Genomic DNA, 72,089 nt, shown 5'->3' with positions numbered 1-72,089 from the left:
AGGAGGCACCGAATACATATGCGCCACACAAATCTCATTCGATATGTGTGAGGGCTGTGATACTGCTCGGGTGCCCTAACTGAAGCAGGTGGTTTTCTTAGGGTGCCACACCCCGAGCCTTCGACCTGAAGGTCTGATCCACAAGGCAGTGGAGCATCGTAAGGAGACGCAGTCCCATGGAAGCCGGTAACCAACAATTGGTTCATACGCCACTTGTTCCCTCAGGATACTGGAGCCCATGTGCACCATTGGTTTGGAATCCGGTTAAAGCGCCGGACATTCGCTTTTCGTCCTCTCATATTTGTAAACACCCTCGCCACGAGGCGGTGAGTAGGACTTCCCTGGCAGAGGCTATATACGCGTGACCATGTAAGAGCATTTCGAGAGGCAGAGCTGACTCTCCCCACTCTCGGCCGTTCCAGGGCATTTGGGGGCAATAATTCAACTAATAAAGCATCTAAAATACTATACTCAATAATGATCGGACGCCTAACAAAGACTTGTGAACTGCAAACACGGGGAAATCAGGCTTGCTTCAGACCTGGTCGTGGCTGCATCGACCACATATTCACCATTCGCCAGATCTTGGGACACCGGCGTGCTTATTGGCGTCCGACAATGATAGCTCTTCTTGAATTAAAGGCAGCATTCGCCTCTATAGACTAAAAGGTCCTGTGGCAGTGCCTGTCACTGAAAGGCACATCTCAGAAGTATGTACACCTTGTGAAACCTCTTTACTCAAACAATACCAGTCGACTCAGAGCTTATGGTAAACTGCCATTTGATTCAGCAGCCTCAAGTTGTGTCCCACAAGACAGTCCACTATCTCCATTTTCGTTCAACTTCATCATAGACCCACAGCTGGAAATAACGTTCTCGTCGACTGAATTTTTGAACATTGGTCTCCTACCAGGACGTTTACTTATTGACTTAGAATACGCAGATAACATAGTCTTGTTTGGTGAAGACACTGATAAAATGCAGAGTATTTTGGTAGCACTGAGTAACAATGCCAGTATGTTTGGGATGAGTTCCTGCCCTTCTAAATGCAAATTATTGCTTCAGGACTGGTCTGCGTCAACACTTGAACTAACGATAGAGAGTAAAGTAGTCGAACGCGTCGACAACTTCACTTATCTTGGAAGTTTGGTCAGTCCTAATGGGTTGGTGTCTGACGAAATCTCTACATGGATTCAACAAGCTCGTTTGACTTTTGCCAACCTACATCACTTGTGGCGAAGGTGAGGTATCCGTTTATCAATTAAGGGACGAATATACTGCGCAGAAATCTGTTCTGTTTTACTTTACGGCTGATAAACGTGACCACTAGGAGTAGAGGATACTCGTAAGTCACTAGTATTTGATCACAGATGTCCTAGAAATATTGCTCGCATCTGCTGGGATCACTGGGTGAGTAATATTGAGGTTAGACGCAGGGTATTAAGGGAATGACGGTGAATCAGTCGATGAGGTTGTGAATCTTCATCGACTGAGATGGTTGGACCACGTGTTACGTATGCCTGGATACCCGTTACCTCAACGCGCAATGTTGATTAGTGCTGGGGATGGTTGGAAAAAAAGTTAGGGGCGGCCAAACCAGAACTTGGCGTCAGTCCTTGAAGTCACTAACTTCTGGTCTAAGCCATGTTGGTAGATGCAGACTACTTGATTGGGGCCCGCGTGACTATCGTAACCAGTGGTTGGAGGCTTGGTGACATGGTTAAAAATGGCGTAGGTGTATACACCATTTGTCTTTTCTTAAACCGTGAGATTAAAATTACTTTATGCCTTTTTTTCTACAAACTAATTCTTTCTCCCTGTATCATATCCTTTTATGCTGTCTTATATATATTACTACCATTGAAGTAACTACTTTTATGAATTTTTTATCTTGTGCTATTGAGGTATGGCAACTTGGACTGATGCATAAATGTGCCTAGTCCTACGTTGTAGCTGACTGACACGGATATAAGATAGTGGAATGGTCCGTTTTTGTTTGTGTAAAGACACAGACATTCTTTTCAGTTAAATGATTTTGTCTGATTATTGGTATATTTTTCGTTTCGGTATTAAGTTATGATACAGTAGCAGCCATATTTCGCAATCACACATTTGAGAGGAGTTATGGTATCGTGATTCTACTGTAACACACACTTAAGTACAACCACGTTCTGACACATGGAAAATAACAGGAGCTGGTGAGCAAAACTTGAATTATCTGTATGAAGGAAGAGAAAATGCCATTAGCTCCACTTAGCGACTTGTATGGTTTTTAAAGAAAAGAGCAACAGGTCGTTCAGTAATCCATGGGTTTGTAGGGAAATTTACATGTAACGAGTGCTGGGAATGAACGCTGTTTAAACCATTCGCAATCGTATATTAACATTACTTATATAAATAATAAGCTCTCAGCTATACCAATGTTTGTATAATTTTCAAATTAATTAATACAGACAAACATCAACATAGAACCTGGCAGATGTGACGTTGGTTGAAGTCCTCATACCTGATCAACATGACGATATGAAACTGACAAAATATATCGAAATTATATAGTGGCAACGATAAAACAAGACTAAACCTTCAGAGTACCCTTTGAGAAGAAAGAGTGGAGAGGTACGTATGACGGGACACTGGAATTTAAGATTTAGCGGAAGGTGAAGAGTGAATTTGTCTCGTTGTGAATGATTTAGAATTGTGTCACCTGAATTCTCCAACAACTGATCTGAGTTATCGTACTAACTACATCCAGGTAGTCTGTATCTAGCAACATGTTTCACACAAAAAGTCAATCACTTCATGAAGTGATGTCAAGTTTTGGTCTAGCTGTCGACAGCTAAGGATCCTTAGATTTTTTCCAACCTACTCGTGCACTACCAGGCATCGTTCATCGATGTAGTTGGTAATTAAACGCATGTAACATCCTAAACACCTTAGTCAATTAATATTTACAACCTCATCAGACGATTTGCTACTCCTGCCAAGTGTCCTATGTCTAACATCAACATCGCTTACGTGGTCATTTCATGAAACGCAAGCAGTGCATCGAAGACACCTATGATCAAGGATATTTAGCCTATGCATGTCTTTTACCTTCACATAACATATTGCTCACGACAATAAAGTATAACAGTGTGGACTGCTGAGAAGCAAACATTAACTTTGGTCTGCATAGGGCAACCGGGCTTTCTGAAGTTGAGCCGAGATTTCGTCAGATAATGACCCAGAAAAAAAGATAAAGCTTCCACAATAAGTGAAGTGGTCGACGCATCCAATTACTTCACTCCTTATTGCTAGTCCAAGCGTTGAAGCAGACCAGTACCGAAGAAATATCATACGTTTGGATGGAAAGAAACATATCCCAAACATGCTAGCATTATTACTTAATGCGATCAAAAGACAATCTCGTGAAAATCATCACTAAGTAGGACTATAGTATATGAGTGTTCTAATTCTATAGGTAAGCATCCTTGAAGGAGACCGACCCCTGACAAGTCAGGTGACATGTTATTTCAAGTTTCTAGTGGGGTACAGATTGGGTTAAAGCATATTTCCTAAAGAATAACGTTATATAACACTGATTAGTCCATTTGCAGTTTATTAGAGCTGATTGGTTAAACTAAAAACATTCTAAAAACTAAAAATATACTAACATTTTTTTACCGGGAAATCAAATTGGCTTGCTGTTTTGTTACAGAATATAATTACGTCCTCATCCAACTCGGACTCTGAACGCTTCAGGGGGGCAACGCTCCTAGGGTATCGTTCACTGGCGGAGGTTGCGGGCACTTGAAGGTCAGGCTGTCGCAAGGTGATTGGTGCGTCACATCGACAATTCGTGAAATTTTTCAGAAGCGGTCAAATCAATACATTTTAAAATTTGAATTGAGTTCAGCCACACCATGTCTGATAACGTTCATTCATCAAGTAACGAAGACGATGCCATCGTGATGATGCATGATATAGGACGAATCTTCAATGATAGTATGTTATCTTGAAGATTCACAAGTTAGTACAACTTTGAGACTTGTTTGAAAGAAGTGCATAAGGTAATATGACTTCTGTGGTTAATAGTTATTTTTTAGTATACGCATACTAAGTACGTTATGTCAGTATGCAAAAAGAACAGTGATGATCCAACTCTAAAGTACTTTTTCGTTAGATATGTATGTACATATGGACGTAAACGCAGTTCGTCAGAGTCAGACGCTAGCGTTCAGGATGTTGATGTCACAGGTATTCAGTTTTTGACAACGCTTCTACCAGTAACACCTAATATATTTCGTTCCCACCAAGAGAAATCAAAAGACAGAGTCGAGGAGATCGGAAGAGTATATTTGGCGATGACCAATATATCGGAATTCTCTGATCTAATCTGGCTAGCGATTGCGGTTGATGTTGAGCACGGCGTTACCACACGTGATCTGGTGCGGATGCCTGACCGAGCGCCTTCAGCTAGATGAGTCCACTAAAACATATGGTCAGCATCCAATGTCGAAAACTTAGTGCTATTTATTTTGGGGATTTATTTACCGCTACAGATCACTCCCCCCCTAGTGGGGCAGTGACGACCCTAAGACGTGGCCAGCCAGAAGTTTAAACCCAACGAGTTTGTCGTTGGTAAACACTCTTCTGATAGCTTGTAGTGGCATTGGACAAAAGCCACACAATCCACAAAGCTGTGAACACGAGACTACTCAGAAAATAGATATTCAATATTTAACACGGAGAAATACCTAACAATGGAGAAGGCGCGAACAATGAATTGAATGGACTGGAGTTGATCGGATGGCATGGCTCGGCCATACAGGCGTGGTCCATCTAAATGTTACCTTATATCTTCTATTCATATTAAATATATTGTTCCTTCTCTAGCCTAACCTTGTTCTACATCATATATTGGTAATTGATACGATACAGTGAGTTGGCGTAGTCGATGGTATAACTTCCAAGCAAGATCTTATAGATTAGGTAGTTATATCATGACAAATCTACAAATTTAGGATTAGGTTTATTATTAGAGCAGCACTAATATCATAGTAGACCATAGTTCTACATTGGTGAGCCCAACTAAAGAAATGCAACCTGTTATTGTTAATCCTTATTTCCACCTTAACCTTCTCAATCGGTTTTTATTTTTGTTAACCCAATATTCTAACAGTCCTGATTAATGCTCACATGTATTATCGTAATGTTATATTGATTAGTTCTCATGACACACTAGCTCAATCCATAATAAAAACTGGTCGTCTATATTAACTAATTAGCTTGGATGGTTCGTTAAAAAGCTTTAATAGCATTTACATGCTTCAGCGACATAGACTTGTTTAAGCATCAAGCTCTAGCAAATATGACCTGTAAATAACGCAAATATACATTGACTAACAATGCAGCAAGGACTAAATAGTTACCTGGATCTAATATTCAGTGTTCCTTATCTTATCACCTCATCCTGTTTTTTTAAACTATGCACTCTCCTGTAATATCTTTTCTTCCGACCACTGCCTGCCTAATTTCAAATTCTCGAGTTCCATTGCCAAACAACAAGGATGACACTTCTCTAAAAACATACGGTGATTTTCAGCCATAAGTTTTCTGCAATCATAAGGTCATTTTAGATGGCTCGTTCAGTGGTGACCGCACAATTATCTGGATTCATTCAGTTGTTCTGATCCGAGTGAGTGGCAAAAACGTCAACAGCATCAAGCACCCTGGAACTGATTGCCATACTGCATGTTTTATTCTGGATACTTTCGGATCATTACTACTCCTCACGAATGGCGTTGTATGTGTCGTCCACTGAATAATCTAATTTTCAAAAATAATCCAGGCGAGTTCAACTATTTTACTTAATGATTTTTTTAACTTAACATGTATATATTTTCCAGTTACTTCTGCCACATATCTGTAATTGTCCCTAGGCTAAATGTACTAACTTTTGGAAAATTTATAATTCTTCATATTCCTGCCTGAAGTTTCACAAGCAGTCTAAACTTTAAAATTATTTTCTGGTCATGTTCATTATTTTTAAATCGTCATATACGTCAACAACCTGCATGTTAACCTGGCCCATACATACGTTACACTATATCTCCATGTCTTCTAAATTTAGAAACCATCTGGATCGCCTTTAACATTTATCAATAAACCCATCATAGTCGTTGTTGCTAATCGTATTTGGGTTTATGGATTAGTTTATCATATTAGCAGCCTAAAATGCGAACATAGTTTAGATAATAAGATTAAAAATTTAGGTACTATCAACTGCACTAGTCAAATAACTAAATCATAAAGTAGCTGTTGGCTAAACAAACGTTTAAAACAAAACTCCGTAGCCTACTAGAATTAACACTAAACGAATATTTCTGAATTGAAATTTACAATTAAATTAGGCGTCTCGGATGCTTTAACGTTATAAATTTCTGATGATTTCGAATCACCTAAAGCAACAATACCTATTTTTCCACTGACTAATCTTTAATCAACACTATAACTAGTTAAACGTAATAGTTTCAGGATATCGTCATAAAGCATTGTCATGACTTGACAATCACGTAATATGATTGATAAAATTAATGAAACTATTAACATAACCGGTCAGCAAATCGACTTAAAATTATCACCAGTGTTGTTTTTCTTTTATGTTCATTCACTACAGATGATTACAGTATGTTTCTCTATCTGTTGCTCAATCAGTAAATATCTCAAAACCTTGTCACTCTAGTTGATGGTTTAGCGACACAATCATGCATGCAAATAATCAGTATAAGCGGTCGAGCAAATCTCCTGCAAACTGAAAACATCAATGTCGAATTTACCCCAACACTGACTAAGGTTAAAGCCATTATCATAGACATGAGTTGGGAGTGTACTCCCCTTGGTTACAACTTATGTTCTCTCTGATAATCACATGAGCATCACTCACTATTAATCATCTTGTAAAAACTTATTTAGCCAAATCCATCTTGCAGCACCACATCACCTCGTAATATGACACAGGCCTAACTGATTTTAATAACTTATAACCACCATATCAATTAAATCGTATTCCGCCTTATGATAAACTGCATACTTGCAACTAACTTGTATGCCCAATCAGCCAGCAAGTATAAATATAAATAAATAGTCTGCCACAGATCAGAACATCGAGTCTAGAGTATGCCTCTTACGAATACACTCATGTTTAACGATTTGTTCCTAGCTGTCTGTCCAAAATTCATATAATTATCACTCACGTATTTAAATTTTGTTTTGATATACATTCATGTGTATTAGTAGTATTACTAAATTCTATCACGGTCAAGTAAAAATGAGGTTGAGAAAATCTCCCCGTAACTAAATAAACCGTATCAAACTAACTGGAACACTAGTTGGAATTCTCCACGGTAATATTTTTGTTCATTCAGTTAGCCTACTAATACAAATGCAATTGGAAATCAACTCATATGGGCAATATACCGGCATAATTGTAGATTGATTTCATAATTTTAACCAAAACTAATACCGATATTAATATTTCCACAACATTCATTACTTTAGTACTTCTAAACACAAAATACTTACTACCTATACGTTAAGTTATTAACCAACGGCTATTAACACGCATCGTTTTATTACTATTATTATTGTAACCCGATTTTTTATAGCTCAAATAATCTTCACCCAAATTTTTATTTCAAGCATGTTAAGCATGAAGGCAGATATTTTAAAATTATTACATGTATTTCCCGACCAGATGCTGCCGCTTTCTTTTCGACTTATCTTTCAGCTTACCAATACCCGGAGGATTCTTATTATCCTTGGTAACCTCCGGCGCGCGACGATCCCATCCAATTTGTTATCGAACCAACATCACGTTGATTCTGGTGGGAGAGTAGTGTAGTGGCATTGGACAATAGCCACACAATCCACAAAGCTGTGAACACGAGACCACTCAGAAAATAGATATTCAATATTTAACACGGAGAAATACCTAACAATGGAGAAGGCGCGAACAATGAATTGAATGTACTGGAGTTAGTCGAGTGGCATGGCTCGGCCATGCAGGCGTGGTCTCTGCTGAATGTTACCTTATATCTTCTATTCATATTAAATATATTGTTCTTTCTCCAGCCTAATCTTGTTCTACATCATGTATTGTTAATTGATACGATACAGTGAGTTGGTGTAGTCGATGGTGTGACTTCCACGTAAGATCTTATAGATTAGGCAGTTATATCATGACAAATCTACAAATTTAGGATTAGGTTTATTATTAGAGCAGCACTAATATCATAGTAGACTATAGTTCTACAAGCTCACTAAATTTAGCAGCGTCTGGTCGTCTTTCCTTACTATATGGGACAGAGGTACAACATAGTAAAAAAAGAAAATGTAAAATGAAAATTTCGGATCCTCATAAACGTCATCGTTCTTTTCCAGTCGTCCTGGAAAAGAAAAAAGAAAATGTAAGTGGATGTCAAAAATACACTCGTATTTGCGTAAAAACACAATGTCGGCGGAAAAAAAATGGAAAATAAACTCATGAGCATGTAATAGCGTTAAAAATATTGTTTTTTTGTTTTGTTTTTTTAATAGATATAAAAATATATAAGCATATTAAAATTGTTTTTTTAAAAAAAAATAATATAAATGTCGAGAAGTGCCTTACGTGCAATAGTCGTTTAAATGTTCTGGAAATCTCACCCTTCTTCCAGAACGCGTCGTTTTAAGTTTATTTTCGGATACTGTCGAAGTATCATCGTGTGTGTTGGTTGTCAGATGAGGTAGTATAAGTGTCGGAGTCATGTCGTTCGATTGTACCGAAGGAAAATCCACGTAGATAGGATTTTTTCTAAATACGCTGCTTTTAAGCGATCGATGCTGATGCTATCGTTGGTTCCGTTCTTACCGACTATATAGTACTTAGATTCACGTTGAAGAACTTTGAAGGGTCCTTCGTATGCTGATTCGAATGGTCGTCGATGCGAGTCTCGACGAACGAAAACGTGTGTACTATATCGTAAGTCAGGTTGAACGAAAACATCAGTTGATTGAGGTCGAGTGGAAGCAGGTTTAACTGAACGCATTGCGTTTGTAAGCCTGTTCGTGTAGGAGGTTAGATCCATGTTCATTGAAGAGGATGAAGGATCCACGAATTCTCCTGGAATTCGAAGTGTCGTTCCATAAACGAGTTGAGCCGCAGTGTATCCAATGTCAGCTTTCACTGCATTGCGAATACCTAGTAGGACGAGTGGAAGAGCGTCGGTCCACCGTGAAACGTTTGCAGCTGATAGTGAAGCTTTTATTTGTCGGTGAAAGCGTTCTATCAACCCGTTTGCTTGTGGATGGTAGGCGGTCGTTCGGAAGCGAGTGATTCTTAAAAGTGTGGTCAGACGACGGAAAAGTTCAGATTCAAACTGACGTCCGCGATCTGTAGTGATGGTTGAAGGGCAGCCGAAGTTTGCTACCCGTCGTTCGACGAAGGTGCGGGCCACTGTTTCAGCAGTGATGTCCTTGATATTTACTGCTTCTGGCCATCGAGTGAAACGGTCTACGCAGGTTAAGAGGTAAGCGTATCCATCTGAATCTGGTAAAGGTCCTACCAAATCCAGATGAACATGGTCGAAACGAGCATCGGGAGTTTTAAACGAGCCTAAGGGACATTTATTGTGTCTGATAACCTTGGATTTTTGGCAGCTTACACAGGAGCGTGCCCACTCCCTCACGTCTTTATTCATGCCAGGCCAGCAAAATCGTTCTGCTATAAGCTTGATGGTTGCACGAACACCTGGATGCGAAAGTTTGTGCAATGTGTTGAAGACATTGCGTCGATAATGTTTCGGCACGATTGGGCGATCCCTACCTGTAGATGTGTCACACAGTAAGGTTTCCTTACCTGTTTCCATCTGTTTGATGCGTAGTTTAGGTGTTGTGGACGATAACTCGTGCTGAAGATCACTGTCTTCTTCTTGAAGCTCGGCGAGTTTAAGAAGGTCGATTCCTTGGAAACTGTTCAAGGAAGTTATACGAGATAAAGCGTCTGCAACTACATTGTTTGCTCCAGAGATGTGTTGAATATCTGAAGTAAACTGCGAAATGTAGTCCAGTTGTCGAGACTCACGGGGAGAGTACTTGTCAGAAGGAGAGCTTAACGAGAAAGTGAGCGGTTTATGGTCCGTGAAAAGAGTGAATTCACGGCCTTCGATGTAGTGTTGGAAATGCCGTACAGCACAATACATAGCTAGGAGTTCCCTACCGAATGTGCTGTACCTCGATTCGGTGTCTAGCAACCTTCTAGAGAAAATGCCAAGGGTTGCCAAGAGTTCTTAACCCATTGTTGTAAGACTCCTCCGATTGCCGAGTCGGATGCGTCTACTGCGATGCTAATGGGTGCTCGGGTGTCCTGATGTGCGAGCATTGTTGCTTTAGCAATCAGTTCCTTAACTGTGGAGAATGCTTTTCGTGCGGTGTCGTCCAAATTAATGGATTTCGCATTTCCACGAAGTTGGTCGGTCAGAGGTTTCATAAGTAATGCGCATTTGGGTATGAAACGTCTATAGAAACTTACTAGGCCGTTAAACGTTCGTAATTGCTTGATCGTGGTCGGTTCCGGGTAATCCAGAATGGCCGCCACTTTGGTCCTAAGAGGTCGAATGCCTTGAGCATCGATAGTGTGTCCCAGAAAGTCTAACGAGTCGGTTCCGAATTGGCATTTCTGAATGTTTACAGTAATGCCATGTTTTTGAAGTCGTTCGAAAACAAGATCCAGATGCTTGAGATGTGTTTCTCTGTCCGGACTTGCGATTAGACAGTCATCAACATACGTGTGTACGAAGTTGAGACCTCGAAAAACGTCGTCTATGAATCTTTGGAATGTTTGAGCAGCATTCCTGAGACCGAAAGGCATTCGCAAAAATTCATAGAGTCCGAAAGGAGTTATGATAGCTGTTTTCGGTATGTCGTCAGTAGCCATAGGGATTTGGTTATACGCTTTAACCAAGTCGATTTTCGAAAAGACAGTTGTACCTTTCAAGGTAGTTGTCAAATCGTGAATGTGAGGCAACGGGTAACGATCGAGAATGGTTTTCGCGTTCAATCGCCGATAGTCACCAGTTGGGTGCCAATCGTTGCTGTCCTTTTTAGGGACCATGTGCAACGGAGATGCATATGGGCTACTTGACGGTCGTATGATTCCTAAGTCTATCATATGGTCGAACTCGTTTTTCGCCAACCTCAGCTTTTCGGGGGCTAGTCGTCGTGCTTTAGAAAATACAGGTGGTCCTGTAGTCGTGATGTGATGTGTAACATTGCTGGTTACACACGGTAGTTTCGGTTGCGTTTGATGAATCCCAGAATACTTATCCAGTAGTGGTTGATAAAATGGGTATCTTGTATGCTTAATTGTGACTGGGGATAACCTGCAACCAGTAAAAGAAGTTACGCAAACGGACAAATTAGTGTTTCCGTCTACTAGCCTCCGTTTGCGAGTGTCGATGATCAGATTGTGGTGTTGTAGAAGGTCAATACCAATGATTGGCATAGAAACATCTGCAACAACGAAAATCCAGTGGATGGGTTTGTGTAAACCCACGTTAAGGTAAACGTACCTTTTGCCATACGTAGCGATCGGTTTTCCGTTTGCCGCCTGTAAGTTTAGGATCGATTCGTGAAGTCGGTCGTTAGGATTTGCTGGGAGAACGCTAACTTCTGCGCCAGTGTCGACGAGGTAGCGAACTCTCGTTGTCACATCTGTGACGAATAACAGACGGCTTTGTTCGCCGGCTACGGTTGCCGTTAACGCGTGCCGGCTTGAAAGTTTCCCGAATTGTTTTTCGAATCAGTCGGTTTCGTGTTGGGAAAATTGCAGGGTTTTCTGCAATTTCTGGAAAACTTTCCATACTGGTTATGATACCAGCACCAATCGGGGTTATCTGTCTCTCGTGGTCTAGAGACAGATCGCTTACGAGAACTGTTTCTATGTGTTGTGCGCGATCTCTTACGGTCGGTACGAAGACTAAGATAACGCGTGAGTGTGCGACATAAGTCGGTTATATCATTCTGAGTCGTTTGAGGTTTTTCTTTGACTGAAAATACCTCGGTAGTAGGTTTCGTAATTTCTAAAATACGGTCGGCAGATGCAGCTAGTTCGTCTAAGGCGTTGTTCTGGAACGAGACCAGAACTGCTTGCACCTGTCGGGGAAGTTTTGACAAGAAGAGTTTTTTGAATAGACCTTCGTCGAAAGTTCTTGGGCCTATAACCTCTTTCATCCGTTGCAACATGTCTGTCGCGGAACCGTGTTGCAGGTCGATGTTATTGAAGAGTTGATCTAACCTTTGTCGATCGGTTAGGTCTCCTCGTTTGAGAATCGAGCGTTTTAAGATTTCGTAAGGTTCGGAAACATCACTAGTAAACATACTAGGTGTTACGTACCTGTTGAATTCGCGCGGTAGTGCCTTGACTACTGCGAGGAATTGTGCACGTGTGTCGATCACGCCGTGCTCGGAGAAGTCGGCTTCTGCGTAGCAAAACCAGGCTTCGATGTTGTCGGGCCAGAAAGGCATCAGTTGAAACGAAGGTGGGGACAAGGTCTTAAGCTTGAGTACTTTAGGTGTCTGTTCAGTCATGATGAAATATGAAGTACGATAATGAACGAGGGAAAATATATATATATCCAAGAAAAAACACGAAAAAAATCACAATGTTCAGAAAAAAATAAAAAATAAGGCAATGATATATAAAAATCCCAAAAAGGAACAGACTCACAGTTGCAATAAGGTGTACCAGATCACGTCGGTCTCACCAATGTTGATGTCACAGGTATTCAGTTTTTGACAACGCTTCTACCAGTAACACCTTCTAATACATTTCGTTCCCACCAAGAGAAATCAAAAGACAGAGTCGAGGAGATCGGAAGAGTATATTTGGCGATGACCAATATATCGGAATTCTCTGATCTAATCTGGCTAGCGATTGCGGTTGATGTTGAGCACGGCGTTACCACACGTGATCTGGTGCGGATGCCTGACCGAGCGCCTTCAGCTAGATGAGTCCACTAAAACATATGGTCAGCATCCAATGTCGAAAACTTAGTGCTACTTATTTTGGGGATTTTTTTACCGCTACAAGGATGTATATGATGATAGTAATCATCATTCTTCTGAAGAGCATACAACTTCCAACTCGCCAACACAACCTAGACAAAGGAGACGATGTCGGTCATCTACGTATGCCTTACTTCAAATGAATTTATTCTTCAGGTCGAAATATCGCCATTGTCAATCTGGATTTGAGGTCCGGGCAGTAAATGGTGAGCTGAAAGTCACCTCTCTTAAAACCCTGCACAACCATCCTTGCACAGAAGGATATATTCCTGTCGACCCATCGAGACGACAGTTGACGTCAAGTGAACGATTATATTTAAGAACGCTTCTACTGAGTAATACACCAACTCGTAGCTTACGGCATATGGTTTCTTGGAAATTCCATAAACAACTTACCAAGGACGATATCGCCAAAATGCGTTCACAATTATACCCAGGTTGTTGAACTCGCATTGTAATTGATTGAGTTTATACACTAAAAATATCAATGACATCTTACAGCGTGTTCAAGCGAACACTGAAGTAAAAATATTCAATGAAAATGGGAACATATCTATGAGTTACTTCAGCTGCAGGGAGCAAATAGCTGTTTACCACGCGTTTCCGGAGGTAATATGTATTGGTTTGACATATCAGACAAACAAGGTTGGATAAGTAACGATTAGTAATAAATTTATCTTAAAGTTTTTCACTGTTCCAGCTAGTGGTGACTGATAGTCTTTGGCAAGAGCAGACTGTTATGTATGCTCTCTACAGTCAAGAACGACGCAAAGGTGTCGAAAAGCTATTGGAATGTTTTAAAGATATAATTTGCGGTACTTATGATACACGCACTTTCATTACGGATTCGGCAGCGACCGAAATTTCAGCAGTGCAGTCTACGCACAGTCTCAGAAGAGGTGATTCTCTGCTATTGACGTTCTGGAAAATTTGGAGCAAAACAGACATTGACCTACGTTTGGGTCCATATGACGCTGTAAAGGATCTTTAACGTTTTCCAATTCTTCAGGTAAGAAATATAGTTAAATGTATCATTAATTCCAGGTTTCAATGTCATTTCGAACTCTTTTAAATGAGCTCACATCTTTTGCAGCTAAAATTGTAGCTGTAAATTTTAAACGTGTTCGGACAATGAGACACGAATTTATAGAAGGAGAATACATCCAGTGCCACGACAAGGGTATGATGTATGTTGTTGATACTTCACGTGCACGATGTGCTTGTGAGAGTTCCAATGACTACACGCTGCCCTGTGGTCATATTCTGTATGCACATTCTAAAGATCTGATTCGTGGAGGTATATGTGTGTTCCTTTATCACTATAAGTTTTGCAGACTTATTTCGACATAGCAACCGGTGGACAAGGAAATACATAATGGACGTGGTTCTTCGTGCGCTGGACAACATGTCAATCTCTACAGGGAGTGATGATCTTCTAGAGAAGTTCACTAACAACTACCACTCAGTCCACGCTCTTAGTGAACATTTGGCAAGTAGACTCATCCGTTTATGCCTCGAAGCATCGGAAGACATATGCGCACAAGTGATGAGTTCAATCGGTGGCAATGATGAAGTTACAACGTCAGAATCCATTGTTAATACCGACCATAGCTATGCTTCTTGATAACAAGAGGTTATAACATTGTAATCTTTTTAGTTTTACATAAATTTATTTATGTGGCCAATAACTTATTCTTATAGCGTAAAGGCAGGGAGAGTGTACTGTGCAGTCTTATGTGGCTGTTAGACAAGGATGTTGTTTCGCGTTCTTGTGTAATAATTACCAGTTTGGCGCACACGCGATTAGTCATACATACTGTTTACCAAATACTGCAACCTTGAACATGGTGTATCGTTCTAGTAGTTCGAATTTCGACCTGTCACGATAGATAAGCATTGCCGTAATTAAAAGACTGATGCGTTATAAATGAAAACGTTTATTAAAGTTTAAATCTAGCACAAATGATCCATTAATAAATGACTTCTATTTCTTGGGAATTGTTCATGTTAGGTCTGTAAACACTTGCGAAGCCAGCTGGAAGTAAGATAGGCAGGAAATAGTTATTGGAGTATAAATGTTTACCAGAAACTGGTATAAAAACGGAGACCATTATTCAGTTGCAGACCGAAAGTGCATTTAGTACACCCTTTCTTTGGATAGTCAATCACGCTTATCTCCTTTATCTCTTGCGTTGCTCAGGAAAGTCTGGGTGACAACATACATGGATTGTATTACTTAATTCTTTGGACAGGTTGCACTTCGGAAACTTAGACGATGTACATTTATAAAGACTACTGTGGTAACTTACTTTGAATCGTCCTGTGTAACCTGCAATTATTGATGCCTGTTTTATTTTAGTCCCAAGGAAGTTGTGAGTAATTGTCATTTACGGCATCGGCACTTAAGCTAGACAGGCCTTGGTTGACTTTCGAAGATCATCACATCCGATCTCACACAATCTGGTCACCTGAGATCAAGATATCTTGATTATTGAATCGTACATTTCAATTCTTTCTCGTAACAGCTTTATTTTAGTACTTATTTCTGTTATTAGGTATTTTTGCAATAATATCGGCAGCCAAAACATTGTAACTCTACGCAAGAGGTAGTAAGGCTATATTAGCTTGGTCTCTGGTAGAATCTTCACATAATTATGCCTCCTCCGCATGATTTTGATTTATTTCCTGCAATATAATAATTTGGTGGCTAATATATCTAACTGTAGAAGATGATATTAACATCTTGGTATGTGTTATTATCATCTATAGCATATACATGTTATTTACAATTTCGAATTTCGGCTGTGAGAAAAGCAGAAATGAAAATGTAGAGCAAAAAAGTGTCGCGATACACCTGGAGCGCTGCCTAAAGGGTATTCGAGGTTAATATTTCAGATATATTATTCAAACGGATTCCTCTGCGACTGTCACAAGACGGATTTTTCTCATTTCGAGACCAATTAGGTGGGATTAGAGTTAGTTATCAGACTGGGCGGTATGAAATGGGAAATCGGAAGGAGAAAATTAGAAAATGAATAGATTGATGCACCTTCAACAACATGGTTATAGGTAACATCACATTCCTCTCCAAACGCTTACACAGAGTAACATGAGTTTTACGAGACCACACTATACAGGACAGGATTGATCACGTTTGCATCGATAAAAAGATTCAGAAGTTCATTGGGGGAACGTATAAAGAGAGGAGTCGACATAATTTCAGATCAATATCTGGTGGTAGCCAAGTTGAAACTGAAAACAAATAAGCACTGGACACCTGAGTAAGCAGCACTACGGTCTTTCTCCAAGAAGTCAACTAGTCGAATTCAAGATAATTTTTAGTAACAAGTTCCGAGCTTCATAACATCTACCAGGAAGAGAAGAAACCAATATGGATAACGACTGTGAAAGAAACTGGAGGGACAATAGCTTTAATATGCCAACATGTACTGAGACTCAAGAAACGACGGTGTGAAGAATGGATCTCAGCAGACAGTCCGGGCGAGTTTTCAAAAAAGAGGACCAACAATAGCCAATCAGGAGTATAAGCTAGGCGACAAGCTGAACATACGCTAGCAAGCAAGCAAGTGAAGAAGCGGAAATATCCGGAAGAACTGGCAACTACATCAGAAGAAGCTGCGACATGAGAACATATTAGAGAACTATGTGGCACAGCCGAGGAGCCATCAGGAACATACTGTAGACTAAGGTGATCAGTTAGGAATAGAGGAGAAATACCAATCACTGAGTTTCAAGAGTTGTGTAAAACGTGTGAAGAACGCTTTGCAGAGCTGGTGAATAGGCCAGTGTCCCTGAACTCACTGGCCGTCGCAGAAACTCACACAAACCTCCCTGTAAGTGTTACCGCAGCAACTATCAGACCAATCCTTTGATTTGTTCCCGGGCAAATCAAAAATACCAAAGAGGAAGGACTAGAAGCATAACGAATGAAGCACTGAAACTATGCTGATAAGTAAATGTGAAGATTGTGCAATTTTCTTCAGAAGTATTTGGAGGGAAAAACAATTAACAGCAGACTGAAAAGGTGGATAATTTACCAGGATACCGAGAGAAGTAAACCTTGGTGAGAGTAATAACTATAGATATGTCCCATTTCTGTCAATATCATACTGGACTGGATTACAGATTCAGTAGGCACTCATCATCGAAATCAGCCAGCTGGATTCCGTAAGGACCGATCATACACCCATCAAATCGTGGTATTATGGATAACTGCTGGACAAGTAATTGAAAAGAGCCCATACATATATATTGGTTTCCATAATCATGAAAACGAATTCGACAGCATGGATAGGAGAGCGTTATAAAATCTTCTTCGACATTGCGGAGCACACTAATAGAAGAATAATCACCGCTTAGCCTTCCGCTCCCACACACGACAACATATGTAGACAAAGGCTATCAGTTCACTAACGGTAGAAATATACACCGACATTCACAGCGATAACAGCACGATCATAAAATATGACACAGAAAGAGAAACCAAATCGCACTTGATGACGAAGCTCTAGCACAGGTGGAGGCTTCATATGCTTGGGTAGAATCATTGATAAACATTGGCTATTCCATGTAAATGTTAACTCGCGGATTCGACACTCAAAACAAATGTTGCTCAATAGAATGTCAGAATCTTCAATACTAATGTTAAGAGGGTTCTGATGTATGAATCAGAGATTCAGAAGCCCACCAAAACTATTACCAGAAGGCAAAGGTGTGTTCATAACACAGCTGTTTATGCAAAGAACTTCAGGTCCATCGGCCAAAGACTTTTAGGAACACTCTTCTCCTGCAGAAAACAATCTAGCTTCCAGCTGAGGACAAAATCAAGAACAGATGCTGGGAGTGGTTGATACAAATTTGTGAAAGTCATTAAACCGAATCACAACGCAAACCGCAACCAGGAATCCTCTGAGAACTTGTACTATCCCCTACTATCGTTTTTGTGACTAGACTTCATCAACATTGTGTCCTTACAAAAAAGTCACTCATGTCAAGTTCTTACGTTATTTTATTGTCCATTTTGGGGAGTTTCGCTTCACATTTAACATGATTTTATTGACTATCTTTGTTTCCTCTTTTCTTCCACTTGTCTAGTTCACTTTTCGATGTTCTATATGCAAATGTTCTTGACAAGTATATGTTAATGTTTTTCGAAACACATTGCCTAGTAATATTACATAGTTCTGATAATCTTCCCTTTGGTAATACACTATCCGATACTTCTCTTTTATGCCACTGACAATCTTAAAAACGGCCGGAATGTGCTTTATTGTGATAGACTCGCATGTTCCATTCTTGTCGAGAGAGAAGTACAGTGTGACAATTATAATAAATGGTACCACAAGGTTGTTACTAGACTCAACCTGATTGGGCATACTGGATTTTACGGGCAACAACCTCAATGGTGTTGAAATAAACACTGTTCTACAACGTCTTTCTTGATACTGGCATCTTTAGAGATGCCGAAGTCATCTGATAATCTTCCCATTGATAGATGGTAAGTCATAGAGAAAAAATGAATCAACTGACAGATCTCGAGGATGTACATAGTTACCGAAACTCAACCCAATGTTTAAATAATATTGCTGAAGTCGACTTCAGAAAAGTAGGCGAAAATAGATTTAGAGATTCACAGAGGATTAAAGGAACATGTGAAATACCCGAGGTATTGACACAGTCACAGAGGCACCGAAAACCATCAGTTTCCACACTTAGTGTAGATTGAGAAGTTAGTCGTCTTACAGCTATCATATCATAGATTAAGAGGTTTTATTAGGACGTATAAGATATGGGGAAGTGCTTTTCGCCTTGACACATATTCTGCTTTGTCCTCTATTTAATTCAGAACAACTCAATCGGCCCATCCAGCGAGTTCAAATGCGAGTGACAGGATGTCATACAAGCTTTCTTGCTGAGCAATCAATTGTTGGAGTTGACATCTAGAAGTTGTCTCCAGCTCAGAAGAGAAGACTAGATGACCATAGAAGTTCGCTATAAGGGACTGATAAATGACCTTGACTTTCTGTCCTAAAAAATAACATGCGCAGCAGAGAATAATTAAGAGTGGTGTAATCTTGGTGTCTTATCTTCCAATTCGTCTTAGCACTGCATTGTGCCCAAGGGAATGTGCGTCTTGAAAAAACCGTGAAATAACAGGTAAAAATTTGTGTAAACGCTTTTGTAGTCATAGTCGTGAAACGGTATGATTCCTTGCTAGAGACCATAGTAACAGCATGTTTGCAGTCTTCCAAAAGAAGACTGGATGTTTACTTTAATTCGGTTGATACGTCGAGTGACCATACACTGTCAACCTACAGTTTGGATCGCTAAGGACAGCCGAATTCGTTTACCTTCAGACTTAAAAGAGAAGTTTGTAAGAGCACCATCTCCGCGGAGACATAAATCTACTAGACATCGTACTGAGATATTATGCTAAATGGGTAATGAGGCTAAGGAACAAACCATACGAATAAAGACTTCGAAACTTGGCTAAGATGCAGGAAAACAAGAAGTAGTCTAATGGTCATAAATAAAATACTAAGTACTCCAGGTCACCGCAAAATGAACATTCCACAAGAATATCACCTCCACGCCTGCGAAGCAACTCCCGTAAAAGTGCACGTCAAGGAGCAAAGACGCAGATATGCCCTCACTTTTTGCCATTAAGAGTAGCTCTCATTTGGAACACTTTTGCAGCAGAAGTGATCACAGTTCACTTAATGTGCAGCACCATTCACTCATTGATTAAACTCTTTATGGACGACCTTCACCTTATGAACGTCTCGATACTTGTGCGCCGTTACCACTATCACATGTCATCAACATAATCCTATACCACTTGTTATCATCTATGCTTCCTTTTTATTCGTACACAGGACTGATAACTTTGTCCGTATTATCAGTTACTTAGCTTCCTTACGTACTTAATGAGACAATTATCTTTTACCTTTCTAATTTTATCATCATTATGCTCAATGCTACAATCAATCGATCTATTTTTTATAAATGTTATGGCTGTACGTATCCAGGAACCGAGCTGACTTGAGACCAACACACTCAAATTACAAAGTATACAAACTGACAAATAACCACCAAAATGACTAGAGCTTGAGCAGTCGACTGATTAGATTACCGCCCATTGAATATTATTAAAGGACATGCAACCGCACCGAGACAACAAGAAGAGAGAGCCAAGAAATCAACTGGTTCATATGAGCTTGTCACATAGAAATTAGGTACTGGAAGTTATTGGTTATTGAATATTAGAGGTAACTTCAGTTTCAAGGTTGGTAGTATAATCTTACACTGTCCCATAAAACTGGAATATCGGGAGCAGTATTTTCACCGGGTTATAAGAGCCCAAGGGAAACGAATAAGTTAACTGTGAAGTTTTCTTGTGTCCGTCATTAAGGAGGAAGTACATGGATTCTAGTGTTGACCATTGTTATTGGGAGTAATTTGGAGATTACTTGTTTTGTTAAGCATGCCTATAATGTGTACAAGTGCACTTTGTTATGTGCAAATATTTATTTTGGAACTGTTGAAGGGTTTGAAAGTCCTGTAATCGTCAGATTAATGTCGATTACATTGCTGTCCTGTTATCCGCAATTGCGGATTAGCAGTATCGGGACATTTTCTAGGAGCTTTTAAGGTGCATCGCGTTTGAGTCAAGTAGCCAGCCTTTGGATGTGTCACTAATCAATTATGTTAGCATTTTACCTATGTAGTTCTTAGACTGAGTGTTGTTATTCATATTAGATGTCTTAAATCCTAACTAATAATGGATTGTAACTTTATTAGAGGAAAAAGGATGTTTGCTTTTATCGTACAGTTTATTTGGTTAGTGTTACGCCAATGGACTGAGGATCCTTACTACAACCATGACGTGTCCTTTACATCATGTTCAATATAATTGGTTGCCTGGATTGTAATAAACCACCCTACGTTTAAATGTACTACTTTAAAGTTGGGCTTGGAGACCCAGTCCTTACTTGCGGATAAATCACAGCTCACCGACGAACGCAGTACAATGCTTCTGGGTCACGGAATCTTATGAAAATATAGAAATCCGTATACTAGTCCCTCAACTTATTACATGTCTCGTTCATATAGCTACTAGCAGCACACTTTCAAGACTTAAGTTTTTATTCGTTGTACAACTCTATTCCTCTCACCACATGGGCTCTAATTAACGTATCGTTTTCCTCCTCACTGTTTTCAAGAACCAGTTGCTCCAAGTAAATCTGGTCCTTTCAGTTTCCAAGCATTTGGTAACGGTGTTTCGTTTATCTTGTTCTTATATCCTCTTTTGAAGTCTACTGCGAGTTAAGATTATAGTGAGTTGGTCAGTGACAACGTATAACCAGGTGATTATGTACAGCGGTCCAAGTCGCCACACCCAATTAGCACAGTGGGATGATCTATGCCATATTTTGTTTGTGGTAGGTTGTTTACGGTATTCTTCCGAGATGGAGGTTTTCAATCCCATTCATTGTATATTTTGACTCATCTAGGTCTACTTAGACCTGCATTTTAGTGTCAAGTCCTAAGAGTAATTTGCAGTTTTAAGTAGCGTGACTCGATTCGCCGGCTCTTTCAGTTATTCGACGGTATAGGTTGCTTTGACTGAAATTTAAAATAATTCATGTAAATAATTCTCGGCGAGACTATAATTTATGGACGAACTAATCAGATTTACGATAAGAGGTCTTAGATTTTGGCGCGAAATTCATTCACCTATTTGGCTAAATAGAGCCTTGGCATTATAACTGATGTCAGTCCGTGATGAAAACTCTTAATCCAGTTCTTAAACCTAACCACCAACTGTAAATCATAATCTTTATTCTTCAAACTGTTATATAACCCTCATTTAGCCCTAGTAAGTAGACACTTTCAAGGTCACTTAAGATCTCTCAAAGGTCATCCATAAATTATGGTCTCACCTATTTCTCTCCAAACACCTACTCAACTAATGTCCACTAATGTTAATAGTACATTCTCCATCATCAAAAAATGAAGTCTTTAGTAATAACGTGATAATTATTACTATGCACTAGGGATTTCCTTCTTGTTTGTAACTTGAATCAAAGTAAACTTCATAAAGCAGCATAATCTGCGTAGCTACCAACACTGAGCTATATGACTTTGTGTATACGCTTCGTAGAAGGCCGGTACTTTCTTAGCACTCCTCGTCATAAATAATATATTTTATCCCATCATTCAAAAGAGAATCAAGCACGTCATTTTCATCACTGAGTAGAGCAAAGCACTGTACTCATTGAAGAGACATAGAGACTGACTAACTGACTAATGACTGAGGGACTTTTGAAAATTTAGCAGTTTACTAGGAAATATTTAACTCAGAAACTAAACAATACACCAAAGACAGCTGTGATATGGTCACGTTTTGCATTTTGGTTTCAGTCATGTCATGCTCTTTATCAATTCGATTAGTCAAATCCATAATCCTAAGCAAATTTCGGCAAATAAGCTTTTTACGTAACCAACACCACAAAGATGAGAATTCATCTGGACGACTGACAATCAGTTTATTTTTCAATGTTTGAAATATTAGGTTATCTCCTAATCCTTTCGATAGTCTGCGCCTTGTTTTGAAGGTTTAAGGAGGATATAAAATCTAACTAAACGACTAAACTTTTGCTTGATGAAATATTCCAAATAAAAATTGCGGCTTATAAAATATTTCCTCATTACTTCATGCTGCCATGCTTCGCCATGTAATGCTCTACGACCTAACCAATTATGATTTTGCTAAATAATTCTATTGCTACTGGACGTAGTTAATTATGCTAATCTAATGCAGGTCTTTAATATAGGTATTTTATTTCAAATCTTAGTGGAGTTATGTATGTGTCGGGCAGTTCTTAATGTGATCCAAAATCTAACATATCGAAAGATAGATTTTTAAGGTTAAGTACTGTTAGTGAATGGTAACTTTTAGGATCCATTTATGGACCAGTACTATGCGTATATCTTTATCGTATTATTGTCAAATAACTAAATTATACCTATTCATGTCCCTCTTATTATGAGCCTTATTTTGACCTATGGACTATTATTATACGATTTACCATTCTTGAGTTATGCCTGGTCTATTAATTACTACCTCCCATATCCACAGCCACATTTGGCTAAATCTTGTAAAGTTGTTGTTTCCTATTTTATGGTACGATGTGGTCTGTCTGGTTGGTATATAAACCCAGTATGCTTAAAATAAATGATTCATATCGCAGAGGCTGTGATTGGTGTTCTGGACTTAACTGACTGGGCTAAGCAGGAAGCAGGACTAATAAGGACTCTAGACTGCTCGTACGCGTTTTATGAGTCATTGGTCCGATCGATAATTCACTACGCTCTAATTAGCGGTATCATTACTTTATACATTAGCAGGGAACTCGGGCCACAAGTTATAACAAGTATATTTCGTTCGAAAATACTAAAACATATGTTGTTCCCCTTTAGCAATGTTTTCTCTACACACTAGTTACTTCTGGTCATGTTCATAGCTTGATAATATGTGTTTTATCCATCCACATATACACATTACTCTCACTTTATAGCTCTACAAGTGCTTTGTCTTCCAGCTTATCCGATTTACGTGCGTTAATAATCCCTTATTGGCAACCAAAAACTGAGTATATTTATTCAATGGCTGTACGGTGAGAATGAATGACTTTCTACAAGAGCATATTAAATCTGTATCTGGGACAGTTTTGGAGCTCATTCAAGAAGGATTATTTTCAAATGTAACCGTTGTCATGAATGATCATGAATTCAAGTCTAACAGTCTACTCTTGGCTAGCTCTAGTGACTACTTTAGGGCATTGTTCAGTTTTCAGCAAAATTCAGTTGAAGAACCTCGTTTGGAAATCAAATGTGATTACGTTTCACATGTTGGTCTCAGCCATGTCATGCTATTTATTAATTCGATTGGTCAAGTTCATGATTCTATTCCTACTGAAGATTATCAGGATGTATATATCGCATCAAGCTTCCTACAAGTACACTGTCTTCGAAAAATGATGAGTCTTCGTCTAGAAGGGACTCTCTGTACAGATAATGTTCTTAGTAAGTCATACTACTGTTTCATGCTAACACTTTTCCAGCATTTTTAAAAATTTAATTTTAATTTTAGGTAAATTTATACTTGGAGACTAACTAGTAACCAAATGTGATACATTTGATTAGAAAGTCTTATTAGAGTGACTGTGTTTCGAGAATTATATGCTCTGTATGATTAATTATTGTTGCTTTCGAAATACAAGAGCATGTTGTCTGTGTGAATTAGATCATTTTTTTGTGTTGATGGCACACATATTCGTCACTACATAAACCAAAGTAAGGGATTAGGGTAATAACCATTTATTTATAACCACTTATTATATACACTGGAAACGCTTTTTGATATATCAGAAGGAAAACAACCACAGATGGTGTATTGAAAGAAGCTTTGATATCCCAGCGTATACTGCTGCTTAAATCAATGACAAAATAAACTAAAGCATGATCATTATTGACTTTATTTCTGTTCTAACGATACACCTGGTTAGTGAGCAGTATAATCTTTAAAACTTCACGATGGAATTTGAGGTTAATCATAAAATCACTGGCAGACAAAACTTTTGCTCATCCTATGATCACCATTTACTCTATTGATTTCAGCATCAGGAGACAGTGTTGTGCGTAAAGCCTAGTATTGTGGTACAGATGGCATGGATACCAGTCAGTCAGTCAGTCATGCGCAACCTAGGACCTGATAGATATGTACACCAGTTCAAGTTGTCACACCTCATTAGGACATCGAGAAGAAATCGTTGAAACAGATCCGAATAGACGTGTTAACAGAATAAGTGGTAATAGAAATGACTAGGAAAGGAAGATATAATTCAAGAAGAAAATATCAGTTCATGGAATCAAAAAGTGTATACGGTAATTTAGGAACCTAGGATGATGTATTTTGGGACCATGGAGTAAAAGATGCATAGGCCGCTAATATTTTACTAGTTAAAGGTGGGAAATAGATTGAAGAGGTAGTAAATATCCATTAACTGAGGTGGTTGGGACATGTGTTACGCATGCTTAATCACCACCCACATTGACGGGAGATGTTTTCTGGTGTAGGAGAAGGCTAGAAAAAAGCTACGGATGACCAAACCAAAACATGGTATCAGTCCATGCAGTCACTAACAATTTGACTTAGCCATGTTGATAGGTACAGACTACCTAGCTGGGGTCATGTGATGATCGTGACCCTTAGTTAGAGAATTTGAATGACATGGTTCAAAGTCGTTTGCGATGATATACGTGCATCCAATATTTGTCTTCCGCTCAAATTTTGAGATTCTAAATCCCTCATAACTTTTTCGGCTTTCACGTCTCTTATCTGTATATTATTTTCGGGTTGTATCCTCGATGCTTAATCTTTTTTATTACCACTGTTACCGTTACTACCTCTACCATTATCGGATTTGGCCTGACATCTTTGTCTCGGTGTGCTAATGTGGTATGGCAACTTGAACCAATGTAAATTCGTCCAGGTTCTATGTTATGACTTACTGGATCTAAGGGAAATCAAAGAGTGAACGGACCTTGACGATTGCGAACGATTTTCAGCCATATCACACAAAGTCTGTAACCGTTGGTTTCGATAATTACGTGGACCCATCTACATGGTTCAGCCCAGCAGTTGAATTCTTCATTGACTAATGCTATCGATGGATGGATATTTCGAATTTTTCTCAATTTTGATATTGTATATGAGGTATTCATTGTGTTTCAGACCTCAGCAGTATGCCTTCACCTGAAGGACCACAAAACAATGGTTGTTCAGATATTTGAAGGATGAGCCATACTTGTTCACTTTGCTGGTTAGTGAACTGCTTTAAATAGCCAATCTGAGTTACCGCTGAAATCTTGTATAAGGTATGCAGGCATTGCTTTTCCATTGTATCCATACTTTTATTTTATTGGCTAATTTTTAGAGATTATGAATTTGGCACATTGGTTCGATGATGATGCGTTATTTAAAAAAGCCATATTATTCCTCTGGCACGAATTCCAACTAATCGATTATTTCTCAAGTGATTTTGTGAATTTAACTACCAAACAGATCACAAAAATATTTCAAAGTGATCAGATCAATATATCTCAGGAACGTGTTGTTTTGGAAGCAATACTTGTATGGCTTTGTCATGATGTTAAACGTCGAATGGAGTTTTTCAAAAATAACTTTCTTCATCTTGTAAGATTACCTTTGGTGAGTTGTTCATTCTTTTTGACTGGGATTTTCGGTTTATACTGAGTGCTCACTGAACAGTAGCTAATGTTTTGTTTTTTTAATTCATGGAACTGTTCAAATTTTGCTGATCAATGTCAGCGTAGCAGTAAAAACAGTCGTAGCAAGATATTGTGGATGCATCTATTGTGTGGGTTCAGCTTAACTGCTTATGACCGGGAAACGATAATAATAATAAATATTATTATTAGAAAGCAGAACAAGTGTACACACTATACAAAAAAAACGTTTGATTAAAGTTAAGACTGACATAGATGTAGGTTAATAAAAAGCGAATGATTGTGAGAGAAGTAAAAGACTCGTTCATATAGTTGATTATTTGTGTTACGTAAATGTTGTGGGATAGAAAACTGCCAAGTGCATAAAGGTATCTGGGAATAAAAAGACTTTTGTCATGGTCGATACAGTATTAGAGTTTAAAAAACATTTACACATAAACAGTAACTAAATAACTTTGTTGATGCTATCTTAACAAAAAGATGCAGATCAAATTTATACATCTAAAAGAACAATCGTTATTATTGTCGTTTCTCAATCGTAATCAGCTAAAGTGAATTTGCGAAATAAATGCATTCATATTATTTTGTTACGATCATTGTCTTCGATACTACTAAAACTTGTCAAAAGGAAGAACTGTTTGAAGTTATTTATGAAACGCCTTCTCATCAAGTTTTCAACGTGGTTACTACACCCAGTGGCTCATTATTGTGAGTTTCCTTTACTAAATGTCATGTAAATACCTTACTGATGAATTCCGATTGAAACAAAGCTTAGTTTGAGGGTAATAATAACGTCTTTGACCACGGTGTTATTTAACACTGGTTCAAATTCTCGGACAGCATTATTTTCCTTAAAATTACAGAGTGACAGCCAGTCCAACGTTTCCATTTAATACCATTGAGTAAAACCTGTTAATCATTTCGTGAATTAGTCGACTTCTTGTACTTATATTATCAAACTGTATATTTTTGTACATAATTTGTCTCTTCATCAAATGAACAAGATGGGCATTGAATGATTTGGGACCATTTAATTCCCTGTTTAGATATATAAGTTCGATAATAGTTTTTGTTTAATCAATGAACATCAAATCTTGAGTTATTATAATAACGTCATGATAGCACCATAGGTACGATTAGTTTAGATTAGCATATAAACCACCTTGGTTTTCACTATTCGAAAATTCATGAAGCATGTAGTTGTGTGAAACTATTGAAAACCTGTGCTAGTTTCTATCTCGTTCAATTTTATCAATCGTTTAGGTTTCCTTTATACTATTATCATAAACTGTTCAAATGCACATATATGCACTACTGAACACGTGAATAAATGTTTTGATTGTCATGGGTACGGTTACCTCACGAAGTGTGAATTTATCCCAAACTAAATAAATTTTTGTAAAAATTTGTTGTTTTTAATAAGTTGTCTAATAAGTAGTTATAAATGTACAAAATCTCTTTTTATATGTATCTATGAATTCGTTTTATTTTTTTCCCCTCCAAAGATAACGAGAAATGAATTGATGGAAATAATTAGTAATCCAAAATACTCCGCAGCTAATGATGCCTTACAGTTCTTATTTTTGGCACATAATTCTTTAAATCAACCATCGTTTCTTAATGAATTAGAAAAATTTTCAATATCAGATATTTGGAGTTATCAATTTTTACCGAATTCACTTATAGATCCTAAACAATATAGACCAAGGGTTGGAACCATATATCGTGTCTATGGACTTGGAGGGGAAAGTGATTTCAATAACGTAGGTTTTGAATTACGGGATATATATATATATTCTGAAAATAATAATTACAGAATTCACTCCAGTTTACAGGCATGATCAATCTGATATAAATAGTAACATTAGATGTAGAGAACAAACATGTGATATAAGATCGTTTTAAGTATATTAGTTCAGTAATTGTCTAGGTATTACATATATTACAGCGATCCAATGCATCATCCGGGAACTTTTAATTTTTTCGTAAATGGACAGCCTGTTGATTAACGAATGGTGTAATTAAGGTCATTTCATGTGCCAGATCGAATTAATGATAATTATCTACAACTAGAGAAATTGAATTGCTACATACTCACGATAGCTCTTTCATATTAGTCAACTGTTAAGGTCTTTTTTATTGGAATTGATATACATTTCTGAGAGATTTGCATTCACAAGCGATATTTGAATTATTGGAGTTTAATTCATTAAGATACTGAGCTACAATGTAACTCAATTTACTGTTCAAGATTTAATAGGTGTTTGGTGGGCCTATGGTTTCCCCATGTAAATGCATGTATAGATTCTTGTTTTATTTTAGAACACTTCAGCATCTTATGAACTGCAATCGAATGAATTTATGGTTTATAATGAAGATTTAAGTGTTGCTACTACATATACACCTCCGTATGCTGCTTCAAGAGTACATCATGGTGTAGCTGCTTCTCTTAATTGGATATATGTAGTAGGTGGTGAATCTGAAGAGGGTGAATTATTAAACCAGTAAGAAATTGAAAATATTTTGTTAATCACACCACATACGTACTTTACATACATACATGCTTTGTTAAATATATGTGGTTGTTAATTGGTTATGTAAATTAGTAGAGGTTGAAACCATATTGGACATTTAACAAAATTTTATTTAGGTGTTTAGTTAGCTAAATTAAGTCAAGTAGATAATTTGTTTTTATATCAGGATATTGAATTACACTAGATATTCAGGTGGGCTTTTTAAGCATCTGTAGGTGTCATATGGTAAATCCATTCGTATAACATACTACTCATCTAAATGGGTTATATCTTTTTGTTGAGATTAAATTGTGAAAACATTATCTTTAACTTATATACCATTGGTTGTCAGTATTCATCTACCTATCACAAATAATTGGCCATACTTATTAAAGTTTGGACGACAACATACCTCAGTTAAATCATAGTTATTAGCTTTGATTTCAATAACAAACACTAGAATTCCAATTATTAGGTAGGTTAAATAAGGCAAAAGTATCAGAAGAACGTTTTACTATTATTGTGCCGACAGACCAATATCGGTGGTTATCGCCTGTAATTTCTCTCAAAAATCTGTTACATACTGGCTAGGATGAATTTTAATCAACAATATGGAGAATAATCCAAGCGTATGTAAATCAAAACTTTCCTCAGTTCATTGAATATAAATGTTCCCCAAAGTTCATTGTTGCAGGAGAGTAATATTGAACTCCTCAACATGTTTTAAATCCTATACAAAAACTCAGCTAGAGTGAGGGAATACAACCACCTGCTTTTATTCTCCCGCAGAATTAAGAGATAGACGGAATTAGTCATTTTCATTGTTCTTCTCAATCTTTGGCATTTTTGGTATTCTGGAAACAACTTCAAAGTGTGTAATGGCAATATATATCTATTACGTAATTATAATAAAGTAACCTAGACAAAATCTGTGATTTAGGTTACGATTAAATTGCTAGATGGATATGTGTTACTGGATTCTTTGGAATAAACTTTTCATTCATGTACCCAAACTCTGACATATCACGAGTTGAAATAACCCACTTTTTCCCGTCAACAATTTTAATAAGATACTACGGACTGCAGGTTTGTGCTTCAATATATTTATTACTTACATTACTGATAGTAGGTAAAATGTATCTTTAAAATTACGTTACTGAAATTTATCGTTGCACTGATTAACCATTTGCTACCAATCTTTCGCTAATTCTTATTTCCAAGAGACTTTAGATAGGTTTCGGTCAATTAAACCTGGAGACAAACCATTCTATCTCATTCCTACGTAAATCGCGACTGTGAACATGGTTCTACTTTATTTTACATTAATTAGGACTGGTAAAACATACCCAGTCCACACTGTAGATATTTTAATTCACAGACGGTAACTCCTTCATTTATGGGTGTTTAATTACCTATCACAAGTGCATGCCTAACACCGTTATTATCACTCTAGTGGTTCCCTAATATATAGGGTATTTTATGCACGCACATAAATGTTAAAACTTGTTTTGTTCAACGGGGAAATAGGAAGAGGGAAATTGATTATGAATACAGTGGTCTTGAGTGCTGTTAGAGGCATTAGGACGGTTCTCATTTCTCGGTTTCCCACACCATGGAAGGGTTCTTCTAGAAGTACCTGAAGACGAAATTCGGCTCGAGTTGGTCTTAGTGACTAGAGACCGTGACTGCAGTGTCCAAGAGACAACTGCTTGAGGCGAGTCACACACGACCTTTTTGTGGGTAATTTTCGTGTTAGCTCCTTACTTGTTGAGACCTTACCACCGGAGGCGAAAATCCGTGGGATAAGACGCGATGTGCATTTTTAGAGTCGACTTTTTCTAACCTCACCCTTTCTCGTGGGAAGGCAGCATCGTTGTTATGCCGGTTGCTTGAAGGAAACACCTTACTACCGTCACACCTCTGTACAGTCAGCAGTACGACTTTGCCCTCGAGCCTTGGATCTGCTAATTTTACTTTTAACGACCTGCTCGGCATGGTAGGACCTTGAGGAACAATTGTTCTAGGCAGTATAGCTCGATTGGTTTATCACTATAGGCAAGCCCGACCAGCAACGGTCGGTCGTACAACGGCGATGTTTACAGTACAACATCGATTCAAGTACAATCAAGTTACCTATTGAATGTTATTCGAAAAATATGCTGCAAATCGTTATGTACGTAATGGTTCGTAATTTTTAAAATTTTAAATTGAACATCTTAATAAAGACATCTTGGTAAAATGTAAAATATAACTTGGGTTGTTTCGGAATTTGAACTCCCACCTTTCGAAACCACTAGTCTACCTATCTGACAATTTAGCAAAAGTATCTATATATGTCTGTGCTCAGTGTCCACTGATGGGTTGAATAATGTTTATTTTGCTGCTTTTGTAATTTGACAACCGTTTACTCAATTGTTAAACTTCAACCCAGTGGTTTGCACGTCGCCTACTATTTGTTGAGTAGCAAGTTTAAACTTTGCTTCTTATACTTTGATTTCAACAACTCGTACATTAAGTGTACGTCATTCCGAATGGGTTACTGTTTTCTACGAGCATTTAAATTGTTTAGTATCTTTCATAACTTATAACGTTACTAACTAATCATATATCCTCTTTTTTATTTTCTTTCTTATAAAACATTTTAGTTGTTCACGTTTTAGTTTAACAGATCTTGTTTGGCATACAATGAGTGAATTGGACTCTCCTAGATCACATCATACTTTAATTTGTATTGAAAATTATTTATATGTATTTGGCGGTTATTGCTTAAATTGGGCGACAAATTATTCACCAGCTAGCGATTCGATTTTAACATATGATATCTGTACAAATAAATGGAATAATTCAAATCATAAATTACCATTTGGTTTGGTAGATACATGTGCATTACTATTGAATCATAAAGGTATATATATTTTTCATTCAAAATATTTGTGTCGATCTAGTCATTAAATCTATAACTTTTCATCTTACCTACAAAACATATATTAAAAAACTGAATAGGGGATTATGAGTATCATTTTATAAAAGATGCCTGGATCTTCTAATTTTTTCTACTAGTATTCGACTCTACTTTTTAAAAAATGAAGTGTTCGTTTGTATTATTACGCACTGCCTAGTTATTAAGTTGCTTTGAATTATACTTCAAAGGTATTAATACCTAACTACATTATTCAGAAACCGGACTCAGTAGCACGAAACACACACAGCGGAAGTGTTCACTATTTTCCCAATGACTTTAAGCCAGTCTCCCACGTCTGACATCGCAAGGCAAACCGAGGAATTCTATTACAATACTGGTTAACGATGATACAGTACAAAATGCAGGTATATTAATAGAAACATTTAATGCATCATTGAGAATCAACCACTAAGGATGAGCTCTTCAGAGCATCGAACTCAACTTTATGCGGGCACTTCGATATTTTCAAAATAACGGTTAGAAAAGTCATTTGTTGAGTGATTCTGGTTGCAGTTTTAAAAAATTTCGTACTTCTCAACAGCGTTACTGAAATCTACAAAAGATTATACTTATATGCATAAAAGTAACAGCCTACTTTGCCATTGTTTACTGTGCCGTATACAGTCGATTCAAACTCTGTTGATAAGGCCTAGAAATTTTACGACCAAAAATGAAATTGTGAATGTAGGTGTTTTTTACACAGCATAGTTGTGGAGTGAGATTACTGACATTATACAATATTCTTTTGTACCGAATTATAAGATTTAACTTTGAAATCTTTTATTGTTGTCTAAGTGGATTGTTCTAAGCGAACTCTTGTACGAGGGTTACTTTTCGCATCATTATAAACACTAAGAATTAGTTTCTATTATATCAAATAGCTTAAATACTCAGTTCTTAATCAATCCGTTGTACAGTTCGAACCCTCTCTTATTTGATGCGACCTAGGGAACCGAATGGTATTGTCTCAAAAACTGAGCACAACAGTTTGTATTAAATTGAATTGAACTAGTTTTAATTGGTCATTCGTACTTATTTTATATTCGGTTTTTCAGAATACACTCTAATCATTAATATGTTGCTCCATTGAATCGTTGTTTTGTACCTGGATAGGAGGACCAGTTTACATTGATTATATCTTGTGAAAAAGTTGTTCTAATACCACATTTTAAATCCGAAAACAACATTTTATCTTACCATTGAGTTATTAGGTCTGATGTTTGTTACACTAGTGTAAAATTATTCAAATAGAGGACGACAGTAGCGAGTATAAAAACTATAGCTATTCACCTTCCATATTTGTTTAAAATGCTTGTGACTTAACGGCGATATCGAGACAATCTGTACAGGATATATATATAAGTAATCATTACAAAAATACCAATTTTTAATTAGCCGTTCTTGTTAATAATGGTAAACTTGATTCTCACTACGCGTTACACTTATTTATTTAATCTTATTGGTGACAAAAACAAGGTCTTATTATGTTTGCCGGTGGTCTTGAAGAATATGGTGATGAAATGCGTCCATCTGATTGTGCCCTTCTATATGATCCCACAGAGGAAGATGGAGAAAATTTCAAGTTTCTACCAAAACTACCAATGCCTCTGATCAGTGTGGCATTGGCTTGTGACACTGTAGAAAATCAAGTATTTTTGTGCGGCGGTCGAATGAGTGTTTACGGCTCGGAACTTGATGATATTTCAAATAAAGTATTCTGCTTTAATTTTAGTACAGTGAGTCTATCGATTTTCTGTAGATAATATGGTTACAAAATATTCTATTTTGGTTATTTCTCTATTTTAGTATACTATCCCTATTTAAAACACATAAATATTGGTAAAAAGGGGCACCGAATACATATGCGCCACATAAACCACTTGATTTGTGTGTGGGCTGTAATACTTCCCGGGTGCTCAGACCGAAGCAGGTGGTTTTCTTAGCTGGCTAAATCCGGAGCCCTCGACATAAAGGTTTGATCCACAAGGCAGTGGATCAACGTCACGAGATGCAGTCCCATCGTAGCCGGTGACCAATAATTGGTTCACACGCCATTTGTTCCTTCAGAATCCTGGGACTCATGTGCACCATTGGCTTGGAATCAGGGTTTTTCAGTTCCCCTAGGTGGGTCCTCCGTATCCACCATCCCAGTTAGAGTGGCGGACATTCGCTTTCCGTTCTCTCGATTTCGTGAACAACATCCCCGTCGCAAGAAGGTAGTGAGTAGGACTTCTCTGACAGTGGCTCTATACGTGTGGTCATGTGAGTGCATTCAAAAGAGAGCAGACTCTCCCCACTCTCAGCCGTACCAGGGCATTTGGGGGCAATATTCTATACATTTTATGCTGTCGTCCCCCAGCAACGACCGTTCATCAGGTAAATATGTGATATGATTTCATGGATTGAGCTTATAAACGGGAACCAGATTAAAATCATAGTGTCATAGTCACCAACTAAATTCTCTTTATTAGCTCAGTTTTTGAATTTCGTATAATCTGTTAACCAGTTTATTTCTGAGTTTAACAGTATCTGAATAAAAATTTGACACTCGTACTAAATATTATTATATTGGAATATAAAACGGGGAACTTTACTGAAAGCTTTCAGATAAATGTTTCATGTATATAGTTTATGGTGTCCAGAAGATTAAACAGGTCAGCTGCTTTAGACAATGTTTTTGCGTTCTCTGAGCTAGAACATTTAGTTAATCACTAGCAGCTGTTAATGTCCCCTAAAACGACATTTTGAAAGCTTCGTCAGTAAATTTTAGTTTAAGTGGTTTCTAATCTTTGAAATACAAAAATTACTGAACATAGATGAGCAAAATTCGTTGTATGGGCGGTCATCCACTAAAAATAACATTGCACAGTAGATTAAATGTCAAAAGAGTAAGGGTATTAGTGTGAAATCAGTCAAGTTCATATATGGTCGGGAGACAATTAGAGATAGTTTTTAGTAGGTCAGTTAAAACAGAATTCTTTACCATACAAAGATAAGAAGAATTAAAAAGTGAATCAACAGTTTATTTTGTTTTTTGTAACAACTAAAATAGGAAAATGTACTGTATTTACTGATCTTTCGGATCTGTTTAGAAGAGTCTGAGTTATTTTTTCCACAATTTATACTTACATGTCCAACCATTGAACTATCATTTGGGGAACACTAAAAACAACCTGGTTGAATATATAATAGTGGAATAAAATTATGCTTTTGACCAAACAAGTATTGTCATTACTTACCTTTTCACTGTCTTTTTGGTTCATATTATCAGTCTTCGATTCTTCTCATTACGATTGATACTACATCATTTCGATTTCTTTGCTACTCATCTCGTCGGGGTAATGTGTTATGTCCAATTGACCCAATACATATATGTGTCAGACTCTACCTTGTTTATGACTGACTTACTGTTTGATGAATTTTATTTAGGAAAAAAATTGTTTTCTCAGTGAGCATTGTATTTTTTTTATTGTTTTGTCTTTCATTTATTCAATTTTCCATGTATCTATCCTTTTTAATTGTTAACTATAGTAATAACAATTTGTATTCATTGTTGAGTTATATAAGCAATTTACATTTCATCAAGTTCACTATCGGCAGTTGAATAATTTTCGATATAAAGCAATGGGTACATGTTTGTAATTTATCTATATTAACCAAAAGTACTAATATTCAGGTTATTTATATTTTGTGATATTGTCAACTGTATTATTTTGTTTCTTATGTTTTCATCGAATTGTTAAATAACTGAAATATTTTTTTTGTGTTTTAGAATTGTTGGACTCAGGTCACTGTACTAGATTTTCCACGTTACAATGCTTTCTCATTTGTACTGTACGATAGATTGTATGTGATTGGTGGTATTACGATTGATGAAGTCATTGAGAATACACCGAGTTCATTGTTAACTTCGTTAATCAATGTAGATCATGAGGATTCTGTGATGGTTAGACAAATAACTACTACTGATAATGATCAAAATATTTCTCCTAACTTGTTAGAACAATTTTCTGTCGGAAATTATATTCGTCCAAATATCTTACAAGCTCCATTTAGACCATGTCATTTTTCTGAAGGTTGGCAGTTAAGATCACCATCTTCAACATCATCAAATAACTTGCATAGAACATCAACTCAGTCACGCCCTAAACGTTTGAAATTATCACTTGCTAAATATGAAAATCATTTACCTGTTATATCAAGATGTTATGCAGCTTATTGTATAGCTCCATATTTAAATTGTATGAAGTAGCTGAAATGAAAAAAAAACGTATATATTACAGGGCTATTTGACCACTATGCCCAGCTAGTCGATATTTATTTTATAAACTTCATTGAGCAAAATAACTTTTTCCTCCTCCACCCCATATTATTTTGTAAAACCATGTTTATTATTATGATTATCACTACCTCCTTGTCTTTCTTTATTTTGTCTCTTTTCTTTTGTTTGTTTTTACTGTTAATTTATCTGTCCAATAGTTGATTTCTTATTGTTGTTTATGTATTTAAACAACATTTGCTTCATATTATATTAAAATTATTGTAAATCACTTGTTTTCATTTAACACATTTCATTTTTCTGTTGAATTTAATGATAACAATAATGGTCCAACTTTATATATACAAAACGAGTTAATATCGTATTGTTAGACAGTGTTTCAGTTCTGAAAATTGATGGTCAGCTGAATAATAATTGGTTCACAGTCGTTGATTTTATGTGTGAGTGTTATCGTAAGTTTGGCATTCTGGAGAGATAGTGGAAAATTCCAACTAAATAGTTAAGTATTTAGGGAAATCGAGTAAAGCCACTCGAATATATAGAGGTTGGAACTCGGTCGCACTTTTTATCTCTATGAGATCTGGGCGTATTCTGAGTCAAATTTATGCGTTTTTATCACAAATTATGCATGAATGACTTCTTTTTGTAGTGTTCCTTAAAAATGACTATAAAAAGAATTTGTTATTTACTTTTTATTTACCTAATTTTTTATATAGTCCTCATCCAACAGACTAGATTATTTAGTCATAATACAAATAAATCACTCATTAGTCTTGTGATCCTAGCATTGACTAATCTAAGATGAATATATTCTATGCTGATATTTGTTAACAATTAAAAATCTTGATTTTCATTCCACTTACGAATCGCTTCAAAATATATTTTTTCACATAGTTCTGATAATCTTCGTCTACTTATTACACTATCCAAATTTATCAAAGGGATTAATTGCTTCAAATATGTATTTTTAGTCAGTTAAATTGTTCCTTATGAGAATAAGCTAAATAGTTCGTCAAGATAAATATTGGAAATGTAATTATTTAAATTGGTTAAAAACATAGTCGTAACTTGGAGCAGAAATTTGTTTGATATCCCAAAATATTATTTCATTCAGTCATTATTTATCAAGTTTTCTTGCCTGTCAGTTTGGCCTGATTATTTCAGTCATGTTCGTTTCAACTGAGCTGCGTTCCAGTTTGCATAAATTAAAAGCATCAACAGTATCAAGTCTAGCTTCTAGGAAAAATGTTATAGTGATTACGATATAAATGTGACAGTCCGATTAAAAAGGTCAACTATGAGGGAATATAGCTTGTTGAGAAGGTTTAACCTATTAGAATCTGGCCACTGACTTAGTTTATTTTCAATACTAGTTATTTTGTCCTCGTGTGAAATATTTTATGGAAACTGAAACTGATTTGTTTATGATCTCTGCAGTATCATAACAAACTTACACAGTCCCTACACTTTCTTAACTGTTGGTGACCGTATTACTTGGCGACTTCATTAATCATTATGTTTTGACTTTTTCGACCTCCTGAAGACCTGAAGGTCTTACATTTGATTAGATGCTAGATCGTAGGTACTCAATATTTGGAAGTCGCCAAACTAAAACGAAGCAAATGTTCAGTGTTCTTTGACTTTCTATGCTTCTTCAGCTGTTGTCAGTCTCTGACAAAAACTAACTTCTAATTCATCTCGCGAAACCCATTTTATTAAATATTTGTTTATTATTACTTCATGTACTTAATCTTATAGTGGTTTTCTGTTACATCAATTTATCTTTGTTAGACATTCTATGTAGTCATACTTTCTTTTAATGCTTTGCATTATGCAGTTTTTTAACCAATTGTTTTTTTTTTTCATTTTCAAGTAAAATATTCTGATATGAACGAAAGTCTGCAGTACTTCTCAAGGTTACTACTGTAGTGAAGGTGTTTATTATTCCTCATAGGATATTAAATGTTATGTGCGAAATTCACCACTAACCTTCAGCCAAATGGATAAACTAAACTCAGATGATAATTCTAAATCCTCCGCTAATTTACTACTGCTAAGTCCAGATAAATCAATGCCACAGACCATTAAACGTCTACCGAAAGAGGTAATCAATCGAATTGCAGCTGGTGAAGTAATACAACGTCCTGTAAATGCAATTAAAGAACTCCTGGAGAATAGTATAGATGCTGGTAGTACAATGATAAAAGTACTTATACTTGGTTTGTTTCACTTTAATCTTTTTATTTAACTGATCAATACTATCTCATATCAGTTATTTTTATTATGTGATGAAGTTCATAGTTATGTTTTTTCTTTATGAAACTTTTCTTTTTGAAATTGTTAAGTATTCCTCATAAAAAGAATGGAAAACTGTTAAGAATCGTGAAATACTGAAACGGGTGTTCTGCACTATTTCGAAACTCATCAGGAATTCGTACATTGAGCTGGAATTATTCAAATATCATTGAATTACTGACTATTAATTTAACTGATTAATCACCAATTTTATTAACACATTTTTGGCTTTTACTCAGTAAAGCATGATTAACATTGTTTTGTCGTCCCCGGTAGTTTCTAGAAAAAAGTAAATACCTATTCATGAAAAAGTCATCTCTTGGTCTATTGAATTCTCAGTTTACCAGCTGGATTTGTAGTAAGTACTTTACCTATTCGATAAGTGAATCCTTTCACAGATTTTCAATTCTTTTGTAGATATTCCGAGCTACATATTAACTTCTGTTTATATTACTAACATATATTTGGTTAATACAATAAAATGTATTTTAAACAGTTCAAATGAGTTGATAATTAATATTTCTTAATTGTGAATAGATTTTGGTTAAGTTAAATTCTTCTAATAAGTCAATCGCTAGATTTTAGCTCTTAGTGTAAAAACAAGAATGGAAAACATTGATGTTTTTTTATTTAAGAGTCAAGGGTCATGTAAATTCTTGGACGCTCTAACAATCCATCTTGTGTAAGTTATTCTTGAAAGTTGTACAAATTTTGCAGAGACTAAACTAGCATAATACAAATTTTCAGTTTTCCCTAGTTTTCAGGGGTTGTTTATATGACGTTAGTTCGTGATGAGCAATTCTTTACACACCTCCCGTCATAATAAAAGACCTTTACAGTTGAGTGGTTAGCTACCGCATTCAGAATCTTTCTGATAATGTGGCCAGTGAAGGTAAAATAAGGATGGCTACGGAAGGAGGAAAGAAAATCACTAAGTATATAAGCTATTGTTGTATGTAACAGATTGATTGCATCATAACTCAATTCTATTCTGATTTCACACTGTGACAATAAACAATGATTCTGATCTGTTATCTGTCTCTCAGTTGTTGGTCGGAATTGTGTATCTACGTGCAATATTATCTAGTTTAGTGTTCAGTGTATTATCGTATTTCATATTCGAGGGCAAATCCTTTATTATTAATATTATTATTTTTTCGACACAATGTTTTAATTCATTTATTAATTGATCATTACTAGGTATTACATTTATGACATAACTTATATAACAAGTAGCTATGTGTATTGCTCATTCACCTCTTGTAATCTGTTTTCTTATTGAAGTGGCACACTTGTTTTTCTAGGCTTAATGAAATTTTCACTCGTGATTTTAATCTCGCATACTTTTTTATATATCTCGAACTTATAATGTAGAATAAAACTAATTTTACTGGTTAATATTCAATGTTATCCTCCTTTGATATTCATATTCTCTTTTATAATGCTCAGTATTTATGAAATGATGAGATACACTAATAAAATTAGATAGTAAACTTGCATATTTCCAATTTTAAGTCTTAGTTTTAGATCCGACTCTACTTTGATTTGAGCAGTCGGGTATTATCATCAGCCCTCTTGTTCATGCTCATACCCTGGTGCCTGGTGTTTGAGTTAAGTTAATCATTTAACTAATCTGTATTATCATTTAAGATATCTTTTTTCTGCATACTAACATTTTTTTCTTTTTTAAAATAGATTACTGTTAAAGATGGAGGTTTAAAACTTATCCAAGTTCAAGATAATGGCTGTGGTATACATCAGTCAGATTTGCCAATTCTATGCGAACGTTTTACTACAAGCAAATTAAAAGTTGGTGATCGTTATATTTCTTGTATTTTCTTAATTATATTCTCCTTCAATTATCTCATTTCTATATACTTGTATTTTTACTAAAAAAAATGATTACGTGTAAATAAATAATTAAACAATTAGTTACAAAGGGAATTTGTAGAGATTTTGAAATTTTATAGTTTGTATCAAACATTAAACCAATAGTTCATAACAGAACTTAATGTTAATCGTAGTATAGTTTTCTCTTCTCTTTTTTGCTTTAGACAATAAAATAAACATTTGTGAACAATGAAATCTTCCTTAATTGTGCTTCATTTACAGTATATCCATCAATATTTTTATTTTTATCGTTATGATTATCATTATTAATATTATTGGTACTTGATTGATACCTTCCTTATTCTATGCCAAAGTGGTCTTTTCACTAATATAAATAGTAAAAATAAATGTAATAAAACCAGTCAATCCACAATTCGGTACACAGTTCTATCTTACCTCAATTTATATCTTATTTTTTTCATCATTCTCATGTATATTCCTGTTATCATAACAATTTTATTTAGGCTTACAATATAGTTCGTAATAAGAGTTGAAAATGAAATAATTGCTACCCTAATGAATGAAAATGTTTTGTCTGTTTTGTATTATTACTGTTTTTGAGGGACTATGGATAATACAGACTTTATTTTCAGTGGAGTGATATTTATATTAACTAACGAAAACAATTGTAATTGTATTAATTATTAATTCCTATAAACGTGTAGATGTTATACTTTAGCATGTTTAAACGAACCATAATCTTCATTGATAAAAAAATCGAATCTTGTTCAAGAAATACTGTCTTAGCGGTTAGTCTTTTTAAGCAGGGAATACTTTTGAAGCTAGAGATTTGGGAAAATTCCACTTTGACAGATGGCCTTTCATTATCGGAATTCTAAATTTTAGCATAAAGTTTTTTTTACTTCAATTTTTCATTGGAATCCTTGAAATTTCTTATTACTTTCGTATTAGGAATTTTCAGATTTAAGTAAAATTTCTACATTTGGTTTTCGTGGTGAAGCACTATCTAGTCTCAGCCATGTTGCCTTAGTTACTGTGACAACACGCACAGCAAATCAGAACTGTGCTTTCAAAGTTAGATATCGTGCTGGAGTCGCTGAATCGAAACCTGTACCTTGTGCTGGTAATCCGGGAACTACTATTGTCGCAGAGAATTTATTTTATAATGCACCAATCAGGAAATCTGCTTTGAAAAATGGAAGAGAGGAATTGTCGAAGGTGACAGATGTCGTTGCTCAGTAAGTCGACTAAAGTGTTTAATCTGTATTTTTATTTTGAAATTGGAGTGATAAATGCAGAGAGATTTGCTACCGGTTGATAAATTCAAGGCGCTTAATTTTTAAATTTCAATTCATGCTCTGAAGGTTTCTTAATATGCTAAATAAATCTGTAGTCCTGCTCAGAGAGTAGGAGTTTTGCATTATGTTTATCCACATCGCCATCATGCTACTTATTAGAAATGTAAGTAGTTGCAAGCAGATTATAATATTTTAAGATACAAATGTGAACTATAAACATTTTCATGATGGTCAAGGGTTTTTAACATTTGAAATTCCATAATCAAATGTTTTCTAATGAATGTAATATGCGGAATCAGTTGTATCTTTCGTTTGAGAATAAATGTTCCTACGATACTAGGAATATATGCTATCTATTGAAAAACCTCAATTTTGGAGCATCTTGTTAGTTCTAGTCATTCCGTTTCACGAGAAGTCGCCTTCAAAATCATACATATAGTCAGAATCGTAGGCTCAATATAAATGCAAGTGAAACTTGTATGTAGAAGAGACTGTTGATGTCCACCAGTTCAACCATAACCTTTGAGTACGAAAACAGTATGTTCAATTTACCATTCAACCATGGTCTTAACCTTCCGTTCTATCTTCGATCGTTTTTCCTACAACTTTCCATTTATTTTTCACGACCATTAATTAACCATCATTACAAATCTTACTTATTTTGTTCTTATTGTTTATCAAGCGGACAATTATCGTTATCTTAACATTTTTCATTAGCCGATTATTACATAATTTTCTCTCAATATCTGATTTTCGTAAGTAATTCATGACAAGGTACCACTTCAAGTTTTTCTTTTAGCTATTCAACACCAGTCTGTCTTACTATAGACTAATAGTTTTCACAAATAAAATTAACTGTAAGTATGATTGTACAGCTTAAGTAAACAAAATCATCGGAAAGGAAATATAATATCTATATTGCAATTACGAGCCGATCGATATTAGACCACCATTTAAAACCCAGAACGACTCGACGGCCATTTCGTCCTAGTGTGGGAATCCACGACCTCACACACGGGAAATGAACCCAGGTTATTCGATTCATGATTTCAATGAAAGTTAACAATCTAGACAACTCTATGCTGATAATTATTGTGTGCCCACCAGTGACTAGGCTCGAGAGGGAATTCTTGGAGTTCTTGTGAGAAGTCGTGACAGAGTTCAAACGTGTAGGGTATGAAGTAGTTACCTACTGAGGATAATGGATGATGGCCGCGCGATGTGGATTGATTTAAGTTAGACATTAACACCGTCGGATGCTGGATTAGTGGTCTATAGGTTAAGCGTTGGAATGTCTTGGGTTCGATTCGCTCGTGCAGGATTGTGGATACCCACTGCTGGAAAGTTTCACATTAGGAAGAAATGGCCGTCCAGTGCTCACAGGTTTTCAATGGTGGTTAAACACTGATGGTTTGATTTCAATGAAACTCAACAAGCTCCACAACCCTGTATTGATAATATCTATATATTAGCAAATATTTGTATTGTTAATAATGAAGGATCACCAACCAAAGTTATCTCCATTCAGTCAACTAAAAGTCTGTATGCGCTACACCTAAATGATAATAAGACCTTTTTCATTATGTTTTTCCCTAATTTCAATCAATTCTTTGTGATAAACTCTAGTTAAGCAAAATAGGGAATCGTGTCAGACTTAAACCATGTTGTATTTAATATGGTTTCTTAATTTTTAAATGTTTGAAATTCATAAGTGATAGAAGTAAATGGTTTTTTTTCAACTATAATAAGTCGATTGTATTGTTTTTTATGTGGTATTTACACAAACTATTTACTAGAGTTTATTTCAAATCATCTTCTTTACTTTAGGTACGCTATTCATTATGCTCAACAATGTGGATTCCATTTACATTCTGAAAGCGCTACTGGGAAAAGTTCGATTGAACAAGGTTAGTTTAATGTTAATAACTATGCACTTCGTGGTTTACTCATAGTTATGTTAATATTTTAAGAGGATAAGTGCATAAAAAGACATGTTGGTTCAAAAATACAACATGGTCTATTACTTTGTTCATCTTATAGGATAAGAAGTCGAACATTTTCCAGTTCTAGGTATTTTACGTATATAGTCTGTATATCTATATGTCAGCTGGTTGATATAAAGCCAAAACGTTATCTCTTATGCCCAAATAATCATCATTCGATTATTCTCAGGGATAAAGGTGACAGTCCGGTCGGGGAAGTAAATGAATGTATTAAAACCGTATGGCATATATATCAGTGGTTAGCAAATTTCTCATTTCTTAGTATAAGTCATCTTTTTAACTCATTGTATGCAACGACGTTGCAGGCCTGTCAGTTGAAAGGACTCAGATTAGCAGTGTCGTTATTTTCTGAACAAACCTTTTCCACCTAAAGCATGCAGGTGATATCATCTTACTCTCCTATTTAAGTTTCACATAATCAGTTGATGATCAACATTTTTGATGACTATCGGTTTTTTGTTAAATCTTTACGTTTATGAGGGCAGTTCTAAAGATAATAGTGTTATTGTGACAGATTTAGTTGACGTTTGCTTTGCGAGAGACAGTTTGGGATATCTGTTGATCCACAAGAATCTTAATGTTGTTTTGAAGTGTAGAGTTTATAACACTTTGTTATTCTCATATCTGCTTTACTACTGCAAGACCTATCCACTTCAAGGTACAGATATTTGATAGATCTCTGTGTTTATTCATCTCTTTTTGCGAGATTGCCACATCGTGTAAGTAACACCGAGATCTATAAATATGCCTGACTGTATGATTTAATACTCTAAAGTGTCATCTTATATAACTGGATCTAGAAACTTGCATACAAGCACCTTCAACTGCTTTTCGGACTGATAATATGACACTGTCAAATAAAGAATGATTAGTTTAATCTATAATCTTTTAGCCAATCGTAACTATTTGAATTAAGTCACCGGGGTGATATTACCCCAACGCTTTTTTAAACATAACTCACAAGCAACATCACTGGTAATTTCTATATTAAAATTCTTTTAGGTGTTCTTTGTGAACAGTAAAATGTACTTTTGAAGGAAATGAAATTTCACTTGTTTTCAACATGTTATTATTGTTCAATCTGCTTTTTTTTCCTGTAAAAAATAGTTTATTATCATAATAATAAATTTTTACTTTATTTCCTTCATTACTATTTGTTTTTTAATGTTGTTGTTTTTAAATCTTTGTACATATTACTGTACTGATTTCCTTCAAGGTAAAATAAATAAATCATCGAGATTGTCATTTCCATAAGAAATATATCACGTTTTATCATTTCTTTTATTCGAAATACTAGCAATGTGTTGTACAGTCAGGCTTTGTTTATCGTATATCTCTGTTGTTATTATTATTGTTACTATTTTCATATTGTTAACCTTTGTCTTATTTTATTCCAAATAACAAATCGAATTTACCTTCACTTGAAGTTGTTTCGGACAATGTTGGTTAATTGTTTTATTTTCAGTGAATTAAGTCTCAATATCTCTTCACCTACATTTCTTGTTTGGTTTGCAATCTAGAATTTTTAAATTCTGATTTCGCACTGATGTTTTTCCTCCAACTATTTGATGTAATTCGGATAAAATATTTTATTATACGGTGCATATCACGAGTTCTATCGATCACCAGCATTTATATGGGCATACACCCTGGAATTCCTATAGCAAAAATACATATTTCAGTTTTTAAGTTAAAATATAAAGTTATTCACATGATTTATTTATGGTCTAAAATGTTTATCGGTTGATTAACTTATACTGAGGGAATATGTACATTTTGGATCATAAGTTGACCTAATGTTTTATCTTTTTTGTCAAGAAGAAGAATAAGCAAAAATAGGATATAGCTGTATGATCAAATAAAGAACATGGGTCACTTTATTCTATTTCTGCGACTACGCGAGCTTCATTGAGAACAATGACCAGTTTAGCCTAATTCATAAGTGTTTTCCATTTTTCCCAATCATGATTGTTTGCTTAATGCCAACTGTCTTAATATATTTGAAATTTATTCCACGGGATTGTGATGATCCATTGATGAACTTGGTTGTAAATGCTATTATTTGTATTTACGTCTCATAGTCTTATTTCTATGATTCAATTAATTATGAGAACACTCAATCTAATAACTCTGATGCAGTATTTAGGACGATTTATTGACCCACATAAAACTCGCCCATTCCCACATTTATTGGTCAGAAAACCAGGAAGAGCATTTAGACGCCTCGTGTATTTTAGATCCGCAACTCACGTAATTCTATCTTTAAAATACATTGCCACAACAAATCGAAAATAATAAATCACAGTACGTGTTTAACCACAGTATTTTTGACATGAATCTGAGTAATGTATTCACTGGTTAATTAACCGTAATTTACGAGTAGTAAAAGAAATAATGATAATTAGTGGATAGACAAAAAGCTTACGTATATCGATGTATAAAGATACTATGAACCATTAGATAGAAAGATAATATACAAACTGATTCCCCGCCACTCATTTTCCCGAGTTTACTCATTTCCACTTACAGATGAAGAAACATCTTTGGATCTGTGGTTTAATGTCCTTAAGCACAATTTAGACGTCGAATTATCATGAGTCTTTAAATTTTTGTAACCATTTCAGTACAATTTCCCTTGTCGTTTCCGGTAGTATTATTTATTTATTTATTAACTCTATGGAAGAAAACCTGTAATATGGCATTACATTGAAATGATATTCAAATAAATGCTCAATTACATATTTTTAGTGGATCGAAAATTGATATTTTAGATGCTGGCCCAGTAGTCTAAATATTAAACGCTGGTGCCATAGACTGAAGATCTAGAATTCGATTCCCTCGTGTGGGATCGTGGATACCCACTGCTGGAGAGTTTCATACCAGGACGAAACGGCCATCCAGTGTTTCTAGGTTTTCAATAGTGGCCTAAGTTAGATCAACTCGTGACCCTTAATCGCGTGAATTTAGACATTTGTTAAAGAAGAACGAATAGAAGGAATGAAATTATTTTCAATTAGTTTTTCATCACGGCTTTATGCTAATATATGTTTTTATTAAAATTGAACTGATGTTTCTCAAAATCATATTTTATGTGTTTAATGTTAATATTTGCTTTAATATGTTTTCTAGTTATATAGGTCTTGTGCCTACTGCAGGACATATAATCTATTACCAATTTTTCTGTTCAAGATAATTCTTGACTTATTCACTTCTTGTATTTCCCAGATTACATATAAACAATCACATTGAAAATCTTAGTTGTTTCAGCTTTCTATGGTCAAAACCCTTAGTGATGGAACGTTATGTTATCTTCTAGCTGATAACGTAATACATTAGATAAAGTAGCCTGATTGCATTTCTAACCTTCAAATAATAAAATGGATGCTAAAGTTCATTACCTAATTATGTACATGATCAGTATGTTATATATTATGGTTACTTACTTGGACTTTGTTGTTGAAATACCTTGTGAAAATAATTAGGATCATTTTTATTGATTAAGTACAAGCAAAATTACAATTGATAGTAATTTATTACTTTATTTCCCTTAGTCTTTATCGGTTTACATTTTATAGATACTTCATTATTCATCAAGAGTTTATTTATTCATTGGTCCTTAGGGAAATATTATTTCTGCGTGTTGATTTTCGATTTCAATTGTCGTAATAAATGACGCTACTACTACAGCTACTACTATTACTACTAATAATAATAATAATAATAATAATAATAATAATAATAATAATAATAATAGTAATAATAAACGATAATAAATATCGCATAAAAAATTAATTAATAATTGACTGCTTTCAAATTCGTGAATAATAACTGATCCTTTTCTCATCTATTCATTCTGAATTATTATATTTAGTTATAATTTTAGTGAATTCCATGTAAATTTCTCAATAGTTAACATGTTATTACTTCAAATATTTGAAAAGACCAATTTATAATTTTTCTTTTATCATTTTACGATCAGTGTAGAGGTAGAGCTCTTACTATTTTTTCTTCTTTCTTTCTAAAATTAACTAATTTCCAATCTCAGAATAAAATTTGGCGAATTTCGCCCTTCATATGATAATGAACGAAGTTTTGTGAGGATAACCAATTTATTGTTTAATCCAAAATTATCGAGTGCTTTTATAAAATATGATAGCTACAGTAAATACATTATTTGCACATCTTCCTTAAGTTGTCCTTTTTGTGATTCATGGTTCTTTCAACTCCGTTGTTATCACAATTAATTTCTGTTCCCCTCTCTGTTCTTTCCAATTCTGAATGATGCCACATACTACTTATATTTTCAACATAAGTAGCATTCATTGCAATATCATAAAAAATGTTCTAATGTTTGGTTTTCGTTTTTTACATTTTATTTGTTTGATTAAGTTGAATTAAACCGTCTAATGTAATAAATACTAAAATGTATTAGGTTTAAACAATTTAAATAAGGAGTGAACTATTTCTGTTTTGTAGATTTAAGCTTATTTTTCTTGTCCGGTTCAAAGAGATGGTCATTAATGTAGATAGTACAATAGATTTTTAAAATGCAAATGTATATAACAAAGTTTGTGAGACAAAGTAAACAAGAAAAATTATTAAGCAAACTAACAATCACAAGGTGTTTTTTTTTCAAACCTCTTCGCTAACTATCTGCTTAGAAGTTGTAATTGGAAAGGTTTAATATATGTGGTTTCAAGTTTTTGTTAAGAATATCTTAGAGAAATGATTGGAGGCTAGAGTTTTTACTGGTTAAACTACCCAACTTTCAATTTCCACTTCGATGGTTTGAACGTTGCACTACTTCGATTTATTTTACCAAGTAGTATCACTAGGTATCACGCAAACAATCTGGGTTAAACACGAGTGTATAAACCTATACGTAATGAGTAAACAACTTTATCAGTGTTTACTGTATCTGGTAAATAGATGATTGTTTGTTAATGGTATAATCGACACATTTTTTTCTATTTAGGACCCTAATTCACCTAATAGTAATTGACCTATCCACTTATTATTTAATAACAAAATGTAACAATGACTAAATTCTTCGTTTTTTTTTCAACAAAATATATTCTTTCTAGGTTTGCGTACATCTGCTGGTTGGTCAAGAACGGATGCAATACGTGCTGTAATTGGTTCGTCCATAGAACAGAATTTAATTTCTTTCACTAGTTCACAGTGTTCATCTTCAGAATCAACACGTCTTGCTATAGAACGTTACGGTCTACGCTATGAAGGTTTACTTACTGCGCCAAATCAAGTTTCTTCAGGCAAATTACTGTTTTTGTATGGTGTTATGCTAATTTTGTAAATTAAATTATAACAAGCTGTCTATTATAGGCTTTATAACAAATAATGAAGTAATTAAGCAAAATTGTTTTAGGTATAACTGGTTTTTTTTTAGAAAAATTTTTATTATCTCATCATTGGAGACCTGATCATGAGAATTTTATTAATATGACGTCTACAGCCAGCTCATACCGGTAACAAACAATAAGAATTAACCAAACTTCATATTTTATTCTATCATTTTTACGTACACTTAATTGTGTCTCCTGATTTTCACCATAGAGTTACTGGTAACTTGGAATATTCAATTTACTATAAAGCAAATCAGTGATCATACCAAGTGACGCGATAAAAGACATTTACCTTCGAATATGATAAGTTATCGGAATATCCCATATGCAATCTTAAATATCGCTTAAGATGTCAGAAACTAATCGAATTCTTAATTCCCAAGTTGTATATAATTTTTCATCATCCATTTGTTGTTGGGAGATTTGTCTGTATGACTAAAACATTTCGATCTTTGGAGACTGTAAAAACGATAAAGTTGGCTGTTAGGTAATTCGAATCACATGGTCTTTTCTATATCTCACCAATAGGGTTACTTAGTGTTCTCTAGACAAAATAGCTGTTAGCAGAAACACGAGACTTGTCGATAAGCAAGGTTTTTTTCCGTAAATCGATTTGTAAATCATATTCATTGCACAAACTTACTGATGCATGTTTAAATGAAAAGTTTCATACTGAGAATATACAACACATGAAATTTAAACGAAAAAAAAACTATCATTGGAATTGCCAATCTCAAGTGTTATTCATCAAGTTTGCTCACCTTCCTTAGTTTTATTCAACTTCATTATAGATATTTTTTAAAGATAATACTTTCGTCATCTAACTTTTCAAAAACCAGTCTAATAGAAAATTCACTTGTTGGCTTAAAATACGCAAATTTTATAATTCTGTTTGGTGAGATCGCTGACAAAATGCGGAATTGCTATAACGGATGGCTTAAAATATTTTTCTGTTTCTGCGGTACAGCACGATAATACGTTAGATTGGATACTTAGACGGTACACAATACCGAAATCAGACCACATTATATCAGATCCAGGATTCACGACTAATAATAGAGAACCAAAGTGAATGCTAGACAATACTTTATTCAACACAGTTACAAGTAGTCAATTTCAGTGAGTCCGAAGTAGAAATCAATAAGAAAATGAAGTCACATATTAAATAGTCAGCAGGCTAAGTGCCTATTTGTTCACGCTTAGTGACCAGTCATATTTCACTTTACCATATATCAAGAGTCATTTTATCGCATTGAGCAATGATGCAAACATATTTGTGATACGATTCTTTCAGTTTTAAATGCACACTTTTGCTTTAGGATTAGTTTGCATCAAGTTCTGAACTAGTGATGGCGAATGATGTAGTTGAGCTTGTCGATCAATTCACTTATTTTTTATGTCTGATCAGCCCTGGTGCATTGCTGTTTGAAGAAGTCTCTGCATGGATTCAGAAAGCTTGGTTAGTGTTTGCCAACTGATGTCATTTGTGGTGTAGGCGAGATATCTGCGTACCAATCAATGAACCAGTATACTGCTTAACAACATACTTTTTACCTTGCGGATATGGAATATGTCCATGAAGAATGGTGGATATTCGTAGTGCTTGATCATAGGTGTCTTCGAAGGACTACTCGTGTATTTGGGGACTTTGCCTGGGTTAGTAATAGGATACTTGGTAAAGATGGTAAATCTATTGGTGAGGTAATAAATCATCAACTGAGGTGGTTGGGACTTGTATTACGTATGTCCAACCTTGAAGGGAGATGTTGATTGGTGTAGGAGCAGGCTAATAGAGAGCTAGGGTCTTTTAAACCAAAACATGGCACCAATCCATGAATTCATTGACTGAGCCATATCAGAAGGTCTATATTATCTTGTGAGGATTTGCACGATTATCATAATCACTGATTATCAAGTTTAGATGACACGGCTGATAATCGTTCGAAATGATGTAGGTGCATTCACTCTTTCTTTCTATTCCCAAAATCTCATACCTTTTGTGTCTTTTTCAATACCTAATCTTTTGTACCACTATCAATACTTTTGCTGCTTCTACTACTCTGAGATTTTTCATGATAATTTTATCCTGTTCTTGATCTGTCTACCCAATGATATACAGGAGAACTTGTCTCGATCTAGATTATGGCCTTGACACGGTAGTCTGATTGCTTTAACCCTGAGACCAGAAATGCGTGAGTCCGAATCGAGACTAACGGCCTTGGGTAGAGAGACAAAAAATATTTCGTCACCTGATTGGTTGACAAGCTAGAGAGAGAGCAGATGAGTTAACTAGAACACTACTCGATTTATTCCTGATTCCCAATTCCCAATTCATTAGTGTAAAATGATACATGCATAAATAGATGACCACAACGCACAAACAATTGGAAAAATACAATTTCGTTTAAACTGGGAATTAGGGTGGAAAAATAGAGTAACATGGGTTATGTTTAATTTGCAATAGCTTTGGAACAGAAAAGGTTATGGCAGTGAATCATACATCAAACGAAAGTTTGTGGTTTGCAGAATAAACTAGGGACAAAACTAAATGTAGTATTTAACAAACTTTGAATTAAGTGAAATAACGTCACCAAACGTAGCGTTGTTTGCCATAACTTCTTTATTTCTCTTTACACATCATGAACCAAGTTCTGTGTTATATATGACTAACAAACTAACTGTAATAAACGCTAGTCGTAATCCACCTGTTTTGTGAATACTCTCCACAAGTTATTGGTCATTAGATATTTTGGAAGATAACTATACTTTCGAAGATGTATGTTCATCTTCTTACCAACTTGTGCTTATTACTCTGGCTTATGAAACGGAAACAGAAAATCTTTATTTTATTCTACAGACTTGTTTAATGTTAAATACTTCCTTTTTTATCAATGGAAAATTATATAGTCAGCTTCTAGTGCATGTTAAAGATTCTACCAGTGTTAACCTATTATCACATTACGCATAATTCAATAAACCTATATAATTGCCTGTAGTGTTTTTTCTTGGGAAAAAAAGTGTTTTACGCAAAACGTACACCGAAGCACAAACCTACTTTCTGAACACACCATAAAAGTAGGCACTAAATGAAATCAATGAGTTAATGGAGTTTCTCATGTTATCTGTAAAACATTCATCATATTTGGTACTTGTAGAGAAATTTCCTGTCTTCATTGTCGTTTTATTTGTTCTGTAATCGTCAACGTCATCTGGAATTTTGTTATATATATAACAGAATGATACATTAATTGATTTCATGGTCAGTCACAACACTATGAGATCATAGATTTGACATTTTTTTGTTTTAATCCCTTGAAATTTAATGCCAATTAAGCAAAACGGTTCAACTTCAAATATTAAGAATAATTATAGTTTTACATAATTTGCTCCTTCAGTTTCAGAGTATATTTCATTTTTTAGGAGTATTCATCATCATCTTTATACGGTTTAATATTAATGCTATAATTGTCACCAACAATATGTATTTTTTATTTGTCTAACAGTAATCATACCGATTAGAATATCAGTGTTCAGTTTATGTAGTATGAAATATCGTATATCTTTGTGAATATCAACATTGTAATTTTGCTTTACTCAACAGAATAGTTTCAAATAAGGTAAAAATATTCGTCTTTAATTCCATCGTTTTCCAGGACTCCAGAATATCGTAAGTATAAAATTGATATTAGTGTGAGGATTTGTGGAGATTGTAGTATTTCTACACTACTAAGGAGTCCCATACTAGGACAAAACGGCCGTTCAGCGCTTCCAGGTTTTCAGTAGTGGTTTAGCTTAGATCGACTCGTGAATTCAATTATGAAAATAAAGTTAATAACTAAATTTATATAGATTCAAATGTTTACTAACAATAGATTGAATTGTTTACTTGTTTCTTTTTTATATCTTTTTTACTCGGCTGTCATACTTTGTACAGGTTGTAGTCCATCTTTAAAACTTAATCTATTCATTAATAATCGTTTAGTTAGTTGTACACCAATAAAACGTATTGTCGAATGTGCTTATTCTTCTGTGATTTCTCGTGGTTTATCGTCTAATCCAATTGATCAACATCAAGCAATATTAACAACTAAGAAGTCATTTAAAATATCGACTAATTCAAATATTATGTATAAATCTTCAACATCTAATTCATTATATGTATATTTGAATATACAATTGCCTGCACATACTTTAGATGTAAATGTACATCCAACAAAAGCTGAAGTAAATTTTCTTCATGAGGTTAGTTATCATATTTTATTGTATGTTTATTTACGTACTCATTGAAGCTGAATAAACTGTGAGATTCTTTCGTTTTAATACACTAGCTTTTGACCAAGTTAGAAAGGTTATAACAAATTTGAAGACGTTTTATGTCAATTACTGATCAGTTTACTACAATAGAAATTTTTCTGTGATAACCATGAAGTGATCCATTTAATCAACATTGTTCTTAAGCTCTTGGTTTCTATTATAATTCGACGGTTAGCGGAAGCTTGGAAATAACGTACCTGAGAAAATTTGAAACATTTTAGAATTGACCATGAATTTATTGATCAGGTGTTTATCATTCCGTGGTTTTTAGAACATGGTCAAACTCTAGATGAATCCATTTATCTGAAAGTGGCACTTCTATATAAAAAGATATACAAAAGAAGTATATAAATATGGTACTGTTCTCTACTCAGACACTTCATCGGACCAGAGTTTATGGATTACTGTTATGGTAGTGGCTTGCCGCAAATGGCATCCGTCGAGGCTGTCCACTTTCTTCATGTTTGCTTGAATGTGTCTAAGAAAATCACTTTGAGATAATATTCCTGTCGTGTGCATTTGTAGAGATTAGTGTCTTACTTATAATACATAGGTGACATTGTTATTTTTGTTGAAGACGTGAACAACACACGATCTGCTAAACACCTTGAATAACAGTACTAAAAATCTTGAAATGGATCCTTCTTCCTTGAAATATTACATGTTGCTTCAACATTGATCTATGTTAATGCATAATTTAACCACATAAATCATGTTTACCACTGGAATTTTTTTTTACAAATCACACCCACTTGGTTGATTAACTAAAACTCAATACGAATTAATTAATGGTGTGATTATTAGCTTTTGAAATGGAACTTATCCATTTGACGACTAATAAGTTTTCTACTACATTATTGAATAAACCAATGACATTCAGGAAATCTTAGTTATGATATTGTAGAAAGTTACTTTGAAAGAGGTTCTGTTTTGTGTAAAACGAACATATTTTCAATTTTCTTTAATTTTTATGTTTATTGTACTAATAGTATTATAAAGCGATAATTAACATCTCCACATTATTGACTATCATAACTTTGTAATTATTATCCAATCTTTCTTGTTGAAATATAACTTATTTCACCATTCTCATTTTATGCCTTTTTTTAATTTTTTTTACAGGATGAAATAGTTAATGGACTACAGGATGCTGTTGAACAAGCATTATTATCATCTGCACAAATTCAAACATTCATTCGGAATTGTTTGCCAACACCGACTACTTTTAAAAGTCTTAAAGATTTAAATATTCATAATGATCAATCAAAAGATAACAATTCAAAAGATCTTCATTCATCACAAGTTGTCTATAGACCGAATGAAAAAGTACGAATTGATCTGCGTGAACAACAACTTGAACGTTTTCTATCACCTCAATCAAATTACATGAATAATAATGATAATAATATGGTTTGTAGTAAGCTTGAAAGACTACATAATAATTCGTTGAAAAAATCTATCGGTGAAATGAGTCCGGATATTGAAGTTGATTCTGATGAAGCTGATGAAATTTTGAAATCCAATCTTCTTCAGGAAAATGGTTCATTGAATTATGATGAATTTGATTGGAACAAGTTAGTGGTCTTTTTATCATGATGATTGTATATGAGTGAAATTGTTCATTCTTAAAATGAAAGTAAAATAATATTTGACGTAATTTCTCATCACAGTCTGGTATCAACTGAGGAGAGCTATTGAAAACCAACTGTTTCATTCTAGTTTGAAACTTTTCATTGTACACCTAGAACTCATCCCGAAAAAAAAATTAAATCTAAGTCTCTGCAGCTAATGAGTTACTGTTAGGTTGTTGAATTCAAACTTAATGGACTCTGTTTCTAACTCCTCATCATAGATTTAAGATTGTGTCATATATATACCTAGCCTGTTGTATGCTTCCATTATGTTCTCGTGACTTTCACGTTGCCTTATCTGTCAAAAGCGATGAGACGTTCTCTAATAAGAGCAATTGGATGCATAGTAATTGAGTCATTCGACTTTCTGCCAATAAGTTTCAGGTTTGATCTCCTGCTCCACATACTTTTCTCGTCAAGGATATGTTAAAAGTACCTACTGAATTTTGTATTCATACCATTGTCACATTTACTATAAATTCGTTTATAAACATGCAATCTATTCGAACAAAGAATAAAAAAATATTTAATCTTTACCGTGTTTTTGTTTAATTTTATTTCTTCTTAGAGCAACTACTGAACAATCCCATTTATTTCATGACCAGAAAGAAAAGGATTCCGACGAAAATGAAGTAACCACTACAGCTCAAAATCATTTAAAGTCATACACTAATAATAATGCAACTATTGATAATACTGATACTACTGTTAGTTTAACATCTAGACCGATAATAAAAACAGATGCAAGTTTATCATCTCAAAATACTACTACTAATAGTTTACTTAGCAAATCGAATACACTTTTAACTTACTCAAATAATGATATGATAGAATCAGTATCATCAAAACCTCGTCATCGAACAGTTTACTTAATGAGTATTCTTGCATTAAAACGTAATTTAGAATGTGATTTAGACCAGTCTATTAAGACTACATTACGTTCATGTAAATTTATTGGTTTTATTGATGAAACAAGATGTTTAGCACAACATCATACAGAATTATTACTTATACGTTTAAAACCTTTAAGTCAAGCATTATTTTATCAATTATTATTAACAAATTTCGGCAATCATGGTGAAGTGAGTGATATATATATATATATATATATATATATATATATATATATATAACTTATTGTTAACACTTTATATATTAGAGTAATAGATTGGTTATGTATTGTCTTAATCTTTCTCTATAATCCAGTGATAAGTTTGTTTTTTCGCATTGGTTTGTAGGATAATTCATCATAAATAAGAATATAAATTATTAATAAATAAATATATGTATATTGTTATATACCAATGAGTTGAAAATTTGTATTTCTGATGTTTCATGGCTTAATGTAAACCGTTTTTTCGGAGTAAATAAATAACCGAATAAAATTGGCACAAGTTTAAATAGTACGGAGGGAACATTGAAGAAGTGGCTTACATTAAACTACGAAACGCCAGAAATACAATTTTTCTACTCATTGGGCTATAACAAAAAATACTTATTGATTATTAACTTTCTACCCAATGCTCTATTTATTTGAAACTATCAAGTCCAACCTTGGTATTGATACCCACTAAGATTACATTACATAACATTTAGGTAAAAATTTGTATTCCTGAACACGCTGCTAATTAATAGTTGCATAAATGTTAATCGTTTTGAAACCATTTCACTTAATTCTAGATAACTTATTCCATGTATAATATATACTTGTAGTTATCAATAGTTTTTTTCCTTTGTGATGTACAGGAAGTAAGAAAAACTTGTTGAAATATTATGTGCTGAAAATTCCATATTGTACTAAACATATAATACTGAATTAAACCATTAATAATGATAATAAAATCAAGTTCCAATGAACCAGGTTGATATGAACTAGTTAATGAATATCTAATTCATTAACCAAGTGGATTTATTCGGTTTTAAACCATACTGTTTGTATAAGAATTGGTTATATTACTCAACTGTCTTAACCGAAATCGATTGTATAAAGCTAAATTATGTTTGTTGTGTTTTATATATTTCATCTCAATCATTTTAATACATTTTCTCTCTCTCTTAATTTCTTTCTGTGCTATTTTCATATTATGTAATCCACTTTGATACAATATGTATTACATACCCTGTGCTGAGAATTCTATATTGTACCAAAATATAATATTGAATAAAGCCATTAATAATAATAATAATAATAATAATAATAATAATAATAATAACAGTAATAATAATTCTGTTCATCGACATTTCCGTTTCATTGGTTATTCTTTAATGGAGTTTATCATCATACCGTTTTTTTCTTGTGGATTGCAAATTATTTTTTATATCAATGAAATTCACTAGGAAATTAGAAATAATCCTGTATTTTCATTTTAGTTTGTAGTAAGTATCACGTTAATGGGAACATAGTAGTTTTAGCGATATAATGTTAATCACTGTCCCAATGTAGTTCAAACTAATCATGGCTTAGTTATATCGCTAGCATTTTGTTCTATCAATAAAGTATATACTACTAATAATAATTGGAAATTTGACTTTTTCCTGTTTGTGATTTCAGAACTAAATGTACCTAATTACCATTCACTTGGATATAGAACTAGCTAAAGTTAATGAAATTTAATTAATGATTTTTGATCAATAATTATTTCATGTATACTGGTTTTATATGTTTACTGTTAATTAACAAACTTCGAATTGTTTATATCCTATTCCATACACATATACATAGATGACTTTTAAAAATGCGGGAAATTTTTTCTTAAAATTTATTTATATTTGATAAACAGAACAAATGTGGTTAAAATTTCTAATTTGAATCCAAGTGTATTTATTGTTAGTTCGTTAATTAGGAATATAACAGTTTATTCTCTATTTATCAATCTACTGTGTTTCCTATTTTTGATAATTGATACTGTAAATTAAATTTACCGGATCTGTTCTGATCTGTAGATAGCTGTTTAGTACTGAGATGAAAAGAATTGGAAATAGGTAGATAAATAAGATATAAATTTGTTCATGCCTTTTTTTCCTAAAATCTTTAGTCCTATGATGAAAATCGACTATCAATGGACAAAATGATTTATGAAAGTATTGTAATCTCTGTTAACACTGAAATATACTAACTCTATATATTTTGTTCAATCTGTAGGCTTAGGAGTTGTCTGTCTATCAGTTGGAATCACGGAATAAAAAGTTATTATTGTTTATATTTGATTATTTTTCTGGTCTTCCAGCAAACAGACAATCATGATAAGCAGTAACGATCTAGGTTGTCAAATTTAATTATATCAATACGGCATGAGTTCAATTATGTATTTTATTTCGCTATACTCAAGCGTACAACCTCTAGGATTTGGACCCAAGAACTCAGGTTTCGTTCACGAACGCCTGAACTTTAGACCACTGAACCAGCATCCAATGGTGTTATTGTCTAACTTCAACCATTTCACGATATTGCGTGACCAGCTTCCATTGTCTTCGATGGGTAACTGCCTCACACCGGATATGTTGGCCTAACATTGATCGACTCATGATCTTAATCAAAACCCAACAAGCTTCACAATCCTATACTGATAATTACCATATACTCACTAGTGACTAGCTTTGAGAGGTAATTCTCAAAGTTTTAGTGAGCTCTGACCAGTGTAGTTGAGGCGGTTACTCACTGAAGACAATGAAAGACGGTCGCGCAATATCTTGGATTGTTTGACATTAGATATTAACACCGAAAGTTGTTGTTTTAGCGTCCTGTTGATATTGTCATAGTAAGGGTTTAAAAATGATTATTTGACCGATATTCAGTTCATAACGATAACAATTGTTTTTGTGATTGAAGAAAATTATTTCAAGTAAATAGAAACAAGTTACTTAAAAGTCACTGTTCATAACTTTTGAGCTTGTAAATCTTCTGGTCGTTTCTGTGCACATATTGTTCATTCACTTAATAAATTGCTGCGTTTTGCTTACCGGATTGAATAGTGTCCGTCAACAATCTGTAAATTGTAACTCACTTAAGAATCAAAGTTATTTGAAAGGTAACTAATATTCATTGAATATATATACATAAGTAGTAAGTTTCCGTACAGATAACTATACTGCTTGCTAATGGACGAAGTATGACTTCGTTGAACTACCTATTTTGATATTCGATACAGTTCATAAAGGTTCTTGTTTGTAACTATTTTTTACTCAACTAAGTATTTCTGAATAACTACTATTCCTTCACACCATCTTTTAATAATGTCTAGATAATTCTTCGTGAACCAGCCCCATTGGCAGATCTTTTATCAATAGGACATGAATATCTTCGGAAATCTTCACGATATTTATCTAATATCAGTTCAGCTGAATTTGTTAAAAAAGCTACCGCTACTCTTGTTCAGCATGCATCTATGCTCTGGGATTACTTCTCAATTAAAATAACTACCGATTCAAATGGAAATCAAGTGCTTACTGGAATTCCTTTAATTATAGCTGAGTAGGTTTTTCCGTTGACTTGATAAATATTTTGTTTTCGAGTTTTCTTAATAATTTTCAAAAACAATTCTACCGGCCTATAGAGACCCAAAGATGCTAGGTACTTTTCTCCTATTTCGAGATCTACCTACATTGCTTATCAACAGGTTTTCGGATTAGAATTAAAAATAGTCTTATTTTTTTCAACAAGTACCTTAGGTTTTTGGTTTAATACAACTACTCGTTCTTAATGGCCAATATTATCAACCTCAGTCAATTTGTAATCTGATGCAAAATTGGAATTTCTATATTGATCTTTTTAATTAATGGAGAATTTCGTTATTTTTCATGCAGAAATGTGATTTATTTAAGTGACTTATTGAAGTTGATGGTTTTTGTATTTCAAATTTCATTCAATAACTAGAATTAAGTGGAACAGCAAATGTCGATAAACGCAAAGGACAGTTGTTTCATTTTTGAACTACTATTGGGGTTTACAAACTGTCGACCTGACGTAATGTTGAAATGAGAAACTACATTTTTAAATAGGACCATATTTTCACGCCATCGATCAAAACATCGTGTAGTGGAGTAGTTGGTCAGTGCTTAAAATGTTCAATCTGCAACCACTAAGTTATAAACTCGAGTCCTACTCCACCCACTTCGGTTCAACACATCCCTCTCACTTAAACTTTAGTCTGAAGTCAAGTACGGGAATCTGTACCTGGTAATGGGTTGATGACAATCCTATAATAAATCTCAATATATATTTATATAAATCTTGTACTAAAAGGAAAACTAATGGAAATATATTGTTGTATTTTACTTTGTATCTTGTAGACTACCCGACTGGGTGTATGATTTTTTTACGCTAACTATTCACTTGATTTTAATAGTAAACGACCGATTACAGTGGTTTTCTCTCTAGATTGACAAATAACTATTCAAGGAATGTCTAACAATATGTGAAGCTCTAGTGCTACGAAATGTCATTATTATATTATGAAAAGCTTCACCGTGATCTTTTACTTAGATTTCGATTAGATCATACCACTTCCCGTATAGAGAATATGACGATAGAAAGTTCTTTCTTACCCTTGAGTATACTGAATTACTAAAAAACGCTAGATGTTTTAGCCATTCACATAAGGTAGATAAGACTGTTAAAGACAAACCATTCTGTTTTTCATTTCATCATTACTGTTAACTGCATCGTTTTCACTAATAGTTCAATAATATATGTTAACGCAGTTTTTATTGAAACTACAATCATATGTAACAGAAGTTTTGTTGCCATATAGTCGTATTGCCTACTAAATGCTAAACTACCAATATCTCCAATCTTTACTACATGAAGAAGCACGTTTCATTGCCTAAAGTATATATATATATATATATATATATATATATATATATATATGGTATGGAATCGCTTGAGTACACGTACTTAAATCCTATGCAAGTTTCTTTGTGTTGTATAAAATTATTCAACAGATTATTGTTACAATTATTTTCTAATCAAAATAATTTAATGATTTCAATTAAAACTCAGAATATTTTAGTTACGATAACCGACATCAATATAAAAGTGCTTATATATATAACTTAATGTTTGACATAGGCTTGCCTCAATCTCTTGTCGCTATGACAACGAGCGGCGGTAGTTCAAATTGACAGGTATTATAATATTGTTTTTTATTCCTTTCCTGCCTTTAGGATTACTTCATATTGACAGAAACATGCACACAAATATGCATATATTTGTAAAGAATTAAATTGCTTATAAAAATGTGATATTAACTGTATTATTACACACGGCATTTATATTCTGGTGATTTTCTTTTACTCGGTAACCAAGTGTAGATTTATGTACAGGACTTTAAGCCATGCTTTTCATGCGAATTGTCTAATGATACATTATCTGACTGACCATAGTACAGTAGTTAGTTCGTTGTCGTTTAAAGTTGCAGTCCAGTCACTGAGATTTGATCACTTTCGTTAATTTGTCGCTGAATTAGTTCCTTTTTTCCTTCTAAAAGATAAATTTATACAAATATGTCCATAACCTAGCGTTTCTTCCAGCTTTCGATTTTCTTTTAATAATAAGTGTGTTTTGGATTTTATGTATACTAATAACTCAAGTTATTTTTACGTTTAATATCGATTAACTATTATTAGTATGAGAGAATATATGACATTAAGCACCCTAACATTTTTAAAATACTTCACTGTACAGTTTTCTAGTTCGAACGAAGTTCACGTCCCAGTGAGCAGTTGGATGTATATTGTTAGACTATCAATTTTACAGGGTCGTGGCTGTATACGAGTACAAACTAGATGTTTTTTCAACTATGAGTTATCCCGACCGTTGCTGCTACCTTGACGTGGTGGTCGGGTTTGCCTATCGTGATAAACCAATCGAGCTACACTGCCTAGAACAATCGTTCCTCAAGGTCCTACCATGCCGAGCAGGTCGGTAAAAGTAAAATTAGCAGACCCAATGCTCGAGGGCAAAGTCGTACTGCTGACTGTACAGAGGTGTGACGGTAGTAAGGTGTTTCCTTCAAACAACCGGCATAACAGCGATGCTGCCTTCCCACGAGAAAGGGTGAGGTTAGAAAAAGTCGACTCTAAAAATGCACATCGCGTCTTATCCCACGGATTTTCGCCTCCGGTGGTAAGGTCTCAACAAGTAAGGAGCTGACACGAAAATTACCCACAAAAAGGTCGTGTGTGACTCGCCTCAAGCAGTTGTCCCTTGGACACTGCAGTCACGGTTTCTAGTCACTAAGACCTACTCGAACCGAATTTCGTCTTCAGGTACTTCTAGAAGAACCCTTCCACGGTGTGGGAAACCGAGAAATGAGAACCGTCCTAATGCCTCTAACAGCACTTAAGACCACTCTATTCACAATCAATCTCCCCCTAACTGACTGACTATGAGTTATCAGTTTCATATTTTATAAGTGTGATTAATTGTACCAATAGTTTCAATGTTAATGATCATTAGAATAATTACTGTTTAGAATATGAAGGAATTACAGATTTAGACGAAAATCGAATATTTCTAATTAAACAAATAAGAAAATATTATATTTTGTTTTAAAACTTTGCCCTAGACAATTTCCCATACTACTACAATAATTTTTTAAATGTTTCTTTACTAAAATGAACATGGCGATTTTTTCTCTCACTATTTTGTTAACCAGCGTCACTTAATACATAAACTTCAGGAATGTTTTTTGATTAATGAAGAACAACTATAGTAATACTATCTATTATCTTTTTTAAATCTCGCATTTTAGTTATATACCTGAATTGAACCAGCTTCCAATCTATGTAACAAAATTAGCTACACAAGTTAGTTGGTCAGTTGAATCTGTTTGCTTTGAAAATATTTGCTGTATTACAGCTAATTTCTATGCAGTATCATCATCAAGTTTATTCGACGATTGTTCTTCATTGCCCATATCATCTTCCGAATCAATCATTGACGATAAGTCAGATAAAGAAAACACTGTATCGTCATCGTCATTATCACCTCGTGAATGGATGATTCAGCATATACTATGGCCTATTTTATGTTCTTCTTTACTACCTAGTCGAAGATATCCTAATTTCGATTTAGATCATAATGAAAATGACATTAAATCATTCTCTTTACAATCTTGTTTCATTCGTCTTACATCATTAACAGAATTATATAAAGTGTTTGAACGTTGTTAAATTGTTTTAAATTGTGCATTTATTATTATTTTTTTATTTAGTTACTGTTGTTACTCAGGAGATTGAAATTATATTTTTTGGTGATTATTGTTTTTTTTATTTATATCGACTACTGTTGCTAAGTGATCAATGTTAAATTCAGACATTTTGGATTTATAATAAAATAAAGGGAATCAGGTAACTTATAAACATAAATTCCTCGTATATTCTACTTAGGCTAATCCCGTTTAGGTGACGGAGGTAATAAAAAACCAAATATGAATTCACTTCAAACACTCGTATACTCAGACAGGCGTTACGGTGAGATGGAGAAAGGCTGATGCGCTAACTCCGGGAGTAATAGGTGACGCAATCTTTATAACCATGAAAGAGATACAGGTATACAAATATGTACCTATTAATATGGACTTGTGTATAGAGTATGACCAAGGTTACACGTAAGTAATTGACAGAGGCAAATGTATAGTTGATGGGACAAATACTTATATTAGGATAATTTATCTATCCAAAGGTTAGAACAAATCACACAGACGTGATTTACTAGAGAATTTCAAGTGATTTTAGTCTCTCGAAGTAATTCTAGTGTCAGCTAGTCTAGTGATAGCAGACAAACCTATAAATATAAAGCTTGTTTCCTTTATAAAAGCTGTTATAAATAATAATCTTCAGTCCATAAGTTTTAGTATTGTCTCCTTACAAATGAGAGCATTTTCAATTTGATCTGCTTTTAATAGTTCTGTAGATATACTTTCCACCCTACAAAGTCAACCACTATATACTTGAATAATAATTTCCGATAATTAAAAAATAAACTTCTATGAATACTACGCCTTGGTCAACCATTTTAGTATGATGAAGATCCAACAAACAAGTTACAGTCTCTAAGTTTTTTACATTAAACATGAAATTGATGCTGGATATTTTGAGCTAGTCGGCATGAAGTGGTGAACATGGGTTTCTTAAGATTTGACACCGGTCGAATTTTAAAAAATCGGGAAAAACTTTCATCTCGATACATAGTATAGTATTGTGTTCACTACCCTTAATGTCTAAATAAATTAATCTAAGATGTGAAATAAAATACTTGAAAATTAATATGATCACCTAACTGATTACAGCATAAACATTCAGAATTAATGACTTCATACATCAATAGATTAAGTTGGGTGATATTTCAGATTATCGCATATTTCCTGTTAGGAAAACAATACCTGTTACATTTTCTTTCTGACAACGCATCATATATATATATATATATATATATATATATATATATATATATATATATATATATATATATATATATATATATAATAAATTCTTGATATATATGCGCAAGTTAACATGCGAAAAATTGTATGATATGTTTACACGTAATAAGCAAACAGTGTATTTATTAATTGATAAGTGACAGTTATACACTTAGTAATGAGATGTTAAATAATTCTTCAGGTTTATAATTCTATTTTGTAAATAATTTCGATAAAAAGAGAGAAAATTGAGCTTTTACATCTGCATGATCATTATAAACCAAGGATTTGTAAACAGTTATTCTCCCAACATTAAGCTCTTCAGAAGTGAACAGTTAAAACTTAACATAATGAACATGCTATTTATAACTTCAGTGAGCGGTTAATATAACACATCTAGGCTTAGATTTCATATAGAAGTGTTTATTATCAGTATATGGTTGTGGAGATTATTAAGTTTTTGATTAAGATCATGAACCGATTGATGTTAGATTACCATTGAAATCTGGAAGCACTGGACGGCCGTTTCGTCTTACTGTGATCTAGAGGTTAAGCATCTGCGCGCGAGACCGAAGGCCCTTGGTTTGAACCCAGCGGGCCGGATCGTGGACGCACACTGCTAAGGAGTCCCACAATAGAACGAAACGACCGTCCAGTGCTTCCAGATTTTCAATGATGGTCTAACATCAATTGGTTCATGGTCTCAATCAGAAGTGTTAATGTTCAAATTTGAGGTAGTTTTAAACTATTACAGAACAAGTGTCCAGTAATTTTAGTTTTAGACTTTCCTTTCAGTTAATATCGATTCCTAATAAAAACTATTATTAATTTAATCTTTATTAGCTATGAGCATTCATAGCTCCACCTAAAACGTTTTGGTCACAAGCAATCAATTCAAATCTAGTTGTACTTATTTTCTACATTGATCAATTCGTGATAATCCAACATAACTGTTTAGTTTCCCTCTTGACATGGTTGAACTCCACGACTTACAACTCTTCAGTAAACCCTTCTATATGAGTCTCAAATCTAGCCAATAGTGAGGACATGATTTTCGTTAAGAGGTTTCTATTGATAGTTCAGTTTGAATGTAGCTTGAATTCTGAACTGATATCATTTGGAGAATTATTTCTGTGCATGTGTAAGGTTGCGCCAGCATGGATGTACAAACTTTTGACGAGTACCAAGTTACAGAAAACTGTTCGGTACTTCATCATTTTCAGTGATTATTTGGTTAATAGTTACTATTAACAAAACATTATTTCATACTATTTCTCATCATCGTCAATTGTCTATGTATGTTTCTGCGTTCTTTTACTCAATTATCTTTAATTATACATCATTTATTCTTAATTCGATTCACCATATACTTTATTACTAGCTTCACTGTTAGTGTGATCGCTAACGGTACTATGTGGCGGGATTTGGATCTGGAATTTAATGACTGTAAATCGAACACAGTTTCTAAGCCATCGGTCTATTAAATACTTTTCCTATGTCTTGGAAATGACAAATGAATTGTCAGAGAGGTTATTATTTTTCTGCATTCTTTGTTTTCCTTGTGAAATGTTTATTTTTTACGCATATTCTTTTTTATTAAGGCCAAAAATTAAATTAATTTAAATGTAAATGTCAAATAAGAAGGATTACACTCACTTAGCATTTTATTTTATGACATGTTTTCTTTTGTCATCGATATGCGTGAAATATGCACAAAAATAAACATTTTATATATGAAAGCAAATGTTAAGAAACCCCTATTTGACAGATCGATTAGTCTCATTGACCTCAATATACAATTTATATGAACATTCTCTATCTGTCGAAATGACCTCACTTTAACAATAAAACAAAACAAAATACTTTCAAGTGATGTTATTCTGTATGTTATGAATAATGAAATAGTTTCAGGAGAAAGAATTCTTTGTCTGTTTAATTTCCTCTCATGTTATATGACCCTGATTCTTATTTATTATCAATAGACAAATATAGAATTCGTTAAATTATTTTTTTTGTCGAATGTTTCTTAAAAATACATATGAAGTGGTCAGATTTATCATAACCAATTTGAATATTGAAGTTTTTCAAACTAATCTAATTTTTTAAGCAAAGATGAATAGTGGCTAGCAGAGGAATCCAGGACGCGCGTTTCGTCCTATTTATGACTGGTCAGCTGGATGTAACTGCATGTTGATGTTCACTATGGGACTCGGACCAAGTACCGTTCTCTTCAAACGCCATCATGTTATCCACTTAGCTACTGAGTCCTGATAGCCATCTGCTTGTGGAATCTAACTAACTAACAATGGAAAATTGTTCATATCACAATTATTTATGTACTTAGATAGATATTGAACAGAACAGAAATAAATAAGATTTATAAAGCAGGTGAAATTCTTTTGATTTCAAAATTTATTATCACTTGGATACAATTCAACTTTATAATGAATAAGATTGTATCAGGCAAACGATTGATCAAATTTCATTGAAGAATATGAAGCAGAAGTTTGAACCAAGATAGTAAATTAGTAGAATAAGACAACAAAGAAACATACAACTTCACACCCTTTTTTAGTTAAAGTCAATGAATATTTTTGCGATGAAAATCTATTTATATAAAATAAGAGTGAGAACAAAAATAGTAGTAATAATACCATTGGTAAAAACAAATGATTTAAGAAATATACTATAAGCACAAATTCAACTTAATGAATGATAGTGAATCATTAGGAAAAATAAGATTATTTATTCGGTTAAATTGTTTCAAGAATTGATTACTGACTTCTTATGATTCTTGTAAGTAACCGTAGATGATAATCAGTCTATTGATGCCATATTTTCTTCTGCAACCTACTCATAGGTGTTTTTTTAATGTCGAAGTCTAAAGTGTAGTCATTAAATTTTCGGCTATATTAAATGATGGACAGACAGTTACATAAAAAGCCGTAAGAGACTATTTCTGAAAGTCGATTATCAAGTTTATTTTATCGAATTTCGAAAATTTTATCATTCATTTTTTTCCATCAAGAATAGTGCACTACTGTGTTGATATTCTTTTTAATTGATTTGAGATATCTTTTATGAACATTATGAGTATTATATGACTCGCAGTGTTTACTATATATATCATGGTTCAGGTTTTCCCATTACTGTTATTATGGACTGAATTTGATCAGTCTGTGCTGCGATACATCAATTATTTACAAACTTTCTTATTATCACCTTGAAAGTACAAAGTTTTAACAAAGTTGGATTTTGGTTAGCGTTGGGAATTCAAGACACGTGTTTCGTCTTTAATTCCCCTGCTAGACACAATACAAACTTTCCTAATACTTCAAAAAATATTCTTCTATCATTGCTTTTGAATACAGTTAACTTTTCTACTTTTAACACTTTCATTCATACATGTTTTCATTACTTTCTTCATGTGAATTTGTTCATAGATTTTTTATTTAACAATAAATATGAATTGTTCACTGCACTAATTACTTATTTTCAATACCAAAATGGTATTGTACACAACTATTCTTTTCATATCTATGAATTAGTTAGTTTAAAATGGATAAAGTATGTTGTAGATCAGCTATTTGTATTAACTGATAAATCTTATCATTTTGTATAAATCACGTATATGATGTGGTCATAACATTAAATCAAGTCAACTCTGATCATGATTTTTTGTCAAAAAAATACAAAGTATAAGATGGATAAATGATAAGAAGCATACATTGATTCTCAATGGAATATGAAAATAACCGTGCAAGTGAAACAATCTTCGTTGAAAACCATTATAAGATAGTCCAACAAGATGGTTGCACAATATCATGGATTGGCTGAGGTTAAATATTAACACCGTTGGATGCCAGCTCAATGGTTTAGAGGTTGAGCGTTTGCGTGCGAGACTGAAGGTTCTGGGTTCAAATCCCACACGCGGAATTGTAGATGCACACTGCTGAAGAGTCCCATACTAGGACGAAATGGCCGTCGATTGCTTCCAGGTTTCTAATAGTGGTCCAACATTCATCAATTCATGATTTCAATCAAAATCCAACAACAATGTTTTAGCCATAGGTAGACGAATATAGTGTTTTTCACTTCTCTATAGGCTCTATTGTTTAAAAAGGTGAGTTTCAAGCAACTGCTTTCTTAATTATCAAACGATGCATCTAGCAAGATATTTGTTAACTGATCTAAAACAGAAAATGAAAAATAGGTACCTGATCTATATCGGTCAATATATGAAGAAATAATTTGTTCTTCACTATATAAATCAAGCTAATTGATTAGGAATTATCGATTTTTTTCTTTTAAATTCAAATAAAGTTGTATATTTACAAAGTTGTATATTTTACATAATCGATTATTGTTAAAAGAATTTTTATCTACTGAGCATCATAGTTGATTATTGTAATTAGAATGAGAAAATGTGTGTGTGTGTTTGTTTATTAAAATGAATTAGCGAAATTTGTTAATATTAAAGAAAATTTTATTTGTTTCAGAAGGGGTTTTGTGGAGACTGTAGTAATTTCAATAGCTGAGTTCATGAGTCTTTTGAAGCAGTGACTAATGGGGTTCAATCGGGCCTGTTGTGAGATAGTAACTCACTGGTGACAATGATGGATGTGTCATACATTAATACCACTGGTCTAGTGGTTAGGCGCTCGCGCGCGAGACTGATAGGTTCTGGGTTTGAAACTCGCGAGGCGGAGTCGTGGATGTGCACTGCTAAAGAGTCACACAATAGAACGAAACGGTCGTCCAGTGCTTCCAGGTTTTTTATGATCTTAACTATTAAAATTTTATTAACTGATTAGTATAAAGCCAAAAATTCGATGATTATCAGAGAGAACGGAACGAGTATTTCGGACTGTTTTATTGAGTTGTTTGTCAATGAAAATTAGAAATACATAAAAACGATAAGATTATAATTTATGAACGATCTTCAAACGACACCTTAGTAACTTCGAGAATATCCACCTATTTACTATGGTTAAATGAGGATTATAAAACAATTTGAAAAATAAGGATTATGATTTACAGCTGATAGTTAATTAGAGTTAACAATTAGATTTATGGTTTTTATCACGAACTGTCATCAACTAAAATATCAAAATGTCATTTAAACAAAAAGGTGAATGAATTTCCCTCCGAAACCTGAGACTTGTTATCGTAAATCTAATTGATTTGTCCATAAATTATAGTCTCGCCATAAAAAAACGACCAAATGCTGATTAAATAGTTGAACAGTTTGCCTTACAAATAAATACTATACTTGTAATATCCCAATGAGCAGAAAAATTAGATTTTCTGACGTTCCGTGGCTTAGTGTAAGTCATTTGTTTAGAGGATTTGGTTATTTATTCTCTCGAGAATTGACTTACACTAAGCCACGAACCGTCAGAAAACCTTATTTTTCTACTTATTGGGATATTACAAATATATTATTTTTATTTATAACAATCTACCCAATGCTCAATTTATTCGAAATTATCAAATCAAACCTTGGTAATGATAACTATTAAAGTTTGCCTTACATTTCAAAAGTTTTATACCGTAGGATGAAATGGTTATTCAATTTTCTTTTGTTCATATTATTAGTTTGTAATATAAACTGTTTGTTTCAAATGAATGAAGGTGGTAAAGATCTTCAAAGATGTACGTTTTTTTTGTACAGAATTTCCACGTGAGTCATTTACATCATCAAGATAACAAGTGTTCAAATAATTTAAAGAGTAGTAACATGGCATCAAAGAATATAAATAATTAACATTTAGAGTTACACGTTAAGTAGAAAATATATCGAATCCCTAAAATTTTCTGACATTTAACAAAAGATCACATGTAATTTTCAAGTACATTTTTATAAACGTTTTAATCTGACCTAACTAACGACAACTTTCTTGAAATAATTTTAAATAATGAAAACATTTTTACAAGATCCTATAATGATTTTTAATTATCTGTTGAAGGTCGTTTCTATTTGATAAAAAAAACTAACTAGGTATTTTCTTCTACAAAATAAATTACTGATAGTTATCTATCGTATCATACAGTTAATTTGTATTAAAATTTGAAAAAAAAACAGTTTTGCATTTTATTATAGCGTCAGGAATACTTTTTTTGTTTATCTCAAAAGTTCACTAAAATTATAACATATGAAACTCAAAACAACTTTCAACCAATATCAAAGTGAGAATCTTCAACACCAACGTCAAGGCAGTTCTACAGTACGGAGCTGAAACGTGAAGAACTACAACAACCAACATCAAGAACGTACAAGTATTTATAAATGGTTGTCCATGCAAGATACTCAACATACATTGGCCGGATACTATCAGCAACAGTCTTCTGTGGGAGAGAACTAACCAGCTTCCAGCTGAAGAGGAAATTAGGAAAAGACGATGGAAACTGATAGGACATATATTACACAAATCGTCAAACTGCATCACGACGCAAGCCCTAACTTGTAATCCTGAAAGGAAGTGGAAAATAGGAAGGTCAAAGAACACATTACGTTGGGAAATAGAGGCAGATATGAAAAGGATGAATAAGAACTGGAAGGAGTTGGAAAGGACTGCCCAGGACATGGTTGAATGTAGAATGCTGATGGGCGGCCTATGCTTCTTCACGAGGAGTAACAGGTGTAAGTAAGTAAGTAAGTAAGTAAGTAAGTAAGTAAGTAAGTAAGTAAGTAAGTAAGTAAGTAAGTAAGTAAGTAAGTAAGTAAGTAAGTAAGTAAATAAGTAAGTAAGTAATAGTTAAATAACATGACACACTATAACTGATATAACACTGAAATTTAGATGAAATCTAATAATTTTTATTCACTGAATTTTTCCTTTCGTATATCAATCAGTTAATTAGTCAGTTATAAACAGTTGGAACATGACATAAATGTCCATCGGCTGAAGTTTCTGTACTTCATTACAGAATAAAATTATGCAGTTACATAACGAAAATCATATTTGAAATGTTGGTAGGAATGACTAAAAACAAAGAGTATAAGGAGAGAAAATAACGATTGAAAGAAAGTATAATCATTTCGACTTGAGATCGACGTAAACATAATGGAAGAATATTACCTCTTTTCCTCAATGGATTTTGGGTTATAAGTCAAGGTTGGACTTGATAGTTTCAAATAAAGTGATCATTAGGTAAAATGTTGATAATAAACATATTTTTTTTATATCTCAATGAGTCATAAAACGTCATAAATACAATTTTTCTGCTCATTTGCATGTGACAAAAATATATTTACTACTGTTTTTGGGTCATATTTCTCAACGTGTCAAATCATTTGTTATCATTATTCAATCCTCGAATAGTAAGTTTGCACTTCCTAACACTATTCATACCAACAGTCAACGACTTCGTTAAACGAGTTCACATCATCCTTCACGTAGGAAATGAACCAAAGACGTTCAGTCTCACGCGCAAACGCCTAGTTTCTAAACCACAGGCAAAATCCAACGGTGTTAATGCATAACATCAATCAAACCATCTTCCAGGTTTTCGATGATAGTCTAACTCAGATCTATTCATGATTTCAACAGAACTCAACGGTCTGCACAATCTCATATTGAAAAATACAATAAATTGATAAATTTTCTTCTCTATCATCATATGATTCAAAATCTTGTTTCTTTTAATCAATTTAGATAATATACATAGTTTGTAAAATATTTCATCTTTTACTAACATTTTTGTCCTGAAGCAATACAAAGATATGTATATTAA

At 34.2% G+C, this 72,089-nt stretch overlaps 3 protein-coding genes across 3 annotated transcripts in view; 2 read left to right on the top strand and 1 right to left on the bottom strand.

Annotated features, from left to right (window-relative positions):
• DHS-24 (Riboflavin biosynthesis protein RibBA) overlaps nucleotides 1-3,802 on the bottom strand; it is a 7,519-nt gene extending 3,717 nt beyond the window's left edge. Inside the window, exon 1 of the mRNA XM_051214690.1 lies at nucleotides 3,654-3,802. The gene's annotated coding sequence lies outside the window, so the exon portion shown is untranslated. The remainder of the gene's footprint in view (nucleotides 1-3,653) is intronic.
• Nucleotides 3,803-23,672: 19,870 nt separating this feature from the next.
• MS3_00010789 (uncharacterized protein) lies at nucleotides 23,673-36,437 on the top strand. Its single transcript, XM_051219188.1, has 7 exons — nucleotides 23,673-24,192; nucleotides 26,106-26,380; nucleotides 27,924-28,181; nucleotides 28,741-28,922; nucleotides 31,577-31,836; nucleotides 33,370-33,629; nucleotides 35,666-36,437. Exons 1-7 carry the CDS (start codon nucleotides 23,790-23,792, stop codon nucleotides 36,143-36,145), a joined length of 2,118 nt encoding a protein of 705 aa, XP_051067873.1. The 5' UTR covers nucleotides 23,673-23,789; the 3' UTR covers nucleotides 36,146-36,437.
• A 1,607-nt stretch (nucleotides 36,438-38,044) lies between these two features.
• On the top strand, nucleotides 38,045-63,189 carry MLH1 (DNA mismatch repair protein). The gene is made up of 10 exons (XM_051219189.1): nucleotides 38,045-38,378; nucleotides 40,163-40,276; nucleotides 41,270-41,556; nucleotides 43,444-43,523; nucleotides 48,704-48,892; nucleotides 52,917-53,224; nucleotides 54,419-54,870; nucleotides 55,496-56,009; nucleotides 59,169-59,398; nucleotides 62,682-63,189. Exons 1-10 carry the CDS (start codon nucleotides 38,172-38,174, stop codon nucleotides 63,100-63,102), a joined length of 2,802 nt encoding a protein of 933 aa, XP_051067872.1. The 5' UTR covers nucleotides 38,045-38,171; the 3' UTR covers nucleotides 63,103-63,189.
• The last annotated feature ends 8,900 nt before the right edge of the window (nucleotides 63,190-72,089 follow it).

The sequence above is a fragment of the Schistosoma haematobium genome, chromosome 2, assembly GCF_000699445.3.
Source record: "Schistosoma haematobium chromosome 2, whole genome shotgun sequence".
Lineage (NCBI taxonomy): Eukaryota > Metazoa > Platyhelminthes > Trematoda > Strigeidida > Schistosomatidae > Schistosoma > Schistosoma haematobium.
This window is presented reverse-complemented; position numbering and strand designations above follow the sequence as displayed.

What these genes read in the sequence shown, in the direction of transcription:
- MS3_00010789 (XM_051219188.1), top strand. Translation starts at nt 23,790, where the DNA reads ATGAATGACTTTCTACAAGAGCATATTAAATCTGTATCTGGGACAGTT. An exon ending in ATCTTGTAAGATTACCTTTG is followed by an intron (nt 26,381 to 27,923) that starts GTGAGTTGTTCA and finishes TCCCCTCCAAAG; the next exon opens with ATAACGAGAAATGAATTGAT. An exon ending in GAGGGTGAATTATTAAACCA is followed by an intron (nt 28,923 to 31,576) that starts GTAAGAAATTGA and finishes AAAACATTTTAG; the next exon opens with TTGTTCACGTTTTAGTTTAA.
- MLH1 (XM_051219189.1), top strand. Translation starts at nt 38,172, where the DNA reads ATGGATAAACTAAACTCAGATGATAATTCTAAATCCTCCGCTAATTTA. An exon ending in GCCAAATCAAGTTTCTTCAG is followed by an intron (nt 48,893 to 52,916) that starts GCAAATTACTGT and finishes TACTTTGTACAG; the next exon opens with GTTGTAGTCCATCTTTAAAA. An exon ending in ATTTCGGCAATCATGGTGAA is followed by an intron (nt 56,010 to 59,168) that starts GTGAGTGATATA and finishes AATAATGTCTAG; the next exon opens with ATAATTCTTCGTGAACCAGC.